Here is a 72,089-nt window from a genome sequence, read left to right on the forward strand (position 1 = left end):
TGGAAGTGTATATGTATTTGTGAGTGTTTATAGGTCTATTTGCATGGAAGTTTATATGTATGTGTGAGTGTTTATAGGTGTATTTGCATGGAAGTGTATATGTATGTGTGAGTGTTTATAGGTGTATCTGCATGGAAGTTTATATGTATGTGCGAGTGTTTATAGGTGTATATGCATGGAAGTGTATATGTATGTGTGAGTGTTTATAGGTGTATATGCATGGAAGTGTATATGTATGTGCGAGTGTTTATAGGTGTATTTGCATGGAAGTTTATATGTATGTGCGAGTGTTTATAGGTCTATTTGCATGGAAGTTTATATGTATGTGCGAGTGTTTATAGGTGTATATGCATGGAAGTGTATATGTATATGCGAGTGTTTATAGGTGTATATGCATGGAAGTTTATATGTATATGCGAGTGTTTATAGGTGTATATGCATGGAAGTTTATATGTATGTGCGAGTGTTTATAGGTGTATTTGCATGGAAGTTTATATGTATATGCGAGTGTTTATAGGTGTATATGCATGGAAGTGTATATGTATGTGCGAGTGTTTATAGGTGTATTTGCATGGAAGTGTATATGTATGTGCGAGTGTTTATAGGTGTATTTGCATGGAAGTGTATATTTATGTGTGAGTGTTTATAGGTGTATATGTATGGAAGTTTATATGTATATGCGAGTGTTTATAGGTGTATATGCATGGAAGTTTATATGTATGTGCGAGTGTTTATAGGTGTATTTGCATGGAAGTTTATATGTATATGCGAGTGTTTATAGGTGTATATGCATGGAAGTGTATATGTATGTGCGAGTGTTTATAGGTGTATTTGCATGGAAGTGTATATGTATGTGCGAGTGTTTATAGGTGTATATGCATGGAAGTTTATATGTATATGCGAGTGTTTATAGGTGTATATGCATGGAAGTTTATATGTATGTGCGAGTGTTTATAGGTGTATTTGCATGGAAGTTTATATGTATATGCGAGTGTTTATAGGTGTATTTGCATGGAAGTGTATATGTATGTGCGAGTGTTTATAGGTGTATTTGCATGGAAGTGTATATGTATGTGCGAGTGTTTATAGGTGTATTTGCATGGAAGTGTATATGTATGTGCGAGTGTTTATAGGTGTATTTGCATGGAAGTGTATATGTATGTGCGAGTGTTTATAGGTGTATATGCATGGAAGTTTATATGTATATGCGAGTGTTTATAGGTGTATATGCATGGAAGTTTATATGTATGTGCGAGTGTTTATAGGTGTATTTGCATGGAAGTTTATATGTATATGCGAGTGTTTATAGGTGTATTTGCATGGAAGTGTATATGTATGCGCGAGTGTTTATAGGTGTATTTGCATGGAAGTGTATATGTATGTGCGAGTGTTTATAGGTGTATTTGCATGGAAGTTTATATGTATGTGTGAGTGTTTATATGTGTATTTGCGTGGAAGTTTATATGTATGTGTGAGTGTTTATAGGTGTGTATGCGTGCATCGAGTCTATATATATGCGAGTGTTTATAGATGTATTTGCATGGAAGTTTATATGTATGTGCGAGTGTTTTATAGATGTGTCTGCGTGTGGCGAGTTTATATGTATGTGCGAGTGTTTATGGAAGTTTATATGTATATGCGAGTATTTATAGGTGTATGCGTGCGTCAAGTTTATAAGTTATTCACAGGTGTATATGCATTCATTACTAACATAATATGTATTGGTATGGATTTCATATTAGTGTGCATGTGTATATCATATATGTATTTTGAACATCCAAGAGTATACATGTATATGCAAGTAATTTATAGGTGTATATGCACGTGTGTTATGTATGTATTGATTGTATAAGATTTAAATCCTATGTGGCGCCTCATACACACGCACACTACTAGCACACACACGCAAGGTCTCTCGCTCCCTCTCCCTCTCTGCTTTGCACACGCTACACGGTTTTTGGAGCACAGTCTCTAGCTGTGTCCCAATGTTAAAGGTGAACTAAGTAACTTTTTTACCTTAACCGAACAGCTTTGGAGTCATTGTAATGGTTATATTACTGATTTCGGGTTGAATGGTGGTCGTCTCGCACCCCCCTGGTGCCTGTGAGCCGCAAAACCACCCTTGCAACTTCGGTGTTAGGAAGTGTTAGGAAGTATCCTGTTATATCAGGTCTCGCGAGGTAACGAATTGCTTTACAGCACTGCACGCGTACACGCTCCCATCCATCCAGTAGCATTTTCATTGTAAACAAACGTGTTTGTTTTCTGTAGTGTTTTGTCCGTTCCTCTATCAGGTTTTATTTGTGTTACTGAGATCGCCTATAAATCGAATTCTTGCAAAATAAATAAACAAACTAGGCTACGTGTTTGACTTTGTTTGGTCAATCGTTATGATGGACAACTCGGATCACCGTCAAAATTATAAAAGAATGTAACGTAACATCATTTTGATAATGCATAATCTAAGTAGCTATAGCTATAGGCTAAAATAAAAATAAATAAATAGCGGAAATATTTCTTATAGTTTTGTTTTTCGCCATAATAACTATAAAAATATACACTACCTCCACTATACAAATATACACTATCTCAACATTTATATGATATTCTTCTGAGAATCATACATACCTCAGTGGACATGGCTCCGTTTGTTCGCCGGCTTCTCTGAAAACAAATGCACATGGCCTGAGCAAGATGGGAGGGGGGAGAGTTGACAACGAGTTTATGACAGTTTTCTCAAATATATATACTCCGAAACTGTAGGGGGAGCTCGAGAGAGAAAACAGCACAGAAATTGCCAGTCTTACTGAGCACTGCTTTAAGGCAGCATCCTTCAAAGGACGCACCATGTAGCCTTCATAGATATCATATAAAGGCTAGATGGCTCGTCCGCGCTGCTGGCCAATGGAGCTCGACATCCGCACACGGCGGCCATCTTACGACAGGGTGCTCGCTCACTCATAACATGGTGCATGTACTTTTAAATAACCATAACTTGCTCAATTTTCTACCGATTTTCAAACGGTTTGGTTTGTTATAAACGTCAGAGATGTAGCTATTATACTGCATACATATGAATAATTATGTTCAAAATGTTTAAGCATTCAGAATTATAGCCACGTTAATAACGTTTGTAAGAAACCAAACCGTTTGTAAATCCGTCCAGATTTCAGCGAGATAAGAGGATTTGTGTGCGTGCTGCTCACTCACCTTAATTCACAGAGCCCTGTCCTAAGATGGCCGCCGGTGATGCCGGAAGTGACTCCGCCTTGAGCCATCTAGCCTTTATATGATATCTATGGTAGCCTTCATAGGATTTCCTAATTGCGCAGCCAGGTGTTTATGATCACTGCTCCTGGCGCCAAGCAATGGCTGCCATCCTGATAATTCATAGCCTAATTGAGTAAACAGCTATGGAGCCAGAATTGGCTATTGTCATTTTTATATGTTTTATATTTTGCTGGAGGACATGCTGAGGATATTTCAGCCACAGGTCATGTATTTTCGGTTTAGCCCGGTTTGAATATAAAACCCAATTGAATATAAAAAAGTCCAGTATTTCTCGCACTCGTCATCGGCAGCTGTCAGTCACATTTGCTAGGCGACAAGAACAGTCCTCCGTAGGCTAGACCGGTCCGAGTGCTTCAGATGCACCCTTTGATATGGGACACAGCTGTAGTTAGCAACAATTTGTTAATATTTTGACAATAGGCCTACATTTTGTTACTTTAATTTTCGGAACTGCATATTTCGTTAAGTATTCACGTACAAATGTGAAGTAACCTAATGAAGTACTTTTTTTCCCCTCACATATGATTTTACATTAAACTACACAAAAGTTGGCTATATAATGTAACAACCTTGAAAATATTCATAAGTAAAATGCAGTAGTAGCATAATATAAATACAAAACTATAATAAAAACCCTGACAAGGAGTTTTTTCCCTTGCAGAATACATACCTCTAGTTTTACTCTTGATACTAAAAACTTGTTATTAAAAGTACTTTTTTCAGAAATTACTCTTTTTGAAAAAAAAAAAAAATAATCTCAGTGACATGGCAGCCGTCGATTGAGTCAGCCCTGCAAACCTGTTGGTAGACAACTTAGTGGATAGTGGAAATATGCACTCTAACACTCTGGAGAGCATCCCAGATGATGTCCCACCAGCAGAGGCCTTACCAGGGGCAGCCCATCCCAGTCCAGCAGCTCCAGGGTCTCCCTGCTCAGCTCAATAAAAGTCTACATCACCTTTTTCTTATTTTATGTACTGTAAATGTTTGTTGATTTTGATATGTTTAACGTATGTGGTTAATAGTTGGAAAATGAAACTTTAATGTAGCCCGTTGAACAAATGATTTTCATTTACCAATTTTATTTGAAAAAAAAAAAAGGTATACAAGAGTTTGTTTCATGTAGAAATTATGACTGTCAAAAAAATAAACAATGTCCAGAACAATTCATTCTCTTTTAATTACACATTTAAAGTTGCATAAAAATAATGTACAGATTTTTCTTTCCTTTTAAAAAGTAAAAGTGAAAAAAGTTAAACAAGAATATGTAGAAAAAAAAAAATATATATTCAATCATTCTCTCAAGAAGAGAAAACAGCCTGTCCATCCTCTCCCTACTCTCCAGTGCTCTCCTCGCCTCTGCCTTCGTGCTGGTGCTGCTGGTGCTGCTGGTGGTGCTGGTGCTGGCTCTTCCTCACCGTTGGCCTCTGATGAACTCGGTCATGAGGACAAACCAGGGCCAAGTTTCAGCAGTGGGTTTCCCACTCACACCCTCACCTGTCCCAGGACACTTGCAATCCTAAGGGCAGAACAAATGAACCATGGCTTGTTAACAACAACAGCACAATACATTTCAGCAAAGATGTGTGTATTAATTTTCTTACTTTGTATTTTTTTCTCCTGAATTGCTCTAAAAAAGCTTAACACATGGGTGCAATCTTAAGTGCATTGTTAACACTGCAAAATATGACACATCAAGACATGCATACAAAATACTTATGAAATATCTCTATATACTCAAATTTGGTTAAAACCTTTGTAGACATAGCTTTCATGACAGCACTACAAAAACACATAAAAGTGAAACCCCATTCCCATATCAACTGCTTTTCCTATTGTTGTGGGCTTTATAGGGTGAGTGATATTTCTTATAATACACAAGTGAGATAACTTTAGACTAGTGCAAATATTACAAATAGGTCGTTAAACTAATATTAGCACAAGTTTTGCCTAAAACTACCTGACAAATGAAGCCATGCAATGGTGACAAAGGAGTTAAGATGAAGTTTATAATAAACTTTAACTCTGGTTTCGCTAGGTATTTGAGTAAATGAAAACATAATACTTACATTTAAATGTGAATTTGCTGTCCACCACCGATCTCTAGTCTCGGCCGCCTTTAAAAATAAATAAATAAATAAATAAATACTGTCGTCAACGGCGCGCAATTACTTATGGGGTAGAATGGGGTAGAATAGGGTAGGATAGGCCGCTAAGTGTCCATTTATGTATCCTTCCTTTTACGGGGAAACGGAGGGCGCATTTGGCGTCGCTTTTGAATCAGGGTAGCCTTCGTCGCATCGCAATGACGCAACCGGCCTTCGAATACGGCCTTCGGAAGATGCAGAACTGAATTGGGACAGCCTTCATCACGCCGCGGTGATGCAATCGGCCTTCAAATACGGCCTTCGGAGGATGCAGCCTTCACATTGGGATACAGCTTATGTCTCCCATGCGCGCTCTCCCATACAAAAATGTAATATATGGCCATATATGTACTTATATTTTAAATAGCATGACATATATCTATACATATATTTGACTTGTATGAGAACACAATATATGCCTGCAACATATATCTATACATATATTTGACTTATCTGAGAACACAATATATGACTGCAACATATATCTCTACATATATTCGACTTATCTGAGAACACAATATATGACTGCAACATATATCTCTACATATATTCGACTTATCTGAGAACACAATATATGACTGCAACATATATCTCTACATATATTCGACTTATCTGAGAACACAATATATGACTGCAACATATATCTCTACATATATTCGACTTATCTGAGAACACAATATATGCCTGCAACATATATCTCTACATATATTCGACTTATCTGAGAACACAATATATGCCTGCAACATATATCTATACATATATTCGACTTATCTGAGAACACAATATATGCCTGCAACATATATCTATACATATATTCGACTTATCTGAGAACACAATATATGACTGCAACATATATCTATACATATATTCGACTTATCTGAGAACACAATATATGTTCAACATATATCTATACATATATTTGACTTATCTGAGAACACAATATATGACTGCAACATATATCTATACATATATTCGACTTATCCGAGAACACAATATATGCCTGCAACATATATCTCTACATATATTCGACTTATCTGAGAACACAATATATGCCTGCAACATATATCTCTACATATATTCGACTTATCTGAGAACACAATATATGCCTGCAACATATATCTATACATATATTCGACTTATCTGAGAACACAATATATGACTGCAATATCTATTCGACTTATCTGAGAACACAATATATGTTCAACATATATCTCTACATATATTTGACTTATCTGAGAACACAATATATGACTGCAACATATATCTATACATATATTCGACTTATCTGAGAACACAATATATGACTGCAACATATATCTATACATATATTTCACTTATCTGAGAACACAATATATGCCTGCAACATATATCTATACATATATTTGACTTATCTGAGAACACAATATATGCCTGCAGCATATATGAACATTTATGTGTCCAAACATGTGAAGAAAATATTTGAGTTCATCCATATATGATACCATATATCTGCATATATTACAGTATAGTATTGGTTTCTCGCATATATGGACAACATTAATTATAAATATGTGACATACATATTTGTTTTCAACATATTTAATAAATGTATGTAAACATACACTGTAACCCTTTACTGTAAATTTACAACGAATTTCTTACAGAATTGTAGGCTACTGTATTTCCATAATACAGTATTAAGCTGTATCTTTTACAGAACAGCTGTAAATATACAGCACATTTATGTTTTCGTCCTGATAAATTCGTTACCATCATACTGACTGAAAAGGCATTGCATTGTGGGATTGATTTCTTTCGCGCTCAATTCAGTTCAAATGTGACGCGTCATGCGAGCAGACCAGACAGTAACGTTAGGCAGCTACAACAGGCAAACTCGTTTTGTCAGCGGGATTCAACTGAACAAATAATCATTCCTGTTATCAAGATAAACAATGTCTGCGAATCTGTGAGCAATTTTAAAGCTTTTTTGAGGTTCGGTTCGTGTTTCAAACATTAGTTGCCTGTGACGCAGCAGAAAATGGACGACGTTAACGGTAGCAGCTACCTGAAGACGGATGGAAGAATTTGTCATTGAATAATCTAACCTGCGCGTGACGATACGTGGGATTTAGAGTTTGAGAAGATGGAGAATTGTTCAACTGAGTGATACGGTAAGCCAATATATAAGTTTTTTTTTTTTTTTTTGCGTTCGCATTTCTACATTGTTTTCACGTATTTGGTTTGATTTTGCGAACGCGGTTTACTACCGTGGCCGCGCAAGCAATTCACTGACTCTGTTCCACCTGTTTACCAAGTAACGTTAACTTCGACATTTCATATAATAGACAACCTTTACCATGCTATTTGCATGACGTGCATTTGATATTTTTTTCGTTTTAGGCTTTGTAATCTGATGGCCATTGTTAATGTAAGTGCTTTTAAGTAGTGTTACAGTTATAGTCTATGTTGTAAAAAAAAAAAAATGCTGTCAAATTCTGTCAGTTCTGTGATCGTGCTTTTGAATCGTTGTCAGAATTTTGCTAGCAAATGAAAATCCATGTTCCTAATGCTGTTTTCAAATGTAGTAGGCCTGTTCCTGATTGCCATCCCATGGTCCTACAACTACTCCCTAATTCAAAGAAGTTAGACGGTGTTATCCTTCAAGCAGATAAGTAGAGATTATTCAGCAAATCTCATTAATTTGTAATATGTTTTATGTTTTGGGTTCTGTTGATCAAGGTTGTGCTGTCCTTTTTAAAAATTGTTTCAGAAATTTGCATCGCTGATGTCCAGCAATCTACATTTGCCAGAAAGTCCACGACTTATTTCCTGGTATGTAAACATTAAAGGGGTAGATGAAACCTAAAATGAAAAGCCATCATTTACTCACCCTACTGCAAAATATGTTTTTCTTAATTAGTGTTTTTATTTTGTTTCCAGTCCAGATATCTACAATTCTTACATGAAGAAGCATTTATTAGACACGTAAAAATTGTCTTGTTTTCTGAAAGAATAAGTCAAAATTAAGTGAGTTTATGCTTAAAACAAACAAAATTATATGCCAGTGCATTTTAGCATTCTAACCAATTTTAATTTTTAGTTGAAAAATTTAATTCATAGAACTATGAATAGACAACTACATCGAACCACAGTGGAACCCACAGTAGTTATTTTAATTATTAATATTATTTATTTATTCTTTTTTTTATTTTCTTTTTTATTCCATTACAGGTCAATCTCTAAGCAACCAGTGCTGGATATTAAGTTTGGAAGGTCAAGGTGTGTGTGAAGGATCACAGCCTCTTCATCACTGGCCTGGCAGCGCTGTTTGCCTCCTCCTATAACTTCAGCTTGCAGTACCAGGAAGAGGCAGCACCTTGAGTTTGGTCAGAGGTTAGTCATTGGCATATTTGCCATTCATATATATATATATATTAGACTGAATTGTGTCACTAACCTTGACTTGACAGTATTTATTATGTTGACTACTGGTATGAACAATATGGCCCTGGTTTCCATATAGGGCTTAGCTTAAGCCAGGTCTAGGCCTTAATAAAATTAGGGTATTTAAGCAGCTTTTATAATAATGTATCATTAAAAAAAAAAAAACATTACTGGTGTGCATCTTGAGATAAAACAGTGGCAGTCATATATTTTAAGATATATCGGTGCAAGTTGTTTTCAGTTGAAGGATTAGTGAAAATTCTGTCATTAATTACTCGCCCTCATGTCGTTCCAAACCTGTAAGACCTTCGTTCATCTTCAGAACACAAATTAAGATATTTTTGATGAAATCTGAGAGGTTTCTGAACCACCCATAGACAGCAACGTCTTTGCAACTTTTAAGGCCCAGAAAGCTAGTAAAAACATTGTTTAAATAATCCATGTAACTAGTGCAACCTTAAAGGAGAACTCCGGTCAATTTTAACATTGAGCTAATTTTTTTGTAAATTTGGAGTGCTGTCAATACAGAGAACAACGACAAAAATCGGTGTTGCCTACACCGTGTTATCCTCTTTTTAAAATTTGCACCCTGTTGACTTCAATTTTTAAACCTGCTTTTAGCCTCTTAACATCCTTGATGTGTCATTACAAGTGCCCAGCCATGTGAGTGATTCCTTCAGAGTGAACACGGGTGAATCTGACTGCAGTAGATGTGAAAGATATCTTGTTGAAACATCTACAAATGTCCGTATATAGGTGAAAATGCCCCTTGAAATCAATTTAAGGTGGCAAATATATTAACCCTTAATAAAAAATGTTAATTTCTGTCACTGCTGTAAACTGACCACTGCATAGAATATGAATATCTTTGTCAGTCAGCTGTCAACAGGCCTAAACAAGCCATGGCACCAAGCACAGAAACACAATCCGTAAAATGTTATCTAATTATTATCAAGAAAACTTTGAAAATATCGATCGAGACATATTTTGTCAATATTGCACACCCCTAATGCATGGTATTAATTTTGATTTCTTCGGGTCTTAAAAAGGTCTTAAAAAGCCTTAAATTTGACTTTAAAAAATGTGCAGAAACCCTGCTTCATAATATTTAGGTTGAACCACTGTAGCTATATATTTACCAATGTTTTTACCACTTTTCTGGGCTTTGACAGTTGCAATGATATTGATATCAATGGAAGGACAAAACTATCAGATTTCATCAAAAATATCTTCATTTGTGTCCCGAAGATGAACAAAAGTCTTGAGGGTGAGTAATAATGACAGAATTAAAATTTTTGGGTGCAAACATGCATTTTAGTCTGGTAAATCATGTTGTCATATATGCAATAAACATGGCAAGGCTTGCAATTAAGTTAAATTATTTCTGTCACAAAGGTTTGGGCTGGATTCTGGCAGTGTGTGCTCTATATAAACGGAGAGTCTAAAGACTGCCTTTCCACTGATACTCTGATGGCACCGGATGAGGGCATGATATTGTTAATGAGCTGGGTGATGAGTAGACAAAAGTTGTAGAATAAAACTTTAAATCTGGCAACCCCACTTCCAAAAATTTAGTTAGTTGACAGTGTGCATGTAAACACACATTGAGTTGATGTATTTTACCAGGGCAGAAAAAATATCAGTTATTGATCACAACATCCAACATTGCATTTTTTTTTTTCACAACATCCAACATTGCATTTATTTTATTTTTTTCATGTTGTTCAGTTTTAGACCGCTTTGTGCTGTCTCTCTTTGTCAAAATATATACACTCAGTTAATAATATTTAATTGTTGTTTTTTTCTGCCTTTTAGACGCTTTCTTGACATCAATCCTGAACGTGGATCAAAAACAAAGAAAGGACAAGTAACTTCAAAGAAAACTGGCCAAGTTGAGCAAAACAAGAACACCACTGTAAGCCTACAGGTGTCCTCACTTCTGCGAAACCTTGCAGACTTTGAATGGGATTTCGTTTGCACTTTTATGGACTTCAAAAAAGAAACAGCATTTCACTGTCGTTATAAAGCTTGGAAGAGCCAGGACATTTTTTAATAGAACTCTGATTGTATTCGTCTGAAAGAATAATGTCATATACACCTAGGATGACTTGAGGGTGAGTAAATCATGTGCTAATTTAAATTTTTGGGTGAACTATTCCTTTAATTAAGTGCTAACTGTTACCTGTTTAAGTGTTAAAATTGCATTTTATGTTTAAAAAGTAATTCAGCCAACATGTTCACAGAAGGCAATTTAACTAAATAAATGTTTTAAAACCCAGAAAATGTTTTCTTTTTCCTAGTGTGACTACTCTTATGAAACCTTAAAGTATAATATTTTAATTATGTAATAATAAAAGCAGTATTCCCTGTAAAAATACAATTTATTGCTGTCGACAAGTTTAATGTAAAATGTGGTATATACTGTATTTGGTAATTACAGTGGAGTACTGTAAATGCTGTTTACTGTAGTAGTGTTGTAAAAATACAGTATGTGGATAGCAACCCAGCTGCCAGTATTTAACTGTAAATTTACAGTGAAAAGTTTTACAGTGTACATGCATGTGATACTGATGCATTTTTAAAGCTGTGGCATATGGTTATGGTACTTTGTGGATGTATTTGTCAAAAATGACAAAGAAAACACTGCATTATTGTATTAAAATACTATATTTGGTATTCACACAATAGACAATCTCCAACTATAGGCATTTAATTTCAAGGCATTCAGATATAAGGTTTGTATCCCTAATACATGTGAAAGTATGTACTATAGAAATAAGTACATATATGCATGTATAAATATATGCGTCATATATGCGTGTATAAATATATGCGTCATATATGCGTGTATACATATATGCGTCATATATGCGTGTATACATATATGCGCCATATATGCGTGTATACATATGCGCCATATATGCGTGTATACATATATGCGCCATATATGCGTGTATACATATATGCGCCATATATGCGTGTATACATATATGCGCCATATATGCGTGTATACATATATGCGCCATATATGCGTGTATACATATATGCGTCTTACATATATTTCACATTTATGTGCATATATGGGAAAATATATGGCACTTACATGAAAACGGCCATTTTTGATATATTTTGAAATATATGTTTCATATATGTATATGTGTTTTACATATATGAATTTTGCATATATTCTCATATATGCAGCAGACATACATGGGCACTAACATTATATATGTAATTTACATATATTGACATATATTACATTTCTGTATGGGCTTGCTCGCTCGCTCTGGATTCCGGGAGATTTTAACTCATTTGCGGGCATCAGGGAGCCGCTATCAATATGCGGGAGACTCCCGGAACTTCCAGGAGACTTGGGATGTCTGGATCTTTCACGCGGAGCCACGGCGCGCACAACACAACAGCCCTGCTTAATGAGTGACGATGAGGACAGAACTAAACATTCAAGCGGTTACACTTCAGATATTTGATATTAAACTAATTTTATTTTAGATTTAGATTTTGGCTTCCAATGATTATAAAAAAGAAGATATTTGAGGTATAACCATTAAAAACTAAAGCCACATTCTCTCCAGCGCAACTTCCTTCCCTTCACAGCGGTGCGCTGTCATTTCTCCCTAAAACCCAAACGTAACGCCAGAATCTGCACGATCGGTGATTGTTGTCAAATGTTGTCTATACTGTTGCTAAAATGTGGGACGCATTTGATAATAAAAGTACCAAAATCTATGCAATAGACGCTGTTCCAAATGCGGCGCGCGCTCCGAAACACAACGCAATGAGACAAGCAACGTATATTTTGGGCTTCGTGTGCGCATCTAAACGATCAAATATACACAAAAATATGTCAAAATGGCTGTCTTGGAGATTCACTTAAACAGTTTATTCACTTAAATACAGTTTATGTCTTAAATGGGCGTTAATAGTTGGGAGAAAATATGATGCGTAATAATGATTAGAACTGCATTTGGTCTTAAAGAGGCAGCAGTCTAATAATCCTGCTGACGATTGCTCCATTAATGTGAATCAAACAACAAAAGGCAAAGAGAAAATCAGTCGCAGCTCTTGAATGATATAAGCTTTAATCTATCTATGATAAACTATGCAGTGTTATTTTACATCTGACTTTATTAGATGTCTTTTTAGCCCATATTACTCCTAAACAGAACTGTCAGACATTACTGAAATTAAAGCACTGGGTATATAATTTGTATATTTGTTTTATTGTATACTTTTTTTTTTTTTTGACCATGTGTTTGTACTTTGTTTTTGGTGTCCTATGTCTTCTGTATAAAACACAAAAGCCTGCACCCTTCTGCATAAAACGTTTTATTTGTTTTGTTAAAGCATTGCTTTTTATTTTGTTATAGATATTTATTTTACATTTAAAAATATAAAGCAATATTAATTATGTTCTACATTTTTTTTTTCATTTTTTTTAATAGAACAAAAAGAACCGATAAGAATACCGTTAAAGTACCGGATCGATAAGGAGTTTTGGTAAGAGTAGTAATACCATTAAAACCTTAACGATACCCATCCCTAGTCTTAGCAGACCAGCTCAGACTAAACTGGTCCTGTCGGGTTGAGATGTTGAACACTGAGATTCTGCCTGCACACCAGCACACACACGATAGGGTCTGAAATCAATCTCACACTCACCAAGAAATGAGGAATAAGCACAACATGAAGAGACTGAGGAAAACAACAATTAAAGAGAAAGAAAACACTGGGCAGAAAAAGCACGAGCAGAGTGAATATGAACACAACCCAAATATGACGATCTGGTTTTGTGAATGTGTGAGAGTGACGATTAGTACAACACCAAGCTAAACTAGATATTATCCATGTGATCACTGATATAATGAACACTATAACATCAACCAAAAAATAATATTCTATCAAATAGAAAAACCTAAACCAAAATAATAAAATATAACCGATAATGATAAAGAGAAACACCAGTATGTAGAAAGCGATGAAAAAGGGTGAAGAGAAAACTGAAGCAGTGTGCAGTGGATATTTCACTGAGAGAATTCCCTCTAGCGCCACCAGCTGGTTCAGGAGGAGACCACAGAGTCTTGATGAGGACCATAAAGATACAGAAACACGAAATGTCAAATTTCCATTCCAGTCGAGCTCATTTAAGACCAGTTTTAACAGTATATAGGGACTCGAGAAAATCTCAACACAGTCAGTGATGAGGAGGAGGATGATGAAGACTGAAATACGGTGTCCATTCTTTCTGTGATGAATTAGATCGCTGCCAGACCAAGCAAGAGCTGGTAGACCTGCACACACACCGATGATGATGAAGATGGACAATCTGACCCTTATCTGTTGCGGGACTTCAATGAATTCCAATAGATACCTTTCCATATTCCAGTCTGTCTTTGATCTGTTTGCGATATCCAGCTGAAAATATGTAATTAAATAAATGAAAAAGTGAAGAATTAGTATCTGCTGAATAAATGCTGAGCAACTTTCAGAAGTCACAAAGCTCATTCCAGCTAAACATACGACTGAAAATATTCAGACTGAAAATATGAATGCATTCTACCCTTATGAAACAAAAATATATGAGAATATACTGCAAAATATAATGTGATATATAACATAATAGATTTCCATATTGGTAACTAATGCTTATATTTTTCAATATACAGCAATATATGCTTTGACTGTGTATGGCTGTATATTAACCCTCTGAGGTCGGCAAACGCGCGGGCGCGTTTTGCTGGATTTTCTCCACATTGTAGCACTATAAACTTAAATTACTCCGTCATTTATGGTCATACAGAAAAAAGAAATATAAAAAAAGAATCTGTGATATTTCTCCTTTTGTATGTGTCCACTTACAATCAAATCAAAACATTGTGCTTTTGTAAAATAAAGAAAATAAACAGGGTGTGCGTCCTGCCTCTCCGTCGCGGTGAACTTTTTTTTCTTGAGCACGTCTATAAACTGAAACAAAACTCAGCGAATTCTTGTCACACATTTATGAGCCATATACCTTTATAAACATTTAAGTGTGTACTTTTAAATGATCGGATTCAAACTGAAAACAAATATTCTCTGTTTAAGTAATTTGTATAAAACCAAAAAGATGTCCAGCTTCTCAAACGCTTCCTAATTATTTTTTAATTTACCACGCCCACTCGCGCAAAAGATATTAACATGCAAATCTCCACATGGAACGCGAACGCGCTCATTAGCCTACCTCAAAAACAAAACACTTCACAAGTCTCTGCTTTTAGACGCGCCTGAGCTTACATTGGATTTACATCAGAAGAAGAAGAACGTGATTTGAAGACAAGAAAGATGTAAGGTAAGAAATTCTTACATATTAGTTGGGTGTTGTTGCGTAAATTTCACATTGCAGTTGAACTGTTGCTAGATATATGGTGAATATTATAATATTTAGACCCGTGTTTACTGTTACTGTGTTTGTGGATGTCTGCTCAAACGTAGATATGTATATGGTAACCACAATGTTTTATATTTGAGCGTGATCGCGTTTGAATGTATCATATTTTGGATCGTGATTGCTTTTGAATGTATCATATTTTGCAGCGCGATAGCGTTTGAATGTATCATATTTTGGATCGCGATCGCATTTGAAAAGCAAACGGCTTCATGTTTTTACTATTATCTCATTTCATATCATCATAACGAATGGAAACATTTGAAGTAACATTATAATCAATATATTTTTCTCTAGCTTAGTTGTTACTGAAATCTTTTGGAAGATTTATAGGCTGCTACAGGTTATTGCTATTATTATTTTATGCAGCACTGCGCATAGCTTATGCCTACAAGGCACAACAAACCTGGTGTTCATTATATTATATATTGTTGGAAACATTTGTGTGTGTGTGTGTGTGTGTGTGTGTGTATTCTGTGAATTTTAAAAAGCAATTTTAATCAGAAAAATCTAATACTTATTTCCAAAATCGTGCAGGCTTTTCTCTTGATATCAGTATGTTCACTTTTTTTTTTTCAGGGCCCAGATGCCACTGAGGACTTCAGTGAACATGAACATGGTAAAGTGAAAATCAAACACCTTGGAAATGAAAGGTATGTACAATGTTTTTAGGAATGGCACAAAGGTCTCTGTCTTTGGATCATTGTTTTCAATAAGTGCTTTTTTGGCATTTGTTGTGTATCTTTGGACTATGTTGTGTTGTAAATAAATCCAAACAATTTAAAAGCCATTCTTTTTTAAACCTCCTCATTTACAGTATTGTGCAAGGTTGCTCAGAATGACAGGGCCTGATAGCTCCTAATAGGGCCGTTAGGGAGTGTCTTTGTTTTTCTCAGGTGTGAAAACAATACATATTTTCACATAGTTTTAGAGCAAATATTCTAGGCTACGTGATACAATTTTCAAAAGTCTTGTGAAGAAATAATCAGTATGGGTTTCATGGCCTTATTTCAGTGAGAATTTTTTTTTTGTATTTTCACAAACCACGCATAAATGTCATTATCTCAAAACTACAAACTTTTACATACATGCTGCTGATATATTATTGTAGCAGAGTTTGTGCTGAATACAGTGTAATTAGACTTTAGCCATGAAAATGTGACAAGTAACAGAAATAACCAGAAATGTCAGAGCATGTCAGAACACCTCCAGGGCCCAGAAAACAGCTCAGACCTCAGAGGGTTAATACATATATAATACTGATAAATGAAGACAAAAATAGCATTACATGTAATATTCACAAAGTTATATCCTTTCGTGTGGACAAATACTGTTCCCATATAAATGTGAATGTATGTTCAGACACACAGACACACACACACACACACACATAGTAATGCCTGTGCTCTCTTCAACACAGTGATAGTCTCTTGGCCAAAGACTTTATTACATGCAGGTGTGCTTGTGCTTTTGAAAATATTAAACATTTATAATGAAAAAATATAATAAATATATTACACATGCAGTACCATATCTTATCATATATACATCTATATATAATGAAGTGTATTACTGAATATAAAATTACATACATTATGATATATTAGTAAATAAATTGTCACATATTTTTCAGTAAAAAGCAGCAATTCCCTATGTATTATTCAAAATATTGTAATATATGAACACAACATATTTATCTGTATATTTTCAAATATACTGTTAAACCATTTCATATATTGATCATTCATATATAGGGAATTATATATTTTCATAAGGGTAGTCTGTATCACGTCATGTCAGTTCATCTTTAATACCTAAAAATGAATGTAACCCTGTCAATTTTGCCCCAATACAGTCCTGAAATGACCTTTAATGCAAAAACTTAAAACTAGTGTAAAGTGCAATATCTAGTTCGCCACTAGATGGCAGTGCACAATGAAACGTTCTTCTTCTGCTGCTTTCTGCCATTCGCCTTGCCTTAAAAAACCCTGGAAAAACGGGAGCCAGAGCAGAAGTATATTAAGATTGAAATTGATTTAGAAAACGAAATATATCCTCGAGGTTGAACTACATTGAAAATTAGACGACATCTGTTGTAAAACAAAGTTATCTTGGTGAGTGAAAACGTACTCGGTTACTAACGTAACCTCGGTTCTCTCTAGAAGAGGGAACGAGTACTGCGTAAGTATCTTACGCTAGGGGAAAATCTCTTTTCCGCGAGATACTGAAGCCAAAAAATTATCCTATAATTTTGTATTATTGCAAAACGCGTTGCAGCAGCATGCAGTCATGGGCGAGACAGCTCGCGCGCCTATTGGCTGCTCTGCGACAACTGCATCAGCCTATCGTGCGAGGCCTGGCGTGACGCCAGATCCAATTAGGGCGCTTCACGCCCACTGCGTCACATCCCGCCGAAACGGGCGTGGCTTAGGCCTATAAATAAGGCTCGGAGGCAGCTGATATCTGGTTTTTCATCGCCGAAGCGAACCAGAGCGTGTTGCATGCACGGCAAGCTACGCAGTACTCGTTCCCTCTTCTAGAGAGAACCGAGGTTACGTTAGTAACCGAGTACGTTCTCTTACGAAAGGTCTCTCGCACTGCGTAATTATATTACGCTAGGGGACCCAATGTAAAACGCCGTGTGTGCTGGGATCTAACATCAATAAACCTGAAGGCGAAACGCTCAGGGTTCACAGTGCATAATCACCAAGGGAACTCACAGAGAGTCCTAGGAAGAGGAGGGGAATCACTCCATCCCACATACAGCAGCGTTCATAGACGCAAGTGCTTAACATGACATCATACATACAGGGCGGGATTCGGCCTGAACTGATGAGGGGAGATGCGGGTCTTACGCAATTTGCCCACACCATATACGGTCAACAGTGAGCAGTGCTCAGTGGCCTCAGTGTCCTGAATCGAAAATCCGAAACAGACAGCACTGATTCGTCTATACCAGAGGTCTTCATTCCTGCTCCTGGAGAGCCACTGTCCTGCAGTTTAGTTCCAACCTGCTTCAGCACACCTGCCTTTGAATACTCAAGTGATTCTGAAGAGCTTGATGAGCTGATTCAGGTGTGTTTAATTAGGGTTGGAACTAAACTCTGCAAGACAGTGGCTCTCCAGGAGCAGGAATGAAGACCTCTGGTCTATACCGACAACAGCTTGGCCTGTAAGGTGGGAACCTCCAGGTTATAAAACCTTATAAATGTCGACGGGGAGGCCCAGCCTGCCACCATACATATGTCTTGCAAGGCAATCCCGTTAGACCAAGCCCACGAAGAGGCCATGCCCCTCGTGGAGTGCGCTCTGACACCCAATGGGCACTGCAAGCCCTTGGCAGTGTACGCCAGTGCTATGGCATCAACTATCCATCTGGATAGGCTCTGTTTCGAAACAGCCAGTCCCTTGGAACGTCCGCTGAATGAAACAAACAGCTGCTCTGTCTGTCTGAAAACAGACGAGCGAGACACATAAGCTCTTAGCGCCCTAACTGGACAAAGAAAGCTTGTGTCCCCTTCCTCGTCAGAGACCGGTAGGGCTGACAGGGAAATTACCTGAGCCCGAAATGGTGTGTTGAGGGATTTTGGAACGTAACCATGCCTAGGTTTGAGTATGACTCTCGAGTCATTTGGCCTTACGGAGAGCGCGTGTAAGTCACCTATGCGCTTCACTGAAGCGAGAGCCAGTAAAAACACTGTTTTGAAAGACAAGTGTTTAAAATCAATCGTTTGGATAGGCTCGAATGGGTCACCTTTCATGGCTTCCAACACCGTAGAAAGGTCCCACACAGGCACTGAAGGGGGTCTGGGAGGATTCAGCCTCCTAGCTCCCCTAAGGAAGCGGATGACTAAATCGTTCCTTCCTATTGACTGACCAAGCGTTGATTTAGAAAACGCTGCTATAGCCGCCACATAGACTTTGAGCGTGGAAGAGGTCCTGCCCTTATCCAGTAGCTCTTGTAGGAAGGAGAGAACCTCCGTCAACCCACAGTTTAAGGGTGAAATGCCCCGAGCTGTGCACCAGCCGGAAAATACAGACCACTTTGAGGAATAGAGCCGTCGCGTAGACGGAGCTCTGGCCTGAGTGATAGTGTTTAACACTCCCTCTGGGAGGTCAGAGGGTACCCGTTAATAGTCCATACATGAAGGAACCACAATTCCGGGTGAGGATGCCAAATCGAACCCCTGGCCTGAGAGAGGAGGTCCCTCCTCACTGGCACTGGTCATTGGGCAGTGTCCGCTAGCTGCATCAGAACTGGGAACCACGGTTGGTTTTTCCAGAGCGGCGCTACGAGCACTGAGCATCTCACTTCCCTGATCCGTTCTATCACCTGAGGCAGGAGAGAGACGGGGGGAAAAGCATAGAGCGGGCAGCGCGGCCACGCTTGGGCCAGCGCGCTTCTGCTCTTGGAGAAAAATTTCGGACAGTGAGCGTTTTCATGAGACGCGAACAGGTTCACTCTCGCTCTGCCGAATCTCTCCCACAACAGTTCGGACTGTTTGTGGGTGTAGAGACCATTCGCTCGCCGGAATGTTGTTCCTGGACAGTCTGTCTGGCCCCAAATTCTGTAGCCCTGGCTTGTGCACTGCCGACAGCGAGCGCAGGTTGCGCTGAACCCATACCAGGAGGCGTTCCGCCAGCCTGTATAAGTTTCGGGATCTGAGACCGCCCTGGCAATTTATGTAGGACACCACCGACATGTTTGTCCGAGCAGACTAAGACGTGGTGACCCTTTATCTGGGGACAAAAACGCGTCAGCGCGTTGTCCACTGCCAACATTTCCAGGCAGTTTATATGTTGAAGCTTTTCCCGTTCTGACCATCGGCCGAAGAACGGTCTGCCCTCGAGCAGCGCTCCCCATCCCAGTCGTTCGCTTTTCCAAGGATTCAGAGCTAAGACGCATGTCTGATCGACCTTGAGATGAAGCAGACCGGACGCCCATGCTCGTTCTTTTAACCAGAACTGCTGGAGAACTGATGATGCTGAGGCCATGAGACCGAGCATCTTCTGAAATTTCCTGAGTGGGACGGTCGCGCCACAACGGAAAGAGCTCGCTGCGCGCTGAATGTCTAGCGCTATCATAGACTGCGAGTCCAGTTCTGTGCCCAGAAAGGATATTATCTGACTGGGGATCAGAGAACTCTTCGCCCAATTGACTCTGAGACCTAGATTCTTGAGGTGTTCGAGTAAAACGGCCCTGTGCTCTATGAGCTCTGAGTGTGATTGAGCTAGAATCAGCCAATCATCCAAGTAGTTCAATACTCGCATGCCCCGGAGTCTGAGGGGCACGAGCGCTGCGTCCATGCACATCGTAAATGTACGGGGTGCTAGGGACAAGCCGAACGGTAGGACTGTGTACTGATATGCCTGGCCCTCGAAGGCGAATCTCAAGTATCGCCTGTGACATGACGCTATCTGTATTTGAAAATACGCGTCCTTCAGATCTATTGACATAAACCAGTCTCCTCGGCGAATCTGTGCGAGGATTTTTCTGGTCGTGAGCATTTTGAACCGGCGTCTCGCCAATGCTTTGTTCAGTTGTCTTAGATCTAGTATGGGTCTGAGACCCCCGTCTTTCTTCGGTACCAGGAAGTATCTGCTGTATAGCCATCCTTCGCTTTGAGTTTGAGATAAAGGCTCTATTGCCCTTTTGCTCAACAGTTTCGATATTTCGGCTCGAAGTAGGTGTGCTACTTCTGTATTCACCGTGGTTTCGACGTGCGCTGCCGCACGGCGAGGGCGTCGACAGAACTGTAGCGAATAGCCTCTTTTTATAATGTCCAGCACCCATTTCGAAACCCCGGGAAGCGCTGCCCACGCATCTGCATGGGTGGCTAGGGGTTGAATGCGAAGAGCGCTCTGCTCGCTCGGTGACAGAGGCGCTTCAGTGCGCTGTAACATAGGCGTTATGCCCGTGACATTTGAGGCAGGGAGCGCGCTGATCACAGCGGGCTTATTGCCCGCGCTCGACCCTACTGCGGTGTTTAAACGAGTGAGGGAGGGCTGGGCGAGTCCCGTGGGACTTGTCATGTCTGTGAGTGAATGCGGGGGCGGGGGAGCGGGCACATTTACTGCGTCGAGCGCATTGTCTGCCTGAGCAGAGTGAATGCGCACAGGTTTCGTTTTTACAGAAACCATGAGACATGCAGAACATAGTGTTTGTGGGCACTGGACAGTGGACACGTTTATTATGTTGGATGCGCAATCGACCTGAGTCGATTTTATGAGCGCGAGCCCCATGTGAAGGGCTGTGCTTGTGTGTAGGGATGAGCACTGGGCAGTGGGCATGTTTTCTACACTCATAGCAGGGGGGGGAGGCTGTGGCTGTGAGCTCCGAGTTGGTGGTTTCGCACGGCCCGCTGCGGAACTGGAGCGCTTCGGTGCCTCATGGCCTGTGACGCTTTCTGCACCTCGTCGAATCTCTCCACGAAGTCATTGACAGAGGATCCGAAGAGGCCAGCAGAAGAAAGCGGGGCGTCGAGGGACGCAGTGCGCTCAGACTCAGACATCTCAGAGAGCGTCAGCCATAAGTGTCTCTCAGCAACAGTGAGAGAAGCCATGTTCCGTCCTATGGCCTGTGCAGCAGACTTAGTAGAGCGGAGAGCGAGGTCTGAAGCACTCCTTAAGTCTGCCATGCAAATTGCATCTGGTCCCATCTCGTCGAGCTTTCGGAAGAGATCGGCCTGGAAAATCTGCAGAGTGGCCATCGTGTGCAGCGCTGACGCAGCCTGCCCAGCGGCGGAGAAAGCGCGACCGAGCAGTGTTGACATCGTGCGGCAGGCTTTGGAGGGTAGAGCCGGTTTCGCACGCTGTCCAGCAGAGGGCGGGCAAAGGTGGGCTGCTATCGCCTCTTCGACCGGCGGAAGCGAATGGTATCCTCTGCTCTTAGCACCGTCAACAGTGGAGAAAGCCGGTGAAACAGAAGAGCGCATTCGAGCTGAGAAGGGAGCGTTCCAAGCTTTGGCAACTTCTTCGTGTAACTCAGGAAGAAAGGGTGCCAGTTTGGACTCAGGCGAAGCACACTCCCCAGGAAGGAAGAATCCATCCAGCCGGTTGTGAGAGGGTAGCTCAGGCGTAGACCACTCGAGGCCGAGGCTCGCCGCAGCCGGCGCGAGTACACGCATCAGCTCCATCTCGATGCTAGCTCTTTTGCTCGGCGGTCTGCGAGCAGAAGGCGTGAGATCCACAGAGCTCGCCCAATCCTCACTGCCCGACGCCAGCAGAGAGCAGATGTCATCCTCTCCAGACGCGGCTTTCAAGTCGGCATCCTCGATAGAAGCGGCGGCAGACTGCGGCCGCTGTCCATCAGGAAGCGACTCGCCCGAAGCCGGCGAAGCAAGCGGGCGAACCGGCGAGCTTTGGCGGGCTGGAGAAGGTTCCGGGACCCGCTGAGCGCGGCGCTTTTTATGGCGCGGCAGCACAGCGGGAAGTGCAGGCTCAGAGAAGATTGCCAGACGAGTCCTCAGAGTCACCATAGGCAGTAGCTCGCAGTGAGGGCAGCCGCCGTCAGTGAGCGCGAGCGCTGCATGATCTTCACCCAGACAGGAAACGCAGACAACATGCTGGTCCCCGTCGCTGAGTGGGGCTCGGCACGAGCCGCAGGAAGGCATCTTGAAAAAGACGCGAGCTCTTTTAGAGTGTGTGTCGCGCCGGCGAACACACACAAACACAGAACAGAGACTAAAAGAATATAGGCGCCGGATAGCGCAGCGGGAGCGGCAGTAGAAGGCGGCGTGGCCAGCGGCTTCAGGTGATGGCTCGTTCCGCTGAAAGGCTTCTTAAGACGGCACGGCTTCTCTCTCGGGATCCAACGATGCGTGAGCTTCGCTGAAGAGATGAAAAACCAGATATCAGCTGCCTTCGAGCCTTATTCATAGGCCTAAGCCACGCCCGTTTCGGGTGGATGTGACGCAGTGGGCGTGAAGCGCCCTCATTGGGTCTGACGTCACGATAGGACTCGCTCGATAGGCTGATGCAGTTGCCGCAGAGCAGCCAATGGGCGCGCGAGCTGCCTCGCCTATGCCTGCATGCTGCTGCAACGCGTTTTACATTAATACAAAATTAAAGGATAATTTTTTGGCTTCAATATCTCGCGGAAAAGAGATTTTCCCCTAGCGTAAGATACTTACGCAGTACGAGAGACCTCTCGTAAGAGAACTATCATTTTGTGTTGATTAGTTTGAAGCTAACATGGTGAAATGACTAAAAAGTTTACATTTCAACGTTACAGTGGATTAAAAAAAAACAGTCTGGCTATCTACAATAGCAGGTACATTTTGTTGTATATTCTAGTTGTACATCTGTTTTATATTTTGGTATGATGGAAAATGCATTTTGAAAGGAAATAATTTTGTTTTGAGTCAAGTATGTCAATTTTGATTTACTATGCTATACTGTACTTTTGTTTGTCCAATTCCATTTTATTGATTTTAATTTTAAGTTGTATTATTGAACATATGGACTTTTAAATGATGAAAAGATGGAAAAATGACATTTAGTTGAACATTAGCTAATTTTCTGCACATTTTTGTGTAGACTGTTTTTTTTTTTTTGGCTTCTTCTGGTCCCGGATCCCTGGTGTTCTTTCCACCAAAGCTGGATTCCTCTCTGTTCGGCCTGGTTCCCTGGTCCACTGCCTCAACTAACAGCGCTGCAACGGTTCCATTGGGTGGTTTGATATGGACGCTAAGTATTGAAGGGGTGGTTGGGCAGTTGAAATATTTTGAGTGCACTCAAGGGTAGCTAAATTTTCTTTGAAAGATTTTTTCCCTTTTGTTTTTGTTTCATGAGGTCTCAAAAGTTGTGGCCGATTTGTTAACATCAATGGTACTAATGCTGTGTGAACTGAACTAAATACTGGATTTTGAATAAGAAAAATAATTTGAATAAGAACTACATTTAAACTTTAATCTATTGTCCTGTGCTTCCTTTGGAGTGGAATCTATGTGTCCTTTGACCATATGATTAGTACATAACCAACCTCCTCATCGAATCTAGATTTAGATAACACCTACAATAGATTCTTAGCCTGCCTATAAGCAGAACTACCACCGTAGAGTTACATGAAGTAAAATAAACAACCATGTCTTACCTAGATATATTCAGGAGATTTCTGCAGCGCTGTGCTCATGGCATAAGAACGTTTGCAGTCTTGCTTGATTTCTTCTCTCGTTCTGTCTGTGTTTTTGCTCTTTCTTCTCTTTTCTACTGCTGGTTTCTGGTTTATCTGCTGGTTTGATCTGAGCTCTGACTGTGGTTTCAGTAAGAAACATGGATAATATCTACTTAACCCATCTTTACTTAAATGTTTAAAAGCTATAAGTGAATTTGTATAGCACCTCTGTAAATGTGGTGTAGGTAAATTAACTCTTTGCACACGATTTTCTGTTATTCATTAAGTTTTTTTTATTTAGTTTTATTATCATACTGGGAATTTGTCCTCTGCATTTAACCCATCCAAGTTAGTGCACACACACATTAGGAGCAGTGAGTAGTGACATTACCTATCATTCTTGAGAATCGAACCTGCAACCTTTGGGTTACAAGTCTGACTCTCTAACCATTAGGCCCCCAATAGAGAAAAGATCATATTAATATAATAGACACAGACTTGTAGTGTAAATAACATTAATTGACACCTTTGACGTTTAATTGATGTAAAAAAGGCCTGAAACCACAGTCAGAATTTGTGAGCTGAGAACTGCAACCACACAGAGTTCAAAACCACCAGATAAAACCACCAGAAACCAGTGGAAGAGCAACACATTCTCACTCTAAAGACGTCAAAAACTGAGACATGGTAAGTGCTTTGCACATCACTATTGTAGTTCAATAGGCAATTCATAACTAATTTACAATTCAGCCAGGGCCACTTTCGTCAAATGTATATTTATTATAATGATACGTACAGTTAGTGTTGGCGGTAAACAAGTTGTAAAAAAGCCAGAATACATGAAAGATGATACAATGAATTTAACTATGACAGTAATGAACATAATTGATTACATTACAGATTCAGCTAGGTGGAGCTGGGGATGGAGAGGGGAGTTAGATGCAGTGTGCAGATAAGCAATAGAGAGGCTGAATCAATGGGGCTTTAAAGGAAACGCTGTGTTGAGTGTCACAACTGGATTGGTAAACGTCAGGAACAGACTGTCAGCTGGTGCAAGCTTGACTGACGTGGCCAGCCTGAACTAATGCGAAGATCAATCTTGGCAAATTGGTGGCTAATTCATATAAATTTGTATGATTTCAGATGATTTCTCATGCCACAGTGGTTGTGTTTAGTGGACCTCAATGCTTGCTTACCTTTTACATATTTTTTTTTTTACTATTCACATTGTAGAAATTCATCGCCTACCGCATAAAATTCCTATTTTTCAGTGAGATTGTTTTTTTCCTAATTGCTTTATCTTCATTTTCAAATACATATTTTCTCAAAACAGTAAATTCTGATCTCTGATCTCAGTTTACACCAGATTTGAATTTCTTATTATTTTAATAAAAGTGCACATGGCACATGAATAAAGAGTAAGTATATTTGTCTACAGTTTGCACAATAACGTACTTGGTTACTAACGTAACCTCGGTTCTCTCTAGAAGAGGGAACGAGTACTGCGTAATATCTTACGCTATGGGGAAATCTCTTTTCCGCGAGATATTGAAGCCAAAAATTATCCTTAATTTTGGAATAATGTAAAACGCGTTGCGGCAGCATGCAGACATAGGCGAAACAGATTGCGCGCCTATTGGCTGCTCTGCGGCAACTGCAGCAGCCTATCGAAAGGCCCCGTCCAATGGGGGCGCTTCGCACCCACTGCGTCACGTCCCGCCGAAACGGGCATGGCCTTGGGCTATAACTATAGCTCGAGAGGCTGGTATAGCTGGTTTTTCATCGCCGGGCACGGCAAAGATACGCAATACTCGTTCCCTCTTCTAGAGAACCTTCTAACCGAGGTTACGTTAGTAACCGAGTACGTTCTCTTACAAGAGGTTCTCTCGTACTGCGTAATATATTACGCTATGGGGAACACAGTGTAAAACGCCGTGCGCGCTGAGATCCAATAGCAAAGTCTCCAGGGCAGGTGCCCGGGGCCCATATAGTACATGATCATCAGGGACTGGAGTCCAGGAAGAGGGGCTAGAATAGCATCATTCCTGTAATAAATAGCATCCTATAAGGAGCAATTATATAGATAGTGTTACACACAGCCAGAGCGAAAACTCGGCCTAGTCTGGTGAATTTTATGGGTCTTACACACTGCCCATAGAGCTGCATGATCGATCAGCGAGCGTAGCTCAAGCAGTTTCAGTATTCTGGGCCGAACACATCGGGGCAGACAGTACCAATTTATCAGACCGAAAGCAGCTTAGCCTGCAAAGCGGGAACCTCTAGGTTATAAAACCTTATAAATGTAGACGGGGAGGCCCAACCTGCTGCCATACAGATATCTTGTAAGGCAATCCCACTAGACCAAGCCCACGATGAGGCCACGCCTCTTGTGGAGTGCGCTCTAACACCTAATGGGCACTGCAGGCATAACACACATACATTTAGAAAGCCAACCCTTGAGAGTTTATAGTTCAAGACTCAAAATTAACCAGACTGTTATTAATATTGAGATATATAAGCTCAAACATAAAAACAAAAACAACAAATATTAAGAATATATTTATTAAATGTATAAAAATATGTGAATTTAGGATAGCAACTTATAACCACAACTAAAGTGTAGCCACAAGTGTGGTCATGCTTCATTTCAATTCTGAGGATGATATCTCTAAAATTATGCATTTTATGAAGCCTATTGTGAGACCATGTAAGGAGAAAGCTCCTGCAGCAGGTGCATTAGCACAACAGGTAGCCTCAAGCTACATGACACAATTTAATTTATTAATATTACACTTTTATTTAAAGCTCACTTTAAAATACCATCGAGCATTTGTATCATATTCTGGTCGTGGTTTAAAATGGTTTCAAGTCGTAAAAAGATTTTGAAATATGTTATATTTAGCATTTTAGATGAAGCTATGGGCTTACCTTTACCTTTATTCTTTATTCATATAAAAATACCCCAAATCGCATGAAAATCCCCCACAAAACATAAATACTTAATTCGTGCATTTATTAGCTTCCTGTTTCAGGTGAAGAGATGTCACTTTCGCTTTATCACGGATGTCCAGAATCAGGAAGTGTACACAGGACGCGTCATGCAGAAGAGATCACAATCATGTGAGATGATTGACAGCTGGTACAGCGAATGATAAATGTCTGAGGTCAAATCTGACGCAAATCAGGAAGAGGAGATAGACATCTCGTGGTGTTCGCTGTTCGCTGGTGTTCGCATAATTCAGTGGAAAATTAATAGAAATTGTTATTCTGTATGACGAAATGTTTTACTAGCATGTGATAATTAATAATTATTTATCCAAATATGCGCACCATTGGACTAATAACGTTGCGTATGCTGTATATTATATGTATTTGAGCACAAATAAACCGGAGAAGACGAGAATGAATGTTGAGTGAGTGATGATTTCTATTCAAAATAACGATCGTTACAGATTAATTATTTTGCACTCCTGGCATAAATTAAGAAATGAATGTCACTGCAAACCAGTTAAATCATAAACAGTGGTCAAATATCAAAGCTGGAGTCTTAACCCCCTTAGGTCGGCTATCGCGCCGGCGCGATAGGCTCGTTTTTTTCCGTATGAGTGCAAAAAAAATAAAAATAAAAATATATTTTTTTTTATCTTATATGCTTGTGTTATACATCAATCGATCCTGTTTAGTGTGTATTTTTTTTTTGTGTATGCTCATAATAAAAACAAAGTGTTGTGCTTTTCGCCAAATAAAGAAAAATAAACATGATGCGAGTTCTGCCTACTCTCCGTCAGTGAAGTCAATTCTGAAACGCGTCCGAAAATGAACTGTAACTCAGCGAATACTCAGTCAAACAGGCATACAGTCACACAGGCATGAAGCTTGAATTCTCTTCTTTCAAATGAAGTAATTTTTATAAAAAACAAATATTCACAGTTTATATAATATGTATGTAAAGAGAGAGATGTCAGTCGTTCTCATCTCAGCTAATTAAGTTTTAATGTGACTCCGCCTACGGAGACTGCGCTATTCAAACGCAAATGTGAGGCGATCCATACAAACCTGTGAAACTCCCACATCCGCTGGATAAGGCCGGTGAAACACTGGATGCGTGGCGTAAGCGTCTCAGCTGCGTGGCGTGTCCGTTTTTATTTCGGCTCCCATGTTAACAGTTTAGAGTTTGCACACTGCCTGTGTGAGACGCGCGTCTCAGGCGCGGGACGAGCCGCGTGGAAAACGCGTGCATTCTAGAAATAGAACCGACGCCTATTTTTCACGCGACACGCAAAGCGTCTTGGAAGCGTTTCCATGCAAAATTGAATAGGAAAATCTGTTTATTTGTCATTTTGACACGAATACATATTAATAAATGTTAGGTTTTGACATAAATGCAAATATAAATGTAATTTTACAAAATATGATCGATTTTCAAATACTGCTGTATTGAATGAACAGCTTTTAGCAAACTCTATTGCTATACTGAGATGAGAAATATATACTGTATGTGTTTTGTCAAAAATAAAGTCATCAACTAACTAATGAATCCTTTACTTTGAGATACGTATGATAAAATGTATACTTTAGTTTTGAAAGACGTTGACTAGTTTTGAAAAGATTATAAAGTATGTATGTGCATGCATATATATATGTGTGTGTGTATATATGAAGAGTTCAGATGCAAAAGCCTCTAAATGCCATCTGAAATTTTCTCCTAGAATGATCATTTTTATGAAGCTTGTATATTTAAGTTAGCTATAGGTGACACACCTGAATGAATGGCTCATTAAGTATGCAGGGACGTAGTCTCACCAGGTGTGAACTACTAAATATGCATGATGCTGTTGGAGCGTTTACGCCCCATCCGCATATTGGCTTTCCAAACTAAAAGTGTTTCACAAAACTAAAATCAATGTATCGTTTTTTTGTGAATGATTAGGCAGGATGATTTTCATATCATTTTGAAGAAAAAACACTAGGCGATGAAATCCATTAGTCAAAAGTCTTATTGACATATTTAGAATGTGTTTTGTGGCCTTATTTCAGAAACTTTAATTTTTAGTTTTTTCGATAACCATGCATAAACATTATTCTCTCAAAAATGAAAACATGTACATACATGTGGCTCACATATTATGGAAGTCCTGTTTGTGCTATATAGAGTGAATTTACACCTTTGCCATTAATATGTTTATAAGCAACTGAAAAAAGCACAAATGTCAGGGCATGTCAGAACATCTCAAGGACCCCAAAAACACCCCAGACCCCAGAGGGTTAAACCTTCCTTGTGATACTGAGTTTGTCCAGATCAAGTAAGAGTGTGATGTTTTGACGAGTAATGAATTTTGAACAACAATAATCCGGGATCACCAGTGATCCCTGACCGGGCAAAGGAAGCTGGCGTCCTTCTCCTCGTTAGAGACCGGCAGGGCTGACAGGGAAATCACCTGAGACATGAACGTTGTGTTGAGGGATTTAGGAACGTACCTGTGCCTCGGTTTGAGTATGACTTTCAAGTCATTTGGCCCAAACTCCATACATGTCGCGCTCACTGAGAGCGCTTGTAAGTCCCCAATACGCTTCACTGAAGCGAGAGCCAGAAGAAACACTGTCTTGAAGACAAGTGTTTGATATCCACTGATTGGATTGGCTCGAATGGGGCACCTTTCATGGCCTCCAAGACCGTGGAAAGGTCCCAATAGGGGAACTGAGGGAGGTCTGGGAGGATTTAACCTCTTATGGTGTGTTCACACCAAACGCAAATTTAATTATTTGCGCGAGTAGATTACATACAAAGTCAATGCAAAGACGCGAAAAGACGTGAATTGGGTGACGCGTTTTCCGCGAACGCTCTATAATCGCCTCAATTGCGTCTTTCGCGCAAGTTGAAAAATTTGACGTTGAAAAACTCGAGCGGAAGATTTGCATGACGCTTTGTTGCGCAAGCCAATCAACGAAGAGCTCATTGATGTGTCCGGTTACTATCACTGTTGTATAGAAAAATAAGCGAGGAAGTTGGACTACCTGGTAAGTGATGAAAATATACACCCTTTACTTGATTCTAGCTATTTTTACATTATTATTTATGAAATGCAAGCTTTAGCGTAAGTTCTGCCAGGAAAAATTAATTGTTGCGTCACTTATTACCTTCTCATCTATCCAATCATGTTCTAATACTAGAAGTATAAAGGACCTGTACTTACACTTGTCTGAGTTCGCAGATGTTGAACGCTTCCACTCAGTTGCTCGTGTTCAGTTGCCGACCGAATATGTCTCAGGACTCGCACATTATTTGCGACTGATGCAACATTTTTTGCGACATTCTGATTCCGACGACAAAATCGTCATGTCCTCTCCTATTACCGCCCGCCGAAGTTCGCGCATTCAGTGCCGAACTTTTCCATGGGCATAGTGGTCTTCTGAAAGTATGACTAAAGTTCTCGAAGACACCGGCATACCAGTTAGTCAAGGTCTCTCAAGAGAAGATCTACTTTCTCTTGCCCTTAACACTCTGGGTAATCCTCCTGTTTCTATCTCTTCGACTCCAAATGCATCGACATTGACAACTCAGACAAAACAAACTGGAAGGAAAAGAATGGCTAAATCTTCTTCACCCATTCCGGCAAAAAGAACATCGCAGTCTGCCAGGGCACCATCTTCACCTCAAATCAACGATTCCACTGACATGAATTTCCAGCTCATCTAAAACAGTCAAAGGCTTACAATCCAAAATGACTAACCTCGAACATTCCTTCGCCAGTGCTCACTCCTTTTGGATTATGCAACCAGAGCGTGCCTTTGACTTCAGCTACCTTGCCTGCTTCTCTGCTTACCATCCAGACGCCTTTTCAAAATGTCTAGACTCTATCGGCTTCTTCAAGAAGAGGAGAATTTTAACCTCTCTACAGCAGCTCCAGCACATTTCACCAGCCGCCGCAACAGTTTCTAACTCTCTAAGAGCCAATATTATCCAAGTTAAGGACATTAACCTTGCTACTCTACTGTTTCCTTCGCCTGCCGCCGACAGGAAAATGGTTTACTGGTGACGTGGCAGTACTCCTAAAAACTTCCGACCCCCGATTACAACTTAATCTTTCGTTTGGCGAATTTGTAATTGCTTTCAGTATTTACAGAGACATTTTGTGCCAAGTTTACCCCGACAGAAGGGAAGAGCTAGATCTTTATCTAGCAATGATGGCGGACTTCAGTCAAAGATACGGGGGTACTTTATTTTATGAATACAACAAGTCCTTTTCCGCCAAATCTGCCTCCTTCATCTCACTTTTTAATTCAAGGCTAGACTGGTCAGTTACTGACACTGAACTGCTCATCTGCCATTTCCGAGGCCAAAAAAGCTTAGCTTGTGCCAAAACATCACATTTTTTACATGTCTTCTCCACATTCCTCCAACATAGCAAGCGTTAACGAATGCATTCCCCTAACACCCTTTTCTCTTCATTACGCTATGGTGGATAATGCTATCCAGTTATTCAAAGTAGCTGGTCAAGACTTCCGGTTTGGAGATGTAGAGGAAAGACGCGTGGGAGCATACCTCCGTATAATTTCGGGAAATTGTGTTAATTATGTCTTTATTTCAAGTATATTTTCGGTGTAACGACTTGTTTAAATAACGTCGCGCTGAACAAGTAAGAATGAGCAAACAAACTCGGAAAAGTCAGGCACAACAACAAACGCTACCCTTCTCTGGTCGGGAAGCTAGCAACATGGCGTCGGGGCCTTCCCCTCTCACTTTGGAAACCCTCATCATTGAACTGGAAAAATCTAGGAAAAGCACCACCGCGGAGCTCACCGCCTCTATGACGGCGGCCCTCGCCCCGATTAATTCGGCTCTTGAGTCTATCGCCGCTACCGTGGCTAAACATACTTCTACAATTTCGGAGATGGAAACAACTCTTTCGACACACTCGGATAACATCACTAGCCTAGAGCAAGACGTAGTGGAACTACGCTCCAAGTTAACCTCATTGACGGAAGAGCATGGAGTTCTCCAGGCTACCGTGGAGGACTTGGTATCTCGATCAAAGCGACAGAATTTAAGGGTGATTGGGCTTCCTGAAGACATCGAAGGAAATAACCCAAGACAATTCATGGCAGATTTATTCAAGGAAGTGGCTGCAGAGGCTCTATCGAATTCTACACCTGAACTAGACCGTGCCCATCGCAGTCTCGGACCCAAACCTCGTCAAGGATCCCGCCCTGTGATAGTGCGCTTTCATCGCTACATCGACAAAGAGAGAGTTCTATTATGGGCAAAAAAACACCGCAACATGACGTATCGGGGCCATAACATCAAGTTTTACGAGGACTTCAGCGCTGCAGTGGCGAAGAGGCGAGCTGCCTTCAATCATGTGAAATCTTTGCTTTTTAAGAAAGGGATACGATTCGGCATGATCTACCCTGCCCGGTTACGTGTCACCTTCAACGGCGTGACCCACACCTTTGACTCTCCAGAGCAGGCGGAGTTGTTTTACAAGGAACGCATATGCGACTCATGAGTGAGGGAGCAAGTGGAACGTGCACCGATCTAAATTTAATTTTTTGTATTCTGTTGCTGGACTCTTTCGAGGTAAGGCGCGACGACACTGTTGAAATGGACCACAGACTATGAACAGTACCACATATCACGCTATCTCATCTCCAGTTAAATATGGACAGTGCTGAAGTATCATGGCAGCCAGCTGCTATTTGCTCTATTTCACGTATGGCTTTTTTGTTTTGTCGATATATAAAATATATTTTCTAAGAAACACACTTTAATTTTTTATTTATTTTCTTTTTTTTTTTTATGTGGGTATTATTATTATAAATTATTTTTTTCCTTTTTTTTTTTTTTTTTTTTTTAAGGAATATTTAAAAAAACAAAACAATTTCTATCTTTGCCTGCACTTTTTTTTAGCTAGGAGATTGCATGGTCAGCTTGCTACAAATACTGGTCCAGTGTCATTACAGATTGTTTTCATAAATAACTGTCTACAAGGTTTTTTTTTTTTTTTGTTTTTTTTTGGCGTATATTCTGGTTCATCAGGAGGCTGAACCTACTGCATGGTAAACCGGTTGTGTGTATTCCAGTCCTGCAGGTCGTCTTGTTCTGTTATGACGAGCTTAGGATGCAACTTGTTGGATGGTTTATGGTCTAAACAATGGCCATTGTGTTTTTGGAGGAATGTGTTTTTTTTCTTTATCTACTGGGAGTTTTTTTGTGTTTCTTTCTTAAAGTTAATTTCAACTGGATGCTACTATATTGCTCATTGTATTCTTGACCAGGATGCTCGTTTATTTTCTAATGGTTAACCTAAGTATCTCTCAGAGAGGATTGAGTGGGTCTAGTATTCGGTTTGTGAGTTGGAATGTTCGCGGACTTGGGGGCCCGATAAAGCGATCCAAAGTGTTTTCACATCTCCGAAGTCTTAAGACTGACATCGCTTTCCTTCAGGAGACTCACTTATGTATAAATGATCACTTCAGAATGCGCAAACCGTGGGTTGGGCAAATATTCCATTCAGCTTTCAATAGTAAATCTAGGGGCGCTGCCATTCTCATTAACAAACGTACCCAATTTTTGCCTGATCAGATCATATCTGATCCCCATGGGCGTTATGTTATAGTAAGTGGCACATTATATCAAACTTCAGTTGTATTGGTTAATGTTTATGCCCCTAATTGGGACAACCCCAATTTTATGACTTCCCTTTTCTCAAAGATTCCCAATTTGGATACTCATCGTCTAATTCTAGGGGGGGACCTGAACTTAGTAATAGACCCCAAACTTGACCGATCTCACCCGAAAGTACTTATACCCTCTGCCATGTCGAAGACATTATCATCCATTATGAGTCAATTGGGCTGCATAGATGCTTGGCGCCTGCGCCATCCATTTTTAAAAGAATTTTCTTATTTCTCCAAAGTACACCAATCTTATTCCCGCATCGACTACTTTTTTATAGACAGGGCTCTGTTACCTGCTGTGAAATCCACTGAATATTCTGCTATCGCTGTTTCTGATCACGCTCCTCATATATTAGATTTAGCGCTCTTACCTGTCACCACAAAACAATGGAAATTTAACACAGGGTTACTAGCAAAAGATGAGTTCTGTAATTATATTTCAAAGAAAATTGGTGTCTTCCTTGACAGTAATAAGACTGAGTCCACATCGCCCTCTTTGTTATGGGAAACATTGAAAGCAGTTATTAGGGGAGATATTATTTCATATAGCACACACCTGGCTAGGAAAAATAAACAAAAGCAGCAAGAGCTTATTGATGCAATTCTCAGCGTAGATAGAGAATATTCAAGTTCTCCCAACCCAGAATTGTATGCTAAAAGGATCAAATTACAATCTGACTATGATCTTCTCTCTACAAATAAAGCAGAGTACCTTTTAAGACGGACCAAAGGGACATACTATGAATATGGTGATAAAGCCAGCCGTCTCCTTGCCCTCCAACTTAAACGTCAATCAGCCTCTAATTTCATAACACAAATATATGACTCTTCTCATTCCCTAACTACCAATCCAGCTGAGATAAACTCCACCTTCGCTTCCTATTACTCTAACCTGTATCAATCTGAACCCCCTGCAAATAGGACTACAATGGATCACTTTCTGAATAACATCGATATACCTACCATAGATCCTCATATTAAAGAGGAGTTGGAAACGCCCATAAAGCTGGAAGAATTAATTTCTTGTCTTAAATCAATGCAAAATAACAAAGCTCCAGGGCCGGATGGATTTCCGGTTGACTTTTATAAAAAGTTCTCCCACCAACTTGCTCCTTTGTTATTAGACATGTTTAATGATTCACTGAAACGGGGCTCTCTGCCTCCAACCTTAAATCAGGCTGTAATCACGCTCATTCCTAAAAAAGACAAGAACTTAAATGATTGTAGCAGCTGGAGGCCGATAAGTTTATTAAATTCAGACGTAAAACTTTTAGCCAAAGTACTAGCATGCCGCTTGGACCCTTGTTTACCAGATATAATTTCTTCAGATCAAACAGGGTTTGTTAGAGGTCGTCAACTATCATCTAATATTAGAAGACTTTTAAATATTGTGCTATCTCCTAACACATCCCAAGATGCTGAAATGATTATATCTCTAGATGCGGAGAAAGCCTTCGACAGGGTCGAATGGGATTACTTGTTTTCTGTTTTGGGGAAATTCGGCTTTGGGTCCAAATTTATTTCTTGGATACAACTTTTATATTCTGCCCCTTCTGCTTGTGTGACAACTAACTTTCAAAGGTCTGAATATTTCCCTCTTTCGAGAGGGACCCGCCAAGGTTGCCCATTGTCCCCCCTGCTCTTTGCCATAGCATTAGAGCCCCTTTCCATTGCTCTTAAATCTTCTGCATGTTTCACTGGTATTGTTAGAGCTGGACTGGAACATCGAGTGTCTCTTTATGCTGATGACCTGTTGCTATATGTTACGGACCCAGTTAGCTCTGTAGATAATATTCTGCAAATCTTGAAAACTTTCGGATTATTCTCAGGTTATAAAGTAAACATCAGTAAAAGCGAGTGTTTTCCGGTAAATACTGCAGCCAAACAGATCTCGTCAGATACGTTACCATTTCGATTAGCTTATAACAGCTTTCGCTATTTAGGTATTAATATTTCTCACTCCCTCTCCTCACTATATACAAATAATTTTACAAAGCTGGTTACTGAAATTAGGTCTGATTTGGCACGCTGGGACTCTCTCCCTCTTTCTTTGGTGGGCAGAATCAATTCTATTAAAATGAATATTCTTCCCAGATTTTTGTTTCTTTTTCAGTGTCTTCCAATTTTTTTATCTAAATCATTTATACAAATGTTAGACAAAATGATCATAAAATTTATTTGGGCTGGTAAGAACCCAAGAGCTCGTCGAACTACACTCCAAAGAAGCAAATCATACGGGGGCCTTGCACTGCCTAATTTTTTATTTTACTACTGGGCCGCCAATCTTCAAAAAATCCATGCTTGGTGTAATTCTCCCAATTTAGACTGGTGTGTAATGGAAGATGCCTCTTGCCATCCCTCATCTTTGGCAGCTCTACTTTGTGCCCCTCTAGCTTCTCGTTATCCTAGTTGTATTAAAAACCCAATTGTACTTTCCTCCTTGAAAATTTGGAAACAATTCAGGCAACACTTTAAACTTTTATCACCCGTCTCTTTAAGCCCTATTTGCAATAATCATTTATTTCCCTCCTCCAACGCAGATGCAACTTTTACTTTGTGGAGAGAGAGGGGTCTGGTTCGTTTTTCAGATTTATATTCAGACAGCCTTTTTGCCTCATTCAACGATCTCCGTACTAAATTTAATTTACCCCAGTCTCATATGTTTCGATACTTTCAAGTGCGGAATTATGCTCGTACACACTTTACTCCTTTCCCTCACTCTCCAGCGGAATCTCTTATCACTGAGGTGCTCTCCCTCCCACTGGCTCGTAGTAAGATCTCAGTATTCCTTGACATCATAGCATCTTCGAATATGTCCCCCCTTGTGAAGCTTAGGGATAGTTGGGAAAGGGAGCTTGGCTTTGATTTGACTGATGAGTGGTGGAGACAGGCAATGATCAGGGTCAATTCTACATCTTCCTGTGCTCGTCTTAGTTTGATCCAATTCAAGGTTTTCCACAAAATTCACTTCACAAAAAACAGACTTAGTAGGCTATTTCCAGGCACAAATGATATCTGTGACAGATGTGGTTTATCTCCAGCAGACCATGTTCATATGTTTTTTTCTTGCCCCAAATTAGTCAATTTCTGGTCATATTTTTTTAAATCATTAAATAATTCCCTCAATATCAGGTTGGAGCCTTGTCCACTGATATCCATCTTTGGGGTTCCTCGTACCTCAACTAGTCTCACTAAGAAAAACTCTGATGTTGTGGCTTTTGCCTCTCTCATAGCCCGTAGACGTATTCTATTACATTGGAAAAGCCCAAACGCTCCTCCCACTACTTCTTGGTTAAGGGATTTAATGTCTTTCCTGTCTTTGGAAAAAATTAAATATTCCCTCAGGGGTTCAGCAACCAATTTTTATAAAAGATGGCAACCTCTCATAACATATGTAAACACCCTCACCTCTCTGGACTCCAACTGAATCAATGGGACACATCCAATTTGTTTATCTTATCAAGTCTTTAGTGAGCATGCTGGGCATCCTTTATTTAAGTAACTAACTTTTTTTTTTTTTTTTTTTTTTTTTTTATGCCTTCCTTCTGGATTTTATTTTATTTTGTCTTTTTTATTTATTTACTGATTTATTTTCACCTAACTAATTATTATATATATTTTTTTTTTTCTATTATTATTATTCATACTATTTATCCATGTTTTTTACTTTTGTATTTTTCCTCTCTCCCTTCTGTTCTTGGGAGTTGTTCGTTTTTTTTTGGTTTTTATTTTTTTTTCTCTTTCTGTTGGTTCTCTTTTCTAATGTACCACATAAAAAAGAAAAAGGTTGGAAAACAGTTGTAGCATAATTAAGCAATTTATTGATGCTTGTTAATGCTGGTTTCCAATAAAAATATATATACAAAAAAAAAAAAAAGTAGCTGGTCAAGGTGCCTGGTTAGTCAAAGCTGACATTACCGACGCTTTTAAAACTATGCCAATTCACCCCTCTGACTGTCCGTATTTCGGAGTTAAATGGAATTCAAAATTCTACTTCGCTGTGAGGCTTGCATTTGGTTGTAGAAGTAGCCCGCATATCTTTAACAGTCTCTCCGAAGCTCTGTGTTGGATTCTGCTGAACGTCTGTAAGCTTCCATTCGTTTTGCATTTACTAGATGACTTTCCATCTTCCCAATCTTCCATACTCAACATTCTTAAACAAATTTTTAGTGACGTCGGCGTTCCCTTCTCTGCCGAAAAAACTTTGGGCCCCTCTACTTCGTTAGAACTCTTAGGCATTTCTCTTGACACGGTCGAAATGCAAGCTTCCCTTCCACAAGAAAAACTTCTAAGGATCAGGTCGTTTCTGGAATCTTTTTCCTCTCTTCGTAGCGTCTCGAAACGAGATATGCTCTCTCTGCTCGGTCACCTCAATTTTTCCATGAGTATCATACCACAAGGCAGAGCCTTTATTTCTCGGCTGTTAACTTTGGCTCATTCCGTCCAAAAATTAAGTGATCCAATCCAGATAGACGATGGATGTTTGTCCGACATCAAATTTTGGACTCAGTTGCTTAATGATTGGAACGGCATTTCTTTCTTTTACAATGATGCTTTTGAATCGTCCGCAGACCTACATCTATTTACCGATGCCGCCCCATCTATCGGCTTCGGTGGTTTTTTTCAAGGGCAATGATTCGCAGAGAAATAGCCAAACGAATTTCATAAGACAAAATCAGGCTCCGTGTCTTCTGCGCTCTACGAGATTTATCCTTTAGTCTTAGCCAGTGTAATCTGGGGCTCAGCGTGGTCAAGGAAACGCATCTTGCTGTTTTGCGATAAAGAAGCCACTGTAGCCATAATCAATAAAGGCAGGTCATCGTTCATAAAGCTGATGGAAGTGGTCACTGGTTGATGGTGGTACTAAAAATTGATGATATTTTTTTTATTCTAATTAATATTTATGGCTTTAACAATACAGCTCAAAACCAGAAATTAATAGAAGATATTTCTAACTTGATCTTAGAAACTAAAGCAAGGTACCCATCTGATAATGTTTTAGTAGGAGGGGATTGGAATATGGTTCCTGACGAATGGACCGATAGATGGCCTCCCAGACTTAACAAGGGGCGGATTAATGTTAGTGTTGATTTTTTGAGGACAGAAAATTATTTGAGTGATGTGTGGCGATATTTAAATCCTGAGGTTGAATGTTTTTCATGGTTTAAACCAAATGGGGAAAGCAAATCTAGAATTGATTATTGGATGGTCAGTGACAATATTCTAAAATATGTTTCAAAGTCTTCAATTTCTAAAGCTCCATTAACGGATCATTGTTTTATTGATCTCGTTTTAGAACCCTCAACTAAGCAAACTAGAAACAAAAGTTATTGGAAGTTTAATGCCTTTCTCTTACAAAATGAAGAATTTTGCAATAAAATTAGGGAACTAATTAGAGATATAGAGATAAATAATTATTTTGTTGGTAATATAAGTAAATGGGAATATCTCAAATTTAAAATTCGAGAATTTTCCATTGTTTTTTCTAAGAAACTAATAATAGAAAAAAGAGAATATGAAAATAAGTTAATTTGTGAAATAAGTCAGTGTTGTAACAAATCTTTAAATAATCATGATAAGGTTATGGAGCTTCAAAGTAAACTAGATCATTTGTATCTTGAGAGGGCACAGGGTGCATATATAAGATCGCGCGCTAAATGGATTGAGGAAGGTGAAAAGAACTCTTCATATTTCAGCAATTTAGAAAAAAATAGACAGCAAAGGAACTCTGTTAGTTGTTTAATGATTCAAGGTGAGGAATGTAGAGATTCTAAACTAATTGAAAAAGAAGTGTTTCAGTTTTATTCTAAATTATACTCCTCAGATTTCTCCTCTTATGAGTCAGATCTTTTTTTTGCTCAAATTCAGAACAATATTCCTTGTATTGAGGACTCTTTCAAAGTTTTATGCGATTCAGATCTTAAAATAGAAGAATTGGATTCAGTTGTTGAGAGGATGCCTTTAAACAAATCCCCAGGGACAGATGGGCTCACTAATAATTTTTTTACATTTTTTTGGGGAGATTTGAGAAATTTATTATTCTGTGCCTTAAAAGAAGGAATTGAAAAAAAAGAGTTGATTGAAAGTATGAAGCAAGGTTTAATTACATTGATCCCAAAAGTTGGTAAAGATAAAAGAGTATTAGACAATTTGAGGCCTATCACTTTGCTTAACATTGATTATAAAATTTTCTCTGGCGCTATCGCTGCTAGGCTGAAAAAGGGTATTGCTTCAATAATTAGTGAGACACAATCGGGGTTTTTGGGGGGTAGATCCATTCATAATAATATTAGATTGGTTTTAGATTTACTTGATTATAGCGAAATTGTTCAAGAATGTGGGTTTCTTATTTTTTTAGATTTTTACAAAGCATTTGATGCTGTTGAGCATCCTTTTATTTTGAAAACTTTACAGCATTTTGGTTTTGGAGTAAAATTTATAAACTTAATTTAAATGTTATATAATGGAATCAATAGCTCTGTAGCTCTAGGGCATGGAACCTGCTCAAGATTTTCAATTAAAAGGGGGATTCGTCAGGGTTGTGGTAGCTCTCCATTATTATTTATAATGGTTGCAGAACTATTATCTATATTGATTAAAAATAATGGTATTAGAGGTTTAACAGTATTGGATAGAGAAATAATTATAAGTCAGTTTGCTGACGACACAACATTGTTTCTAAAAGATGAACATCAAATTCCATTAGCTTTACATTCTATTGACCAGTTTTCTAAAGCCTCTGGGTTACATTTAAACCTAAGCAAATGTGTAATGTTAACATTGCATGAGTCTCCTCTGCTGTCATTATTTAATATACAAATTAAAAAGGAAGTGAAATATTTGGGGATTACTATTTCGAAAGATAAAGATGTTATAAAGAATAAAAATGTGTTGAATAACATAGATAAATGTAAGTCCATTCTTAATAGATGGCTGCAGAGAGATCTTAGCATCTTTGGAAGGGTTCTTTTGTCTAAAATGGATAGTTTGTCCAGGCTCATCTATCCAGCCTTCTCATTGCCCATATCGTCACGAATTATTAAATTAATAAATGGAGGAATAGATGTCAGTATATAAGAAAGGATGACATGATTAAAAAATATGAAGATGGTGGTGTGAATGCGATTGATTTTGACATTATGAATGGTGTTTTGAAATTAAAATGGTTAAAATCCTTTATTCAAAATAGCCACTCCTTTTGGTTTATTGTTCCTACTGCTATCTTTAACAAATTGGGGGGAATACAATTTTTATTACGTTGTGACTTTGAGTGTACCTCGTTACCAGTTAAACTTTCAGCCTTCCATCAGCAAGTGATGCTCTACTGGAAATTACTGTTCAAACATAACTTCACGCCTCACAACACTCCAGTTTGGAATTGTAGATATATAAAGTTTGGCAGAAAAGCTGTATTTATTGAGGAATGGAAATCTAAAGGGATTTGGGCTATTGCCCATTTCTTGGATGATAAGGGAAATTTGTTACTGCATAGAGAGTTTTGTGAGAAATACCAATTACAGTGTAACGTAAATGTTTTTAATAGAATGATCAGAGCCATACCAATCCCTTTAAGATTAATGGTTAAAGAAGACATGTTGTACTCCAAAATCTCCCCAGAACTGAGACAGCTCTCCTTAGAAGGTCATGATTTCTGTGATAAAAAATGCACAAATAGAGTTATCAGAAGTTTTATTTTCCAAGCGTATTACCCAAACCCAATTAGACGCGATTATGTGCTTAGAGATTTTGATTTGGTTGAAAAAAAAAAAATTAGGTTAAATTATTTATCTTTTCCCCTTCCTCCTAAAGTTAAGGAAGTGAACTTCAAAATTTTAAACGAGATTTATCCTACTAATGAATTTTTAAGATTGAAATTTAATTTTGAGGTGAATAATTGTGTTTTTTGTGAAACAAATATTGAAAATTTAGAGCATGTCTTCTTTTTGTGTGATATGGTGCTACCCTTTTGGAGAGAGGTACAGAACTGGTTAAGAGTTAGGAGGGTTGAAATCCCACCTCTTACGGTGAAATTGATTAGGTTTGGTGTTTGTATGAATAACAAAGAGTGTGAGCTAATTATTAATTTTCTTTTATGTTTCGGAAAATTTTTCATTCACAAATGTAGATGGTTTAAATCCAAACCCAACTTTAATCAATGGCTGAATGAGATTAAACTCTTGTGTAAATCAGTAAAATTTGTTAAAAATCAGAAAGCCCTTAAATTGTTATCTCTTTTGAATAAGTTTAAATTAATTTAAAAGCCCCTTTTTATTTTTAAATTTTCATGTATATTATTTTGTTTATTGTAAGTTTTTTTTTTTTTTTTTCGTGTTCTTGTAATATGCTCAACCTAAGGTGAAAAAAAAAAAAAAAAAAAAGTTAAGTCACCAAACATATTCTGATTTAAAAAAAGAAAAACACTATTTTTTTTGCATTGTTGCACTTTTATTGACAGGTTTTGGTGTGAACTTGGGTAAGCATAGGTAATTGTCAAAATAGTTTTTCCCACTTGTCATCCTGGCCTAATGTTGCTGCTTATTCTTTTTTTTTCCTTTTTTTTTTTCAGTTAATAAAATAAATAAAATAAAATGAAATAAAAATACACTGCTGTGGACGTTGTTTACTTCATTAATGTGTTTTACTGTGTTAATGGAATAAGGATGCAAGTAGGATTCGGTATTCGGTTTCGGATTCGGCCGAATCTTAAACAGTGGATTCGGTATTCGGCCAAACCCCAAAAATCTGGATTCGGTGCATCCCTAGTAATTACAGCAGCAGGAAAGTATCTTGCATAAAAGTATACCTTCACATTATATTCATAGATTTACCTCGATGATACAAATGGTTCCATGTCTATCTTGCTGCTTGCTAACTCTTTTTATTTTCCTTTCTATATTTTAGGTACTACACGTTAGACGGCCGGCAGGCATATTTCTTTTCCATCTTTGGGGGTGGGCTCCGTTCCAGTGGAATCATCTTCCACCAATTTTTGGGGGTCAGCTGCGCCCCTGCCTTCATCTTCAGGAATCCGTACCCTCGGATCGCGAGTTACGGACGGGGCCTACGCCAAATACTTTATTGCATATATTGCTTGCTGGATCACTTAAATGCATGCTTGTTACTATATCTATTCTCCCGAGTCTTTCTGGTAGAACTTGTTAGCGCTGGCATTAGCCAAAGTTAGCAGAACCCGACATTCAAGGACTTGACACCGGGATATTTCTCTGGTTTATTAGTAGTGTTTACGTGTATTTCTTGTCAGAGGAGACAATCCGTAAAAAGTGGAAGGGTCTCAGGGACACTTACGTCGAGGAGAAAAAGAAAGAGACAGAGAGAAAGAGTGGGTCAGGAGCAAACCAGGAGAAGAGGTGGAAGTACTCTGCGATCTTGTCTTTCCTCGACCCCTTCGTTACCCCGAGAGAGACCAGTAGTAACATGGAGCGGGGGGTTGAGGATAACAGGACCGCAGAGTATACAGATTGACCAGGCAGGAATCAAGACACAACAGCAGGGCCGTCAGAGCGTGACATGGGAGGTTGGTTGACAAGTGAATACGCAAACACAGGAAAATCATACTGAAAATATTTTATAGAAGAATAACTAGCTGTTTTCTTTAGATCAGCTGGTGCAAGCTTGACTGACGTGGCCAGCCAGAACTAATGTGAAGCTCAATCTTGGCAAATTGGTGGCTAATTCATATAAATTTCGTATGATTTCAGATGATTTCTTATGCCACAGTGGTTGTGTTTAGTGGACCTTAATGCTTGCTTACCTTTCACATTGTACAAATTCATCACCTAACATAAAATTCCTATTTTTCAGTGAGATTGTTTTTTTCCTAATTACTTTATTTTCATTTTCAAATACATTTTTCTCAAAACAGTAAGTTCAGATCTCTGATGTCATTTTACACCAGATTTGAATTTCTTATTTTTTCTTAAGAAAAGTGCACATGAATAAATAGTAAATATATTTGTCTACAGTTTGCACAATAACTAAAACACATGACTTGGTGATCAAAACTGATGGGCTGATTCTTAGTGAAATTGCCATGCTCATCAAATCTTATAAACATACGTTCAGAATTTATGTCACACTGACGTTCTGTTGCAAGAATCATTTAAGTTTAAGGAAAAAATATAGCATTGTAAGACATAGAAAGAGGGAACCTGTCATATGACTCTGGGGATTTGAAGGATTGCAAGGGTTTCAATAACAGCCTGTTTTAATTTAAGTTTAATTTTCTTTATTTTAAAGATTATTTTCTTTGTTTTTAAAGACAATGTAAAAAATGAGACATACCCTCCTGATAATGTTGACATTGATTATACATTGACTTGTAGTTGACAGGATCATCACCTGCCTAATGTCCTGCTCCCTGATTACTGCTTTATCAGGTAATCATTCATATTCATGAATCTGTATTCAATTTGAGGAATGTAACTGATCTACATTCAGTTTAGCCTGTTCCTGCTGAAACACAATCACAAAAAACTACATCTTCTGTTTATGAGAAAGTGACTGACATGGCAATTTTGTGATATTTAATGAGATAAAGGTCTACATAAGGTGAATCTACAGCTGTAAAGACATTTTCCAACCTAAGCTCTTTCATTCTAGAAGATAAACTTGGCATATAAACTCTATGTAGTTTAATGGGAAATTAACTGAAATGTATAGTAATGGCCATGGTACAGAGGTGTTTATCCTGTTAAGCTGCAACCCCACTTTTGAAAAATCCCCAGAAATGACATACCCAAACTGAAACAGATACAGTTCATGAACCCTTTGCACTAAAAGCACAAGTATGATCTCATTTGAAAGCTGACACCTGGTAGTTTATTGTAAATGTAGAATTAATTATTGTCATAATGATTTTTTTTTTTTAAATAGCTTCAAAGTTTTGTAAAGTTATTAGAATTTTTTTTTATGAAACATATTCATGAAAATAAAATTGAAGTTGGCACTGGAGCAATCTAGAAATGCACTACAGCTAAAGCCACATGTCTGACCATGTTATATTTAAAATATGAAGATAACAAGTCTAAAACTCTGTATTTAGTTAATTGGCGTCGGAAGAAAAAAAAAAGTGGGTGGGTCCTCCCCCAGAAAAATGTTACTAGAGTAAATACCATTTCATTCTGGTGCCTTTTAATTAAACAAGTAAACTAAACTCCACTTAACGTCGGCGGTTCTTTGCCTCCACGTCGTGCATTAAATGCACAGCTATCCGTGGATTATCCCCCTAATACGGTAATTTGCCAGCAATGACAACTTAAAGCTGTTATTGATGTTTGCAACGCAATTTTTGACTGGAAAGGTACAACGGGCGGTTACTTTCGTCAGTTGCGGCTCGTTGAGAAATATAATGTAGCGATTCAGCGGAAATGGAGTTTAATTTATTAATTTTAATTAAAAAAAAATATGTATTTTAACTCCTCAAGTGGAATGGATTTAACTGACGGCGCTCTGAAAGCAGACAGACAAATGCGCTGAATTAGAGACGGTAAAAGTGAGTGGGTATAATATCATTGACCTTAAAAAGTGGGTGGGTCCTGTCCCACCCATATACAATGGTTCCGACGCCCATGATTTAGTTAAATGTTTTTCAAGATCATGTCATGACTTTATTTTGATTAGGCTACTCTAAAAATGCTACTGATGTTTAGTCGTCTTCTAAGCATCCATTCAGTCTTTTGTCTCTATTGTTTTGTGGTGCAAACGAGCCCCATTCAGTCTCAGTCTCCCTCTGCACACATTCACACCTCTCCAGCCTGGTTATGGCTCTAAATATGCATTTCTTTTGTCTGCATTATAGTTACTAACGACTGGCTATTCACATGCTATTCATAGGGTTTCAATCCCTAATTTCTTTTATCAAAGTTCTCACTTCACATTTGAAGTGCACTAAATAGTGGTCAAATGCACTAAAACATATCAGTAAGCATTCTTATTTAGAACAAAATTCATAAAAGAATAACCCCTGGTGGCAGGTGCACCTGGGCTAGCTAGCATGTTAGCTTAGCACACCATCAATACACGACCATTTATGAGATTAAAACCATGTTTGTGCTCCAAACTTACTTCATAACGCAATCAAGTGTTTTAAATAATCTTCTCTGATCTAATTTGGCTTCAGATAAAAAAAAAATCAGACAGAAAACATTATTTATAGTTTTATGCACGATGATAAAGTCTATATCGATTAGCATTACATTATAAATATAATCTATTATTATGAAAATACCTGGCATGGCTTGAAGAACACAGGCAAATCAAATATCATAGCAAACATGTTTATTGTCTTCAAAACATCTTTTATCTGCATATTACAGCGGGATCTCTTGTTAGCTTTGTGTGTATCAGTGACGTCCTGGAATGTCACATGATCATGGCTCTTCTTCATGTTCCATATATGGATTATTTTTTGTGCATATAGCGCCCTCAGGCTATTGGTATGAATTGAAAACACTGCACATCTCAGTAAGAAGCGCTCACAATGATTACATCGACACATTTGGGTATAAATTCAATAAATATTATTCCTGTCTTTAGAAATATGACGTGAATCTATGAGAATATATCAATGTTTCTCCAAGTTTGCACATTTTTGAGCTAAAGCCCTGAGGGACATTGTTTTGTGTATGGCTGTCATGACGACAGCACAGGAGTTTTTTATGAATGAAAGCGGCTGACGCGCATAATTCATATTAAAGGTATCGACTCATTTTTTCATTTCATAACTCCTGACACAAATTAAGACATAACTGTCACTATGAGTTTCTCAGAATACAATAGTGGTCAAATACTGAAACTTGAGTATTATATCTTTTTAATGATGTATAGTTTGTCAAGGTATAACATTAAATCTGATAGTAACTTTGAACTATATAAATAAAAAAACGCTTCAGTGCGCCCACGCACTGGTGAAGCTTAACAGGTTATTCCATTCCAGTGAAAGACATTATAGAGCCCAACTCAGAGAGCATTGCACGGTCCATAATGGCTTTAACATGTATATGTGATTAGGACACACAAAGATCCGCTCGAGCCCCTGACCAAAGTCCAGTGATGGCTCCAGTGATGGCTCCAGCCCCTGTCCAGAGTCCAGTGATGGCTCCAGCCCCTGACCAGAGTCCAGTGAGGGCTCCAGACCCTGACCAGAGTCCAGTGAAGGCTCCAGCCCCTGTCCAGAGTCCAGTGATAGCTCCAGCCCCTGACCAGAGTCCAGTGATGGCTCCAGACCCTGACCAGAGTCCAGTGATGGCTCCAGCCCCTGTCCAGAGTCCAGTGATGACTCCAGCCCCTGACCAGAGTCCAGTGATAGCTCCAGCCCCTGACCAGAGTCCAGTGAGGGCTCCAGACCCTGACCAGAGTCCAGTGAAGGCTCCAGCCCCTGTCCAGAGTCCAGTGATAGCTCCAGCCCCTGACCAGAGTTCAGTGATGACTCCAGCCCCTGACCAGAGTCTTAGTGATGGCTCCAGCCCCTGACCAGAGTCCAGTGATGGCTCCAGACCCTGACCAGAATCCAGTGATGACTCCAGCCCCTGACCAGAGTCCAGTGATAGCTCCAGGCCCTGACCAGAGTCCAGTGAAGGCTCCAGCTCCTGACCAGAGTCCAGTGTTGGCTCCAGCCCCTGACCAGAGTCTAGTTACGGCTCCAGCCCCTGACCAGAGTCCAGTGATGGCTCCAGGCCCTGACCAGAGTCCAGTTATGGCTCCAGCCCCTGACCAGAGTCCAGTTACGGCTCCAGCCCCTGACCAGAGACTAGTGATGACTCCAGCCCCTGACCAGAATCCAGTGATGACTCCAGCTCCTGACCAGAGTCCAGTTACAGCTCCAGCCCCTGACCAGAATCCAGTGATGACTCCAGCTCCTGACCAGAGTCCAGTGATTGCTCCAGCAACTGACCAGAGTCCAGTGATATCTCCAGCCCCTGACCAGAGTCCAGTGATGGCTCCAGCCCCTTACAAGAGTCCAGTTATGGCTCCAGCCCCTGACCAGAGACTAGTGATGACTCCAGCCCCTGACCAGAGTCCAGTGATGGCTCCAGCTCCTGACCAGAGTTCAGTGATGACTCCAGCCCCTGACCAGAGTCCAGTGATGACTCCAGCCCCTGACCAGAGTCCAGTGATGGCTCCAGCCCCTGACCAGAGTCCAGTGATGACTCCAGCCCCTGACCAGAGTCCAGTGATGGCTCCAGCCCCTGACCAGAGTCCAGTTATGGCTCCAGCCCTGACCAGAGTCCAGAATGTGTCACCTTGCACAACAAAGAGGCTGCGGCATACTTCCCTGTTCTTCTCCATAGTGTCAATTAAACGGTAAAGCTGTAAACCTTCACGGAGCTGCTGAAGCATGAGTGTTCTCCGAGCAGCAGCATGCATTACAATCACCCCTCTGGGGTCTAAGGTGTTTTTGGGGCCCTTGGGATGTTTTGACATGCCCTGACATTTGTGATTTTTTTCAGTTATTTGTAAACATGATATTGGCAAAGGTGTAAATTCACTCTATATAGCACAAACAGGCCTACCATAATATGTGAACAAAATGTATGTAGATGTTTGTATTTTTAAGAGAATAATGTTTATGCGTGGTTATTGAAAAAAATAAAAATGATAGTTGCTGAAATAAGACCACAAAACTCATACTAAATATGTGTCCACAAGACTTTTGACTAATGGATGTCGCCTCAAGTTCTGGCTTCAAAATTTTGCTTACATCTATCTTGTAAATATGTTTTGTTTTACAACAATAATTACAATTTCAACAATATTTCAAGTGTACTCTTTCTTTGTAAAAAAAATGATTATAGGCCTACTAGGGCTGTCACGATGTTAGATTTTTCACACCACGGTTATTGTGGCCAAAAGATTTCACGATATCGATATATCGCGATATCTATATAGAATCTTTTATTTTTACTTTGATTATAGTTTTTCTTTTTTACACAACACACATAAGGATACTGATAAACACAAGGCACATGCATTACTTCTTGTATACTTAATCTATGGCAAATTTTTGTGAAGGAAGACAAGCATGTGAAGTTTATCTGGTTTCAAACTGAAGCGAAACATGGTCTGAATGTTTCCTGAAGAACTGAAAAGCTCTTAAACCTGTTGCGCTGGCTCCAAGTCATGCATATAGCAGATTTGAACAAAAAAATCAAGTGCAAATACTAATGCAAAAATAAGATGAGTAAAGAAATGGGATATATGATCACAGAAACCCACTGTTAACAGGTTAATGTCACGTTTCCCATTCCATGACTAGTCAAATAATTGCAATTTACTCTGTAAAATGGCGTAATCTGCAGAGTGATGGACACGGATGTAATGGGGTAATTTCTTGGTATCCTGGTTACAGTATATGGAAACGTAGCGGGGAAGGATATTTAGGGGCACAGGTAACTTCCGGTCGCTCTTAGTTCCGTAGCGGGGAAGGCTATTTAGGGGCACAGGTAACTTTCGCTCGTTCTTTGTCGGCTCACACTAAAGATTGGATCACAGGACGGGCAGCAGCACGTGCAATATAGAGCAGAGGGACGCCAAACATTGAGCGCGAGCTCAGACAGACGATTGTAGCAGTAGGTGGCTTACACTGCCGGTTAATAAGAAAACGGACGGATTTGCTTGTAAGTGTATATATACATTCAACATACTTTCATTAGAATGACAATAATACAAAGTGAGTGACAATTATTTTCTTTTGTTGCTATTAGTGTTGCCCGCACAGCGTGCACGCATTATAGGCTGGGTGCAACAGACGAAATAAAAGGTACAATAAAGTGTAGAATATGTTTGGTAGTTATGTATATGTGTATATGGTAAAATGTGAGAATGCAGTCTTATAATATTGTGTTTTTTTTCTTGTAGAAGACTGTCAGTGTGATTGCCTGTCGCTGTTTTTCTTTCACCTTGAAATGTCTTGGGCCTAATTGGTTTGTTTATTGTATTTTTTTTTTTTTTTTTTTTGTACTATTTTTGTCTAGGGCAACGTGCAATACTTCACACTTTTGTACAATTATACTGTAGTCTAGTCAGACGGTAGTGACTTTTATACTTGTTTGACCCACCTTAGTGGGTTGGTTGTAGTGTGGAGCTATTAATGTAGCTTTTTAATCAATTCTAACTGGGTTTATGCATGTTGGGTCTTTTTAATAGACATTTATTAGCATTAAGTGTGGAGTTTAGTGGGTCTTAACAGTATAAGCCATGAAGTGTAAAATGTTGATTTTTTTATAGTGTCTGTGACTGTTACAGTGAATTGTAACTTAAGAGTGGGTTGTGGTGGGCCTAAGGTGCCCTGTATCTTGCCCAGTTTTATAATGTTTATTTCTAATTTTTTTTCTTTTTTTTCTTTGTGAATAAAATGTTAAAATGAGTTTCCAGCCTTTGGTCTGTTAATTCTGGACATATTGAACCTACTGAAATTAGGGTGATAAGATAGAAAATATTTTTTATCTATACGACATCCCTTACCACATATTTGGCATAGTCGGGCAGGGTTCTGGCTGGATTTATTTCATTTTATTGTTTTTTGGTTGGCCCTTTGGGTAATTGTTAGGTTGGTTGAAGGAAAAACAGTGACAGGTCTTCGGCGGCGAGGGAATCTCAGATTGACCAGACCATCAGCACCAGAGTCCAAGGGGAAGAATGGAGGATCTACAGGCTCTTATGGAGCAGCTGCAGCAACTTAAGGCGGACAATGAATTGTTGAGAGAGCAGCTACGGGGACAATCACAGGTACCCGAACCCATGCCGGGACCCTCCATGAATCCAAATGTGGCTCCAGTTGTTACTCCAGCAAGTGAAGCTATGAACGTTCGTTACATTTATGTGCCCAGGGAGCGTAAATGTTCAAAATTCACTGGAAAAATGTCAATTGATTTGCTAACTGTTGAGAAATGGGTAGAAGAGGTGCGTAGATGTTTGGATGTTAGACATATGTCAATAGCTGAGCAGGTCCTTTTCATCACTGACCATCTAGAGGGGGGTGCCAAGTCTGAGGTTAACTTTCATCCCAGTGTTAACAGGGACACCCCTGAGAAAATCTTTGCTATTTTGATTGAAAATTATAGTTGCACCCAGTCTTACGTAGCGGCACAGTTGCAATTCTACCAACGCACTCAGCGAGAGGGAGAATCTTTACGTGATTATTCACATACACTTAAGTCTCTGATGGATATGGCTGTACGTAAAACCCCTGGGGGTATCCCCAATTCTGATGTGCTGTTGCGTGACCAATTTATTGAAGGTGTGCTAGACGACACGTTGCGTAGAGAGTTAAGACAACGTGTTGTCACAGTACCAGCTATCCCTTTTGTTGACCTTCGGGGTGTTGCCCTTAGGTGGGGGGAGGCCAGTAGGCAGAGTAAATCTAAACCTCAAGCTTATTCCTGTGACACTTATTCTCAGGCGGTGGATAGTTTTGAAGTTAGTGCAAGTGCTGTTATGGCTAGGTCTGGTGATGAAATTACTGAGATCAAAGAGTGCCTTCGTAAACAGCAAGCCCAATTAGATGCTCTAATGAAACAGGTCACTTCCCAGTTCCCACAGCCTACCCAAAGTAGGACTGCCTCTCATGCTAAACACTTCCGCTTTCAAGCAGATGGTAAGCCAATATGCCACTGCTGTAATAGGGCTGGTCACATTGCCCGTTTCTGTAGGGTAAACCTTAGTGTCTCCAACAACTGTACAGAATCTGAGGTTGGAATACAGAGCCAGATAGTGGGAGGGGACCAGGATTGCCAACTGTCGGGAAACTAGACCCCTCTGGTGCCGTGAGCCAGGCACCAGAAGAGGGTCTTGTGGGCTCACCTGAAGGTCAAGTGCCAGATCCTGTTCGACTTATTGGAGACTGCCCTGTTGTAGACATCAACATGGGGGGTATTATGATACCCTGCCTGGTAGATACGGGGTCGATGGTTACCACAATCAGAGAAAGCTTCTTTGAAAAACACTTCAAGTCGACAGGTAGGCTGTTGAAATAATGCCATTGGTTACGGCTAAAGGCTGCTAATGGGCTAATAATCCCATATAAAGGGTATATGGAGCTGGACATCACTGTGCTGGGTAAGACATTAACACGTATGGGAGTGTTGGTGGTAGAGGATTTCCAGGGTGAGTCTACACAGCAAGAGCAGTCCGTACCTGGTCTTTTAGGGATGAATGTCATTGGTCGCTGCTACCATCTATTCTTTGAACAGTTTGGCCCCAGTCTGTTTGATTCATCCACTCTTCAAATGGCCAGTAAGGTGTGGAAGGAAGCTCTCTCCAGGTGTCAACGCATTGAAGCCCTTAATTCAGGCGGATACTTGGGCAGAGCTAAAGTCCATGGTCGAGCGGTGCATGTTCCTGCTGGTTCCCTGAAGTGGATTAATTCCCCGTGTTCATCGGCGGCTCATGTCAACCTCCCGTCAGTACTCCTTGAACCTTGTGTGTCAGGAAATCCCTTGCCGCCAGGCATTTTGGTATCTTCAGCCCTTCTTGCTGTTCATCAGGGCAGCATTGAGATTCCTGTAGTTAACGTGAGTACAGAAGATGTTTGGCTACAACCTCACACATTGCTGGGTGAGCTACATGTGGTTGACCCACCTCAGTCGGGAAGCTCGGTTCTCATGAAGGAGACCAATGACCAGGATGTCATTGCTGTGATTCAGACAGCGACGGCAGTGGGCGCCCCGCCCCTTGGTCTCTCCAGCTTGTCATGGGCTAACCTCTCCCCTGAACAGAACAGACAAGGTGTAGAGCTGTTGCAAAAATATAGCTCCGTTTTTAGTCAAGGAGAGGGAGACCTGGGTTGTAGTACAATGGTGGAACATGAAATCCCATTGTTGGATGATGCACCAGTGCGTCAACGTTATCGAAGGCTCCCGCCATCGCAGTACGAACAAGTTAAAGCACACATTCAGGAGCTACTGGATCAAGGAGTTGTTCGTCAGAGTTGTAGTCCGTACTCTTCTCCAATTGTGGTGGTCTATAAGAAAACAGGGGAAATTAGGCTGTGTGTGGATTATCGTTTGCTTAACGCTAAAACAAGGAAGGATGCTTACCCCTTGCCACGCATTGAGGAGACTTTGGATGCCCTCTCTGGTGCCCGGTTGTTTTCAACGTTGGACTTGGCAAGTGGTTACACTCAAGTACCTGTGGCAGAGAAGGATAAAGCAAAGACAGCTTTCTGTACACCATTTGGACTTTTTGAGTTCAACCGGATGCCATTCGGGCTTTGTAACGCTCCCAGTACTTTCCAACGCTTGATGGAGAGAATCTTTGGGGATCAAAGCTTCCAGTCCTTATTGCTGTACTTGGATGATATTGTCATCTTTTCATCATCCTTTGACCAGCATCTCCAACGTCTTAGTTTGGTACTCATGCGTCTTGAAGAGCACAACCTGAAACTAAAACTTGAGAAATGTCACTTCTTCCAGTCTGAAGTCTGCTACCTGGGTCATGTAATATCGGCATCTGGTGCAGCAACGGATCCTTCTAAGATAAGTGCCGTGGCTGAATGGCCACGACCTACATCTTGCACTGAGTTACAGTCGTTTCTGGGGTTTGCTTCCTATTATCGCCGCTTCGTAAAGGGTTTTGCCAAATATGCTTCCCCACTTCACCGCCTAGTGGCTGAAATGGAGGGCACAAAGAAGAAACGCAAGACTCTGGGAAAGAGTGTCATAGGAGAACGGTGGGGTGATGAGTGTGAAAATTAATTTCAAACCCTGAAGATGCTGCTTGTGAGTGCACCAGTCTTGGGCTATGCAGATTTCACAAAACCTTTTGTCCTTGAGATTGACGCCAGTCAAGCTGGCTTGGGGGCTGTGTTATCCCAGGAACAGGAGGGGAAGCGACGACCAATTGCTTTCGCAAGTAGAGGACTCAGGCCCACAGAAAGGAACATGTCAAACTATAGTTCCAGAAAGCTGGAATTTTTGGCACTGAAATGGGCAGTGACCCAAAAGTTTCGGGAGTACTTACTGGGGAACAAATTCCTCGTGCTCACTGATAACAACCCTCTTAGTTATCTACAGTCTGCTAAACTGGGGGCTGTGGAGCAACGTTGGGCATCAGAATTGGCAGTGTTTGATTTTGAAATCAAGGCCCAATCCCAATTCTATTTTATACCCCTTCACCTACCCCTACGCCTACGCCTACCCCTTACCCTTGCCTCTTGAAACAGAGTGTCAAGGCGTAGGGGTGAAAATATTCCCATAAGAAATGGGACACCACTACTACACCGTCATTATACATCGTCGTTAGCGCCTACGTCACAGGAGATGCGCCAATGTTTATCACAAACTTTCAAGATGCCGTTGTCAGCTCATCACAATTGCGTGAGTTACAGATATATATTTTTGCATTTTTCTTCTGAAGTTTGCAGAAAACAACGGAGATGACGATATCTTCGACGCCTAATAATGCTGCGTTCACACGCGCGAATAGAGCGTCTGGCGCGAGTGATTTCAATGTTAAGACGCGTTTACGCGCGTCTGGAGGTCTTGCTGCGCGAATGAGGCGTTTAGCGCGACGCGGTGGACACGAATTCCCCTCATTCGCGCGTCCACTTCACTTCAAACTTTTGCTTTTTACACGCGTCATATTGTTAACGAACTTTAACGATTTTTTTGCAACCGTTTCTTTGAAGAACATGACCGTAAATATGAACACAAGATTGAATGTGACATAAAGAAAATGATTACTGGCAGTCATGTTGCCTCTGTAGCCGGTGTATGCAGGTACATTTCTCATACCCCTTCGTTTGAAGTGTGGTCCCGAAAAATCTTCGTTTCAAGGGCTATCTGGCCCTTCCCCTTACCCCTACCCCTCCAACCAAAAGAGAATTGAGACAGCCCTACCCCTTCACGGGAACGCGCAAAACGGAGGGGTAGGGCCAAGGGGTAGGGGTAAGGGGTGAATTGGGATTGAGCCCAAGTATCGACCAGGGCCAACTAATCGTAACGCTGATGCCTTGTCACGCCAGCCATGTTCCCAGAGTACATCATCTCTTTTCCCGGGTGTGACAGTGCCACCCGAATACTTTGCGTTATATATATATATTGCATTGCATATATTTGACAATCGGAATATCAGATATTTCATGCCATAGCTAACAAATGTAAAAAAGGAAAAATGACATAAAAGCAGATCATAATTCATTCAGCGCTGTTGTGGCTGCGGTGCGTCACGTAACAAGCAATGACGCGTCACCATGGAAACCAAACAGACAGCGCATAGACTTGTTGCGGGTTGCACGTTAATGTTTTTTCCTTTTTTTTGAAACTCACAGAGAAAAAAAATGTTTGGTAACCGCTTGCACACCTGTTTAGTTTTCTGCTCCTCTGGATTTGTGGATGTATCCTGACTGATTCCGTTTACCGACCTTTATCGCCCGGCTTTCGACTAACGTTACGCTCCCCTGTCTGCCATGTACAGAACCCGGTTTTGTTCATTAAATGTTCTGATCTGCCTTTGCTTTTTATGTTTTATTTTATTATTCTTAAAATAAATTTGTATATTCATTTATTTCGTTTTTTTTCCACAAATGTATGACTTTTGGAAGTGCAAATTGATTCCCATATGCAGTTTTAATAAAGTTGAATTAATGTAACCTTCTGTCATTTTTACTTTTCTAAGTGTAAGTGTACACTTGCAGGTGTTTTGTTTCTAATTTACTGTTAGGCCCATTAAATAATAATAAGGATAAACAATATTTTAAAAGTAGGCCTATAGGCAATAATTATCTAACATCTGACTAATTAAAAATTAACCTCAAAACATAACATGCTAAATGGGGGATATCCAACAGTATTGTCATAATGTCTCTCTCAGTTGTTGAATTTCGGGCAGACGTTGCCACAACATAAATGTGTTTGCTCAGCCCGATCTCATGAAGCGAATACCACGAATTGTATTTGTAGTGTTTATGATACGCAGTTTTCGCGTGCATATGATATGCACTTTATGGCGTGTAATAGGCACGCACTCCGCACCCCTAATCCTAACCAAAGGGTTTACAGTGCGTAGCATGCATGCAAAACAAACATTTTTGGCGTATAAATGGAACGAGAAATACAATTTGTGGTATAGATACGCACTTTCATGAGATTTGTTTCATAATCTGCTGGGCCGGCCGGCCCTCTGTTAAATTTTGAAACCCAGTGTGGCCCTTGAGCCAAAAAGTTTGCCCACCCCTGATTTAGAAGCATAAAATCCAGATTGTTTGTGGTTATTAAGTCGTTGACTAGAAGTGATTTATTTTTAAGTGAGCGAATGTTTAGAAGTGCTAACTTAACAGACTTACTTTTCCCCACAGCAATATTAGTTTGACGTGTAATAGGCACCAGATTAGTTAGGTTTATTTATTTATTTAAGTTAAGTATTTATTTACTTAACACTCGAGAACCTTTAGGTCTAAATGAAGAATTGAGTTTAACATGCTTTCTCTAAACACTTAAGCATATTAAAATACAGTACCTAAGATTAATATACTTTTATTCCCATTGTATTGTGAACTTTATATTACTTTTTTTTTTTGTGTATTTTTGGGTGGTCAACGCCCCCTTTATCACACCTGTTGATGATCTTTATTAATGGCTTCATTGCTCATTCTCTCCAAGGACTCTGATGAAGATGTAACTTTACATCGAAACATTAGTCATTTATTGTTATGCACCTTAAATCAATATTTTAATTAGTAGACATCTGTGCTGCACCGGCGATTCCTTTTGTCTGGTTTGTTTTGTCCTGCCCTGGTTGCACCGAATTGTTTGTGGATTACAGAAGCGCAGAGAACCTTCTTTTCAATTATTATTGAGTCTCTTGGACATAAATGAGGACCGATTACGAGACGTTAGAAGGCGTAAAGAGCTGCTTCACCTGTAGCCTGGTAAGTAATTAAATGTTTTGCTTTAAACAAATGCAAATATTGCATCTATTTTTAAATGTTTTTTTAAATGCTACCCCACGGATTTATTGTATATGATGACTTTGTACCTCTGGATATGATGAGATGAGAAACATTTTTAAGTACCGGTAATGCTTTTAGAACACTCACAGTGCTGTCTGAGTGCTGAAATGTTTCGGCTCTCCACACGTTTGTAAATTCTTTATCACCTGTTGTTAAAAATAAAGTATTTTTAGAGTAGCCTACAAACCTTTTCTTGCATATTTGCAAATTATTTTATGAGCGATTATGTAGGCTATCCATATATTTACAGCAATTAAAAGCCTGCTATTTTTACTTCCATGACTGAAAGAAAATGGCTTTTAAAGGTTTTAAAAAAACAAAAAACAAAAAAAAAACAATTTCAATACAAATGAAAACAACACAATTTTTTAACATCAATCTTTAACTGGTGGTCTTGTTCCTCCATTTAGTTTTTCAGTTTACAAATTCCGCCATCTAAATAGGGATTAGGCATGGCGCCAGCGCAACTGGCTTTTAAAGGGGATGAGAGATGAGACTCTCATTGGTTTATTGCACGTTACGCCCAAAACACACCCATTACTCATAAGGATAATAGGAACAACACTTTTAGACCGTGCGCTTGGCGCATAAACAAATTTCCCGTCGTTAAATTAGCAAAAGTGGAATCGGACACGCCCTTTAGAACGTGCGCTTTAGACAATGCGCTTAGATCATTAAAGTCTCATTCACTAATAATTTTTTTTGTAATAATAATAATAAAAAAAAAACTAATAAAAAGTTTTTTGTATTTATGACTTTTAGAGTAATTCTACTTGATTTAGCTAGTTTTATGTACAGATTGACCACGCAAATTAAAACTATGCATATATCAGCGGGTATATACATGTTATAACAGTACAGATCATATCATATATTAAGATGCATGAAAACATGCAGTTTAGAAAGCTAAGGTATAAATACAGTAGCTTCTAATGAATACAATAAAAGTGGTGCATCAAGGGTCTATAAGACTACTTGAAAAATAAACACAAAAACCTAGAAAAAAACTCAGTCAAGACATTGTTGTGTGAAACATGCAATTTGTTCTTTTATGACTCATATAAACAGGCTTGTATTGTCTATTAAAAAACACTGTAAAAGATTTCTTATAAGGGAAATCTTCATATAGAGTAAAACCATGAATATTAGTTTATAGAAAAAAACACTGAAACATGTTTTTATTTGAAATTGTTTTATTGGTTTATAGAAAAGACACTGAGACATGTTTTTATTTGAAATCGTTTATTGAAGTAATACAATGCTGAAATGTATCCTGTGTTTTGAGCATTTATTAGAGGAGGTAATAAGATAGATAGAGATAAAACTATGTATTAGAAAGCATATATTTAGTGAAATGAAACAAAGAGTATTACCTGGTTGTTGTATTCTAGACCAAGAAGAGAAGACGGCTGAGGGCCCGAGCTCGTAAGAGGAAAACAAGGCAAAGGAAGGCGTCTTTTATGGAAGTTGTAAAAAGACTGAAGGAGTTGACAATTGTTCCAGACCTGGGATTGGATAAATTGTCTATATGTGATTAAATATGTAATGAAGGGGTGTGATGAAATGAATTATAAAAAGTACAGTGAGACATATGAGAGGCAGACACTGTGAAGGAAGACGGCCTCTCCCTTGTTTGATGGTCCAAGCCTGACACCTGCTGGCGAAGCTTGTGAACTGATAACTCTTGAATTTCACTTTGATTTTTGATATTATATGTAAAACAATTGTTATTGTAGTAATAAACTACTAATAATTGATATAAAAAGAACCAACTTGCCACAAGTCTCTGCTTTATGAGAGAGTTGAGCTGAACTAAACCACGGAGAAGTCTTTCTTCTAAGTTGTGAGTATGGACATTCAAATACTTATTATTTAGAATGAATTCGACTTACTTTACCTTAATCTGAGAATAATTAAAATAAGGTAGAAGGTGTGGACACCATAAAACAACATGTACCTGAATTTTACTATCAACTTGTTTTATAAGGTACATCATGTTTTCTGTTAAAAGTGATTTAAAAAAAAAAATTAAGGAAAGAGGAGGTGTGAGTTTGGCCTAGAAATACTCTGTGGCACCACCACATAAGTTTTAGAGTTTTTTTTTTAATGTATAATACTGTAATTATTAGCATGAAAGGAGAATCTAGATGTATCTCCATTACTATGAACTGTGTAGTGCTCCATTGTACCTGTCATTTGTACTTCATGACGTGACTGTGTTTATGTTGTCGCGGGCTAGATCAGCTGACTGTCAGTTATCAGCTGATTGGAGTTACCTGACCAAAGCCACGTCAGCTGACTGGGGAATGTTGTTTGTCAGAGGTTGACGCACTGAGGGGGGAAAAGAGGATAAAACGCGCAAGAGTGGACTAAGTGAGGAGCTTCAAACGGTACAGGGAGACTACGTGAGACCTGGGACTAAGCTCGTACTTTAAACCTACTCACCAACGATACGGGCTTGATTGCAGAGAATCAACATCCTTCGTTGGTAATCAACTTCCAAAACCGGTGAGAAAGAACCTCTTTGTGGGTTTAACGCTGGATATTTTCAATTGTGTGTTACATCTTGACGCGGTGTTTTAAAAGACTGGCTTTGTGGATACTGTTCCGTGCTGAAGAAAGTGCGTGGCTTGATCACAAAGACATTCAATCTGTTGCACGGCTTGTGGGACATTATGTGAATAAGACTGTCTGTTGTTGTATGTGATATCGTTTGTTTGGGAAATATATGTCACATTTAAATCTATTGCATTTCCGATGTCTTCCTGAAACAATTTAAGAAGCAATTTCATTAATGAGTGTACTCAGTTCATGAATCCCGTGATTTTTTTTTGTTAATAATCTAAAAAACTACATAGCAGATTGTTACATATGGTGGCCCGTACGGGGAATTGAGTTACATTGATTTTGTCTTAAAAAAAAAAAAAAAAAAAAAAAAAAACAATCTGACAATTTCATTCATTGATATTGAAATAGTATGGCAGGAAGAGGTTGTGAAAGGGGGCTTGAAGCCAGTCTTGAGGCAAATATGCCATGCCATACACCTGTATTTGGGGATCCAGATTTTACAGCTGGGCCGTTTGTTACAAGAAGGTCTACTACTGCAACAGATTCAGTAACATCTTTATTGAAGTCATTGTACATTGGTGATAAAGAGGATGACGATGTTGAAATAATGCACTTGAAGAGAATGGTATGGTTGATGGGGAAAATGTTGATGATGAAGATAATGCAGTTGGTGATGAGGAGGATGATGATAGTGATGATGATGTTGTTGATGATGACGATGTTGTTGATGTAGAGATAGTTACACAGGCTGTACAAACAGAGGTTGATGAGTTAACCAGTAGTGTTACTATCATAAAACAGCAGCTGAGCAAACTGGAGAATGATTTTAGAGATTCTGTTACAAGTGCTATTAATAGAGAGGCGAGTCTCAGGCAATATGTCGATAAAAGCTTGGCTGAATTGGGAAATGTGGTAATGTCCAGCATAGAAAAAATGGATAGAGAGGTTTATAATTGCCTCTTACGTAGAGATAAACAATGGGAAAAGCAGTTGAACATGCTAAAGCTGACTAGCACTCCTCTTAGTCAGAAAACAGTAGCTTTCCCCACGAATATCAGTCCAATAGTAACTTCTAACCCCGCTAGTTGGTCTGGTGCAACTCCTTTCTACTCCAAACCTCCTGTAAAACTAGAGTTTCCCACGTTTGGTACCACTAATGAATCATCTGATGTCCTGCACTTTATTGAGCAGTGCGAAAACTTTCTAGAATTGCGACCCCTCTCCAATCACGAGCTTTTAGGTGCTCTCTCGACAGTTTTAAAAGGACCGGCACTTAGTTGGTGGAAGGCCACAAAACGCCAGATACATGATTGGGCATCATTCAAGGACACCTTTATGGCAGCCTTTCTGTCTACAGATTATCTGAGTGAAGTGGAGGATAAACTGAGGACGACAGTACAGAGACCTGATCAAGGCCCTAGAGACTTTGTCTATGATTATCAGGCTTTGTGTCTGAAATGGAAGCAGGACATGCCTGAGGAAGAGATAGTCCGGCGCATCTTGAATAATATTAACCCTAGAGTGGCTGGTTGTCTTTGTGGAACGGTATCAACTGTGACACAGCTTGTGAAAATAGGCTCTATGGTAGAGAAAGACTGTGCTGGAGCCAAGGAGTATTGGCAGAGGGTACAAGCAAGTTCTGAAAAGCAAGGAAAAAAAGCATCAGAGAAAAAATTCCATTGTGGTGCAGCAGAGCTCAGTGTGGTGCAACATCAGTCCTACAATAAACAACAACATGGTCTCCTATTAGTGCCTATTACCATCAGAGGCAGGCAGGGAGAGGCTGTATTGGACACGGGTAGCACCTTCACGTTGATGAAGGAGAGTATGTGGCAGCAGGTGACGTCAGCTGAGGAAGGTTTCCTACCGGTAGAGAGATTCGTCATGGCAGATGGAACGGTTCACCAAGCCCTGGGGAAGAAAACAATCCTTCTCGACTGGCACGACAAACAGTGGGCTGTGGAAGTCCATGTAATGGAAGATCGTCACCTGGCATTTCCTGTGATCTTAGGTCTGGACTGGGGTCATCCTCAACCTGGCTAAAAATAGTTACGGGCTGAAAACCAATAGAGGTTACACCTATCATGGTTTCAAACAACAGCAAGACCACTCTAGTGAAAGAAATCAGGACACCCTCACCTCATCACAATGTGTTCACCTCTACTATGCTTTGCCTCCAGGGGAATTACCTCCTTGTTGGGTGTTGTAAGATATTTGTAATTTGTAGTGATTACAATTTAGCTCAAAGGAACTATTAATTAATTTATAGGGAATTCAAAAGAGTCACTTATTACAACCGAGCAAATGACTTGTTCGCGGTTCATTTGAACTGGCTGTAATTATCAACTCTGCAACGGATATAAATATCCGAACTATAGTGAAACACTATATAGTTAGCAAGGTAACTTAGATCAGAAGTTTAATACATTAAATTTGTAAGCACAATAACACAAGTAATATTTCTCTTTAAAATACAAACAAGACTTTATTGATTATTCTAACACATACAACTAATATCTAACACAGACACACACACATTCATACGCGTTGCAGAAAGAAAGAGAGTAAGGAAAGATTAAGTTTTAAGAGTGAGTTTAAGAGTGAGATGATGTAATCCCAAGTTTCTATGCACTTATAAAACACAACCTGAATGAACCATCAATCATTAGTTTAACCCTTTTATCGTTTCCTAGGTTATTAAATCAGTATCAAATACACCAGTTCAGTTTAAGAGTCTGGAGGCAGTACTTGCTTGTCTTTGCTTTTGGGGATTCCCTTTTGTTGCGTGTAAAGGGTTTTCCCGGTCCGTTCGTTGGCTGGTCTCCTCGTGCCTGATGTCTGGGTCACGTGGTCAGTCACGTGGCGTGCTGGCGGAATGAAAGTCTTTGTTTGAAGCTGGCTTTGCAGAAGAAACGTGGCTCGAAATCTTGTCGCAAAACTTAACTTAGAACCGAGACTCACAATGAAAAAGAAAGGAAACTAAGAAAAGAAAGGAAATTGAGAAGAGTAGATGATGGCTTGAATGAAGCTGTTTAACCCATGTTCTTCAGATCTTGATTTGGGTTATTTCGTCTGCGCGTTTTACATGGTTACTTGTCTGTCTTAGATCTTCATCTCCCGCTGCATTTTTGGTTCTGCACTAAAAACCCTAAACTTTGTTCTGGTGTCAAGATTTTAAACTCAAATGTCCGCCCAGCCTTCTCGATCAGTTCTAACCAATTAGACACTGTCTTTATTTAGGAGGTGGCGTTCTCTTCACTTCTTATCATAAATCAAGCTTATCTGTGCTCTCCTTACTCTCTAAGCTCTAGCAAAGAGTACAGAGGCCACAGCTAAGACATTATTACTATTATAAGAATCCGAAACATTTTCCACAGATTTCAATCAAGCCATCCTTTGAATTAAGAACATAAGATCATATTGATATGAAACACAACACATTTTCATTCAAACATCTAACAGTTATAACAATTACATGAATTGTATGGCATCTAAGCATATCAGATACACCCATCTATTGTAGGAACAATATAGAATCATGTCGTTGCATGATGCTTGATCTATAAGTCCATTGAAAATTGTTCTTGAATGATTTTATGTATGTTATAGGTAAAATCCCAGTTCTGTGGTTTGAAACGATTTTACACCCTGAGGTCTATCAGAGGTCCTTAAGGAGGAGGGGGTCTGGAATGTTGTGGGCTCGAGCAGCTTCTGCTGTTATCTTGATCGGGCTGAATTGTGCTATCTCTGAGCCAATCATTCTTTTCCAAGCTATCTCACATTGACCAGTTCTTCCTTTAGTTGGGCTCATCTTCTTTGAAGCTCGCATGGCCATAAAGTTCTTAGCTGGGGGTTTTCGTTGGTCAGCGGAGACTGGCTGGCTGGAGCCTTCTTTTATGGCTCTGGGGTTGGTGATTTGGTGTCTGGAATGTTCAGTTCTGTAAGAAATTATGTTTGAACAATTCACCTGGAACATTCATTTGTGTTTGTTTCGCACTCAATCCTACAGTGTCCACTTCTATGGCGGACTCAGGGCTGTGTTACGACACTGACTGTCCAGAAGGGCTCCAACAACTGATGAGGGCCTGGCCGTCAGTTACCTCCAATAAGCTGGGCAAGACCAATGTGGAAAAACATGCCATCTTTGTCCAGGATGAAGTCCCAGTCAGGTCCAAGGCCTATCGGGTGTCTCCCCTAAAAAAAAGTCATTGAGGAGCATGTAGAGAAGATGCTAAAAGACAACATCATAGAACCCTCTCAGTCAGCCTGGTCATCCCCTGTGGTGCTGGTGAATAAACCAGATGGTTCCTACAGGTTTTGTGTGGACTACAGGAGAGTAAATGCAAAGACCTTACCCGATGCATATCCAATGCCTATAATTCATGACATCCTTGAATCACTGGAAGGGGCCTCCTGGTTCAGTTCGTTAGATTTGCAGTCCGGATATTGGCAGGTGGCCATGACTGAAGAGAGTAAACCAAAGACGGCCTTTATCACCTCTCTTGGCCTATTCCAATTTAAAGCTATGCCTTTTGGACTTCGTAATGCTGCTGCTACATTCCAGCGGCTAATGGAGAGGGTCTTGGGGAAGTTGAGAGGGAAAATATGTTTTGTTTACATAGACGACATAATCGTATACTCTCATTCCCGTCAGCAACACCAGCAGGACCTGGCAGCAGTTTTCCAAAGGCTACAGGCAGCCACTCTCAGCCTGAACATGAAGAAGTGCCATTTCTTCAAGCGACAGTTAAAGTTCCTGGGGCACATTGTCTCAGACCGAGGCGTGGAGGTGGATCCAGCTAAGACACAGGCAGTGTCAGACTTCCCACTGCCACAGGATGTGAAGGCTCTACAACGTTTCCTAGGACTGGCTGGCTGGTACCACAAATTCATTCACCATTTTGCAGACCTGGCCTCACCTCTTAATAATCTTAAGAGGAAAGGAGTGGATTGGAATTGGACCCATGAGTGCCAGGCCAGTCTGGAGGCCTTGAAGGAGGCCTTGAAGAATCCTCCCGTGCTTGCCCAACCTGATCCAGCTTTGCCCTACCAGGTACTCACTGATGCCAGTGAAGTGGGTCTTGGTGCCATCTTGTCACAAAACACACCCGAGGGTGAGAGAGTCATCGCCTACGCCTCCAGGGGACTCCGAGGCCCGGAACGAAATTATTCCACCTCAGAAAAGGAGTGTCTGGCAGTGGTCTGGGCGGTGGAGAAGTGGCGACATTACTTGGAGGGGGTGGAGTTTACCGTCTTTACCGACCACGCTGCTCTGTCATGGGCATTCAACTGCCCAAAGACCTCCTCTAGGCTGACCCGGTGGATCCTCCGGCTGCAGCAGTTCTGCTTCCGGGTGGAGTATCGCAAAGGATGCCTTAATGTTGCACCCGATGCACTGTCCCGGGCCTATGAGCCACTCTCAATTCAACCATCACCCTGTTGGGCGGTCGCCACCCGATGTCACTCTGAGCTACCTACCACCTTGGCTGAGATTGCCCAGGAACAGGAGAAGGACCAAAGGGTGACGGAGTTGCAACCAGCCAATTCTCAGTCATGTCCTCCGAATCGCATTAGCTTCGTCGTGCATCAGGGGGTGCTGTATAGGAGAATTCCCTTATCGAACCAAGGGGAGAAGTGCCAATTGGTTGTTCCTCAATCGTTGGTTCCAGAGTTCCTGTGGTACTTCCACGCCAATCCATTGGGTGGACATCTCGGACGGCTGAAGACTCTGCTACGGATCCTAGAGGTGTGTCCGGAAAGACGTTTGGGAACACACAAAAAATTGTCAAATCTGTCAGCAATATAAGGCTGATAACAACAAGCCATCTGGTCTACTTCAGAACATTGAAATCACTGCACCAGGGGAGATGTTGGGAGTTGACTTTATGGGTCCTTTCCCAAGAAGCAAGAAGGCCAATTCTTACCTGCTGGTGGTAGTTGATTACTACTCCAAGTGGGTTGAAATGTTTCCCTTGAAAGATGGAAAAAAACCTCGTCTTGTCAAAATCCTCAGGGAAGAAATATTCACCCGGTGGGGAGTGCCGCAATACCTGGTGTCAGACAGGGGGCCTCAGTTTACCTCCACCCTTTTAACGGGACTCTGCAAAACATGGGGGGTAGTCCAAAAGTTAACCACTAGTTACCACCCACAAACCAATCTCACAGAACGCTTCAACAGGACCATAAAAACCATGATCGCATCATTTGTAGGCCAGCATCATAACACCTGGGACCAGTGGCTGACAGAGTTTCGCTTTGCCCTTAATACAGCCCATCAGGAGACTACTGGGCGGACTCCTGCTGAGCTAGCTCTGGGCAGGATCCTCAAGGGCCCGCTAGAGAGGCTCATCAGCCACCCCCCATCTCCCACTCAGCATGCGGCATACAAACTGGTGGAAAGACAACAGAGGATGACAGAGGAGGTTAGACGGAGAGTAGGAGTGCACCAGGCTAGACAAGCTAAGTATTATAATTCCCGCCGTAAAGATGCACAATTTCAGCAGGGTGACTTAGTCTGGGTCAGGTCCCATCCACTCTCCAAAGCCAGTGACAAATTCACTTCCAAGCTTGCACCTAGGTGGGAAGGGCCAGCTACTGTCATTAAAAAATTAGGGCCTATTAATTACAGAGTGAAATGGAGTAACCCACCTGATAAGCAGGATACTGTAAATGTGGTGAATCTAAAAAAATATTATGGTGTCTTACCCTAGAAGCCTCCGGCTGGAGGGGGGGTCTATGTGGCACCACCACATAAGTTTTAGAGTTTTTTTATTTTATGTATAATATTGTAATTATTAGCATGAAAGGAGAATCTAGATGTATCTCCATTATTATGAACTGTGTAGTGCTCCATTGTACCTGTCATTTGTACTTCATGACGTGACTGTGTTTATGTTGTCGCGGGCTAGATCAGCTGACTGTCAGTTATCAGCTGATTGGAGTTACCTGACCAAAGCCACGTCAGCTGACTGGGGAATGTTGTTTGTCAGAGGATGACGCACTGAGGGGGGAAAAGAGGATAAAACGCGCAAGAGTGGACTAAGAGAGGAGCTTCAAACGTACAGGGAGACTACGTGAGACCTGGGACTAAGCTCGTACTTTAAAACCTACTCACCAACGATACGGGCTTGATTGCAGAGAATCAACATCCTTCGTTGGTAATCAACTTCCAAAACCGGTGAGAAGGATCCTCTTTGTGGGTCTAACGCTGGATATTTTCAATTGTGTGTTACATCTTGACGCGGTGTTTTGAAAGACTGGCTTTGTGGATACTGTTCCGTGCTGAAGAAAGTGCGTGGCTTGATCACATAGACATTCAATCTGTTGCACGGCTTGTGGGACATTATGTGAATAAGACTGTCTGTTGTTGTATGTGATATCGTTTGTTTGGGAAATATATGTCACATTTAAATCTATTGCATTTCCGATGTCTTCCTGTTTTTTTTTTTTTTTTTAATGCATGCGGCTGATTAATACTTTAATATGTGTGCTATGTTATTTGTGGGTGCAAGGGCAGGTGAGCGAGGTATTGTTTTGTTTATATGTTTGTATCTGTGTTTTTTTTTTTTTTTTGTATATGTACTGTGTGATTAACCTTTGTGTTTGTACATATGTGCAGGACCCCCTTGAAAATGAGATGATACATCTCAAGGGGTTATCCTGAAATAAATTAAATTCAATTCAACTGTTTAACAACATCACTGAAATTATAAATAAGTCTGTACTCATACCTACCTCTGCGATGATACTAGACAAGGCCAAGGTGGCTTTGTCTACGTTGTGCCTTTTCAAGCACTCAGGAACACTCCGCATTTTTTTTATGTTTTCAGAAGAAGCTTGTATCTATGGGTAACTTGTTCCGGGAACACACTAGAAAAAATTTAACATAAAAGATACATTTTTCAAAAATCTTGTTTTTTGATTGTGCATTCCAATTAATATCAATCAAACTGCATTTGGTATGTTTTGCCTTCATAAATAAAACAATACAGCTAAGTAGCACAACAAAACACAATAAAAACATCATAACAAACATTTTTGGAACCAAAATCTTCATATATACCCTGAACTCAAGGTTGATGGTCCCAAACCTTGCTTATTCAAGGAATGTCAGTTGCAAAACTGACTGTGACTCAGTTACTAGGCTACATAAGTGCCTGGGTGGCATTGGCCCACTCAGATTGACGGCTGGCTGACACAGTCAGAAGAGACACAAAATAAATCACACATAAATTATAATAATCTCTTTCATAATAATCGCTTAAACATGCATAATTTATAAAGAAATAATATAGAACGTATATTTGCATGTGTTACTAAACCTTCAAGCAATTGTAATCAATTTGAGTGCAAGATGATGTTAAAGTCAGCTGTTTTCTGTGCGCACAGATAATGGCACAGACGCACACACATACTCAACTGGACACACACAAAAAGCATGCAAACACAGAATCTTTATGCACTTTACAGGAAACATACGCGCAAAATTCGAATCAGCAAATCTCGAAATAACAAAGTCTTGGCAATTATTCTCATAAAAAATAATAATAATACAATATCCCTCATTCATATCTATGGATAGTTGTCATCAGTGGTGTAGTGGTAAAAAAAGAGGTGGGTAAACTATAAATTCTGGTGGACCACGACATGGTCACCCGGTAAGGTGGGCCACTGCCTACCGTTGTATGTGTATCCTGATGACATCGCTATAGGCTATCATTTGATGGTACTACCAAGGGTATCACTGGTTGTTCCCTCATCATAGGTCACACAATCACTATTCAATTCATACATTAATCTAAGTTCTTGTTAAAGAGACTCAGAAAGGAATAATATGGTTGAAATCTATCAAGTTAAGTGGGGACCGGGGACAGTTGCAACACTTTTTGCATTTCCCAGGGACGGTTGCAACATGTTAAAAATACCTTTAATTTCATTAATTAACTTTAGCTTTTTGTCTCAATGAGCATAGAATTCTGAAAATATTAACTGTTTTAGGCCTACTATAATATTATAGTATTATTTATTTCAATAATATTATTGTAGTCTTTTTTTATTTATTTAGTCATATTTATCAAATAACAGTTATTGAGTTTTGTTTGTTCATGTGTAGAACATAGGCCTACATAGATTCAGTGTGCAGGTGTTACAGATGCTATTCAATCTCTCCATATTTCAGTGTCAGACAGGAAGAATTGAACAGTTTGCAATGCAACAAACTTTTATTAAACATGCAATTTATATCTTGTTGCTTGCAACCATCCCCAACCCTATCAGCCATGACAGAACATCATACGCCTGCTAGACACACTGACTTTGACACATGCTAACCATGCCACTTAGAAGTCAACAAAACAATAATTCAAACGAAGTAAGTTTTGTTTAATTCATACAAAATTTCAGGACAGTATGACAAAAATATATCTCATGAAAATGTTTACTTTCATACCTCCAAAACAATTTTTGTTCAATAAATGCAGCAGCATATGTTGAATATGTCTACTGTCTTTTTGGAGGGGGGAGGGTCTAACTGTGCATGTTCAGTATAAGTGTCATCACGCTAGCTTGTTTGTGATTGGAGAAAAATGACATGTTGCAACCATCCCCATCCATGTAGAGGGAAAAGTCTTTAACCTGGTGCAGGCTTGATTCCCTCTGAATCTCTTGCACAGTTGGGTTTTGACATGCTCCCTACATTAAACCAGCTGCCTGTAAATCACTTTTTTGCATTGTTTTATTGATTTCCTGTTGCGACTGCGATCAAGTTTCATTCTCGCGGAGCTTGTTTAGTAAGATCACGAGCGTGTGTTTTCTTCTACGTGTGTGCGCCGTTCTCTTTGTTCCGTGTGTGTGTGTGTGTGTGTGTGTGTGGCGCGCGCTGCGCTCTCTGCTCCGTGTTTGCGCGCTTTTCTGCTCTGTAGTTAACGGCCCAAATGCTCGAATCATGTGCCGATCGGCGATCACGCACTGGAAAAGCAAAGTCCGCTCAAATAACGTGACATTTAGAGGTGGATAAACGCAATGTAGAGGTGGATAAACGCACTTTGGAGGTGGGCAAACGCTATTTCCAAATTTTGGGAGGTGCGTAAACGGCGTTTACGTGCGTTTAGCCTCCACTACATCCCTGGTTGTCATGTGTCATCAGGCACTTAGGGGAACACCCCCCTGGCGGGAAAGAGAGTGCTAAGAAGTGATTTAAGAAGTGAGTGATTTCTTTAGTTTAGCATAAATACTTAATAGTTGTTGTTCAATAAAATGCACTAACTAATGAGGAGACAATCCTGGGCTATGCTTCTACAGAATGCAGCCAGAGACGAAAACCCAGAAAAGAGGTATTTGTGAATTTTGTGTCATAAACGTATGTGCCCCTGTCCCCAGTGAGGGGGAACAATGGGAGCCATCAACATACACTCGTATTTACAGTGACCACTTCATCAAAGGTAACCTCAAGTAAACACTTGATATATTAATCTTTGGATTTTTAGGCATAAAACATATCCATATGTTTGAAAAATAAAAAAATAAATGATATGTTTTCTGTATTCTTAAACACTTCCAAAAAAAAATCTAAGACCACATGCAGATTTTTTTGCTTGTTTTAAGCATAAATTCACTTACATTTTATATTTTTTGTCAACATCCTTGACTTTTCTTGGGTCATTTTGCTCATTAAGAAAATTCATCTTGATTTAAGAATTTTTAGATATTTATACTGAAAACAAGAAAAAAAATAATAATAAGAAAGCCATTTTTGCAGTGCACTATTATCAAAATTGTTAGTGTTTTGTTTGTTTATTATGGCTGAGTAGAGGTCACAATTTAAAAAAAAATATATAATATTAGCTGAAGCCGTACACAGGCATAGGACACTAATCTATACACCATATAAATCCATTTTACCTTTTACACTGATATGAATGTCTTTAGTATTTTTGTCTTGTTTTCTAGTATAAACATCTGAAAATTCTTAAATTGAGATACATTTACTTGGTAAATTCTGAAATGTAACAGGTAAAGGCTTAAAACAAGTATTTTCTCATCTTTAATTTATTTTTTATACTTTGTCAAAATGTATGTTTTGTATGTTTTGACAAATAGGTCTATATGTTTTCTTTGATTTATGTTAATCAGTGTTTGCTTGTTTCCATCTGCTTTCTGCTTGTGTGTCTGTTATAATAAACAGTTGGCCTGTATATCTGTATGTCTGTTTACTATTTGTATTAGGCCTACATTGTGAAGCGACCTTGGGTTCTTGAAAGGCGCTTTAAAAAATAAACATTATTATTATTAAAGTTAAAAATATCTGTCAGTGGGGTAAGAAAAATTAACTTAATTCCAGTTTCAACTTAATTCAATAAACTCAATTTAAGTTTTTTTTTTACCCCACAGGCAGATATTTTTACTTGTTTTAAGACTTAGGGACTGTTCGTTATTTATTTAAGGGGCCACCGGAGGAGTTTTGAGATCTGTTGTCAAAAAAGACATGACCCTCCCTTCGCCAGCAATAAATTTTTCTATGACCCTCCAAAATGATTGTGAAAAAAGGCATGACCCTCCCCGATAATTTATTGATTAGCCTAATTCTGTACTGGTTTGCGCTTGGCAAAGATGTTCAGATAGCCATTGTTTGTTTGTTTTTTAAACCATAAACTCTTGCTTTCTCATCTTACTGTAACGATAGACCAAACCTACGATTCGGTTCGTATCACGATTTTTGATTTTAGATTTGAAAAAAATCATGTTTTCGGTGCTGATGCGGTGTGACTCGTTCAACATGTGGGTGGCGTTGCGAATAAAGCATCTAAAAGCAGTCACAAAGAACCCGCAAAAATAATTATTATTAATATGTCAAATATAGCAAGGAGACATTTTAATTGTTTATTAATAAACAAGTGTTTTCTGTGTCTACTGCAAAGATGAAGTTGACGATGTGTCGCGATCTTCTCAGAAATGCACATTTCATAAGGAGAAAGCAGTCTGTTTTCTTTCGTTATGAATTGTTCTGTTTAAAAGTAGACATTTCAAGCTTTCTATATATTTCTCAGGTCTGTGAGGCAAGTAGCATAGCCTACCTTACTCTGAGTTTCGGTTCATTTATGAGACAAGAGTCCAGTTCACTCGCCCGCGCCTCCGTGTCATGATTATCTATTTTCTACTATATTTAGACTACTTCTTATTTATTAAATCCAGATGAAACATTGATTAAAATTAAGATAAAATTAATAAAAAAACGAAATTCACTTTAAAGAAAGGCTTTGTGCTTTCTGTTTGAGGTCTCTGTGAAATTTTTAAAGTCGCTTCAGAGCAGTCATGTCCGTAATGGAGAACTGTCACGCCCGTAACATTTTTATTTATTTTTTTTCACATAAATGCGAACACAAAAATAAAATAAAAATATTATAATATTTTATTATCTGTGGAGGCCGATCTTTATTCATCCGGTGGGTATATATCTTTTGG

General features: G+C 39.7%; 1 long non-coding RNA gene across 1 annotated transcript; it reads left to right on the forward strand.

Annotated features, from left to right (window-relative positions):
- Nucleotides 1–8,058: 8,058 nt before the first annotated feature.
- Nucleotides 8,059–10,754, forward strand: LOC307171266. The gene is made up of 3 exons (XR_013823517.1): nucleotides 8,059–8,249; nucleotides 10,034–10,128; nucleotides 10,677–10,754. It is a non-coding gene; the product is annotated as an uncharacterized lncRNA (long non-coding RNA).
- Nucleotides 10,755–72,089: the final 61,335 nt, after the last annotated feature.

This window comes from Squalius cephalus (assembly GCF_949319135.1).
Source record: "Squalius cephalus genome assembly, chromosome: 14".
In the NCBI taxonomy this organism is placed as follows: Eukaryota; Metazoa; Chordata; class Actinopteri; order Cypriniformes; family Leuciscidae; genus Squalius; species Squalius cephalus.